Source organism: Phalaenopsis equestris, unplaced genomic scaffold (assembly GCF_001263595.1).
Source record: "Phalaenopsis equestris unplaced genomic scaffold, ASM126359v1 Scaffold000877, whole genome shotgun sequence".
Classification (NCBI taxonomy): domain Eukaryota; kingdom Viridiplantae; phylum Streptophyta; class Magnoliopsida; order Asparagales; family Orchidaceae; genus Phalaenopsis; species Phalaenopsis equestris.
Window position 1 is genome coordinate 575,414 of NW_018165317.1, and position 52,295 is coordinate 627,708.

Consider the following 52,295-nt stretch of genomic DNA (forward strand, 5'->3'; position numbering starts at 1 on the left):
TATATATATATAAAAGAAAAAAGTCCTTTTTTTTTTCGGCCAAAGTCTTAATCTTGTAAGAAAAAGGTCATTTTTTTTAAAGCATATATATATAAAAGAAAAAAGTTATTTTTTTTCAGCCAAAGTCTTAATCTAATAAGAAAAAAATCATTTTTTTAAAGCATATATAATCTAATAAGTAAAAAATCATTTTTTTAAAGCATATATATATATAAGAAAAAACTAATTTTTTTTCAGCCAAATTCTTAATCTAATAAGAAAAAAGTAATTTTTTTTAAAGCATATATATATTAAAAAAAGTTATCTTTTTTTTCAGCCAAAGTTTTAATCTAATTTATACGCAACTTATCATCATTAAAAAAAACAAATAATTAAAATATTAAAGGGCGAATTAATAGTGGAGCTAAAAGGCAGCATGGTGTAGCGTCTAGAGTAGCTTTGTGAGATAGCTTCGCAGGGAATATCAGGCCCATCGCTAAATAATTTTCAATGATTAGATGCCACAAATTAGTGCGGTGTAGTGTAGGTAGGCTACCATCCGGACACTTTCGCTGTGATTCATTAAAGAATAATGCATTCTCATACACTTAGAATAATGCATTGTCTAAGGAAGTACTAGCGTTGTTACTAAAAAGCGTCGAAAATATCAGACGTAAATTAGACGAAAAGGTCGACGCCCAAGACCTAAAATACCAATTCCCGTTCATCTGACTTCATTTTCCTCTTCGTACCCCCGAAACACTCGCGTCTTTTCTTCTCTTCTTCTTTGCATTAAAGTCTTACCATCATTGCCTCCTCACACTCACCATCAGTCGCCCTCGTTCTGCCCCTCTCGCTCTTGATTAGCCTTCCTGACCGAGCCATTGCGATATGAACGGTTGACATTAGAGCTAGCTAGCTTGAGAGGCACGGAATAGAGACCATCGGAACTTCCATATCTCTCATTTTATAGTCGCCATTGTTTTTTATTTAGTAATGTTGTATGTATGTAAAAATTGGAGTTTAGGAATTTGGTATGCATATATATATATAAGATTTGAGTGATATGAAGGATAATCTTCATGAAAATTGGAGCTTAGGTGTTAGCTACATATATACATTAGTATCGAATGGTATATATGAAAATTTATTTAGCATAGGTAATATGGTATGTATGTAAAAATTGTAAGTTTAGGCGTTAGGTATATATATACATAAGAATTGAGTGGTGTATGTATGGATGGGGACATTATTAGTAGAATGGAAGTTGCTTAGTTGAAGTCGAGGAATGCATCGGGTTTTGTTCGAAGTGATGGTGATATAGAAAGGGATGTTATTAGTAGAGATCACATTGGTCGGTTGAAGGGGAGGAATGCATCGATTGGGTCTATTGCTCAAAGTGATGGTGTTATAGATGGGGATTTTATTAGTAGAATTCATGTTGGTTTGTTGAAATGGAGGAATGTGTTGATTGGGTCTATTGTTCAAAGTGATGGTGATATAGGCAAGGAAGTTATTAGTAGAATTCAAGTTATTTGGATTAAGTGTTGGAGTGCATCGGAACTTGTTTAAAATGATGGTGATATAGATGGGGATTTTATAATTAGTAGAATTCACATTGGTTGGTTGAAGTGAAGGAATGCATCGGGTCTATTGTTTAAATAAAAAACCACTTCAAAGAGGTGTTTTAAATATGATTGACCAAGTAGACAAACTTCACTGAATGAAGCGAGCCACTAATTTAAAGAGATTTTTGGGATCATTTCGTTCAATGAGAATTGGCTCCTACAAACCAGTAAGCATCTCAACCCACTATAAATATTGATAAGAATTGACTAGTTTTATTTTATGTAATAGTTGTACCGATCTATGAAGCTACATCTATGTTAAAGATGAATATTCATAATTTGAGATCTTCAATATATAACAAATTATATCCAGGATAAAAAGAACTCACAGATAAGTTCTTGAACAGTGTTGAGGAATTCCTGTAGGTTGCATCACAACAACCTATTTATGGTTTGGAGAATAAGTTCAGGTGTCCTTGTGCAAAGCATAAAAATCAAGCGTATCTACAACCTGAAGAAGTTAAATTGAATCTTTACTGCAAAAAATTCAAACCAAATTATTGGTACTAGATTGCATATTGTGAGTAAGAATCAGAAGTTCAATACGATCATGGAGGTGCCTCAACAAGTTATGCCCCTTCAACAGAAGAATATGATCCTGATACATATGAAGAAATGGTTCATGATGTTCACATAACTCATTTTGTTGAGAGTTTTCTACAAGAAAGTGAAACACTAAACAACGAATCACAATAGTCTTATGACTTGTTGAACGTTGCACAACAACCTTTATGGGATGGTTGCACTACACATACAGTGTTATTAATGGCACCGTAAATATTGAGCATCAAATCCTATTTTGATATGCCTAGAAAAGCATTTAATCAAGTGAAAATATTATTAAACAAGACAAACTCTAAAAGAATTTAGTGGTGGATGACCTGTACAGAACAAAAAAATTAGTTTCAAAGTTAGAGTTACAACCTGAGAAGATTGATTGTCGTGTCAATGATTGTATGATATATTACAAGGCCGGTGTAGTCGAGACGACTTGTCAATTTTATGCTGTTGATTGATCCAAATAAAGGCGAAAGGGTAAAAAATAGAGAAATATTACATACAAGCATCTCTTCTATTTTTCCCTCATACTTGGGCTTTAGAGGTTGTTCTCTTCTATGTGTACAATTCCTCACATGTACGTAATATAACCATCATGTTTGAAGTTAGACTAATAATGACTTTAAAATTGTTATAGTTACATGATACAAGCAATGAAATCACATAACATAGATTACTTGATCTTGCCTAGGGGCCTAATCATAGTGTTACTACATGACGAATATTAGACGTAAACGGTTCTAGATTCTATATGAGTTTCTGGTGTTAAAGAAAGAAGACATATAACTGTGGTTTCGTTGTTAAGAGAAACACACACATAGACAACGAGATTAACTATTACAAAGCACTTGACGAAGTCATTCAATTGTAAAAACTAGGCAATGATAACTACATTGTGTACTTGTTCAACTGTCAGTGGTTTGATCTTGTTTCGAATCGAGGAACCCAAACACTTACGCCTTATGATATCATCAAAGTAAAAATGAACACACAATATGGAATTTTGATCCATTTGCTCTAGCACGTAAAGCGAAGCAAGTTTATTTCCTTTAATATCCTGGTAGAGTAAGGGAAAAAGTTGATTGGGTTGTGGTTATGAACTATAAACTAAGGAAAAGTATTGAGTTGCATATTATTATAAAACCAACTCACCTGGAGAAAGGTATGTCATGTTTTCACATTAAGGGCAGCACAAACGATTAAGTGTTTATGCTAGAAGATATCACGAGGATTTTTGAAGAGGTTCCTCATGTTATGGTTGAGAATGATGAGGAAATTGAAGAAGAAATTTTAGTTTCATCTTCGACGACAAGTTCCTCTTATAAAATTAATAAAATTGTATGTAATTTTGGATTAGTGGTTACTGTTATTTTTCTTCTTTTAGTTTTGTTGTTTTAAATTTAGACATAACTGCTACTCATGTCTTACTTTTCCATTTTTTTTCACCTTCTATTGTTTGCTTTTATTTTTTCTCATTATTATTTTTGCTGTCAGTTTTAATGTCATTCTCTTGTTTACAGGTGGCCACAGACGGTGCAGGTGGTCAGCCACCTAAGAGACCCCATGTTGGGGGAACATTAGAGAACACCTATAGGAGCAGGAAAAGGAGGGCATTTTCTTTTGCTAATGCCTTTTTCCACACCTCCTTCGACACTTGCTGCCCTACCTATTGCTAAGTAAATATATTCACTATATGATAACAAAAGAGTATAATAAGTTTCTATATTAGAAATACAAATTCTAAACAATATAAACCAGTTCTTAAAGACAACATCTTTTAAACCTTAAATGCCATTAAAGATAACATTTAAGATATCACACAATGATTTGTAACTATTAAACGCTGTTGAAACGTTTGAGAATGAATGTAAGGAATTTTTTTAGAGACTTTGAGAAATGTATTTCTTGAGAGCCTTTGTCATCATGTGCAATTGAGATAACTTGTGAGAATTAAATGAATTTTAAAGATTATATTTTCCCATCATTTTGAAACTTCTTTTTATATTTTCAAGGCATTCATTCATCGTGCTTTATTTCTAATATATATTTTTATCTTCTTTTTGTGAGCAATTCTTATTATAATATTGATTTGTCAAGACATTCAATTAACAAATTGTATAAGTCGGTTGGCCAAATATATGAGCTTTTAATATTATAAGAATGAAGCTATCTAGGAAGCCCCATTGACCCTTGCAAATCCCATCTTAATGTTTCGTATTAATTATGTGTCTATTAATCACAAATTAAATTTTGTTAGAGTTGAACCAATATTAAAAAAAAAATCATTCTAAGGGGTGCACTAACCATAAATTCAATTAAGTGGGACTTATAATGTCACCCTTAAATAGGAAACCTTCAAAATAATAAGTCTTGTTAAAAGACCTTATTATTCTTGAAACACATAAAAGAATTTATCCCAAAAATTTAAAATAGCTTTGATTATTGAGTAAACAATGCATTAAATAGTTAAAGATGGGTAATTTACTATGAAAACCCTAGGTATCCTTTTGCTATGGTGCTCATAGATTCTTGAATTTTGATGCATTCTCCGAGAAAACTTAAAGATATTAAAATGATGGTCTCTAGGAACAACATGCTCATTGTGCTATGAAATTATGTAAAGAATATGTGACTTCTATTTTGAAAGTAATAACTCCCAATCATGATGATTGGTTACCATGAAATCCAATGAGTACCAAGAGACAAGAGATCATGAAAGAAAGACCTCATATTACATCAAATGCGTGCTCTCTATCAGCATGTATGTAAAGTACTATATTTTTCTTTTTCTTTTCTTTGATTTAGGATATTTTGTTTGAATTGAATAAAACAATTTTTTTGCTCTCAAAGAATCTAAGTTAAAATTCTTCTTCATTAGTCTTTTGTAATAGTTGAGAAGACTTTTTGTGATATTTAAGTTAATCAATATGATAGTTTTTCTTTTTTTTTTGAATGAATTCTTAAAATAAATTATCTTTCTTGCCTAGGAAAAATAAAGTTATGTTCTTAAATGTGCTAATACAAACTCCTTCCAATAAATGAACATTCTTCAATGATTTATTTGTTTTTAAGTGAGTTATCTACTCTTAATAAACTTAAAGTAATTTGAAATGCATGCAATCTTGATAATGGCATTGGAAACTAATGAGCACTTTAAAACTCAAAACTATTAAGAGCTACAAAACTAAATTTATGACGTTAACAATGAGCTTTCCATTTTGTATGTTATATGAGCTGAAATTGTAGTCAATTGATCAATAGTAAAATGAACACTTTCAAATAAAAACTATAGCCTAAAGATTAAGATTTAACCCTTTGAATTTATGAATCTCTACCATCTTACATTATTAAAAACTCTAATACTAAACAAATAATTTTATTTATTTTACTATTAGATGCTAAGTGTAAATATTAATTATCTTATTAAATTTAATCTTTATTTTTCAACAACGGAAGCTAGCACAAAATCTTAAGTGAAGGCTATCAAAAATTCAAAAGATGATTAACATAATGTCCAAAAAAGAAGTTACTACAACATTTTAAAATGAAGGCTAAATAGTCTCTCAATGGTGGTTAACACTTCACTATATGAACATATATAATGCTCACTAATATAGTAACCACAAGAAAGAAAAAAAAGTAAGAAAAAAAAATGATGAGTGAAAGATGAAGGGAAATGGGTGGAACTATAAGAAATAAAGAAGTATTTTGAATGCTTCCAAGTGAATTTTTTTGGCTTCTTCAAAAAGAAAGGTTTGACCCTTATATTTGCAATAGGTAATAGTATTTTCTCTCAAAATTAGGCAATAATACATATTTGTTTGTATCTTTAATCTTGCAAGATGTATACTTATTCATATATATATATATATATCTTTTAAATTTTAGAAGATGATTTGACTGTTGTGCAAGCATGGATGTAGACATATGTAAGCAAAAATGCATAAATTTTGGTTATCTCTTTTATAGTTCTTGGTCTCTCTTTTGCATCTTCTTTAGAGTTCATCATATTTAATCTTAGTGTAAGGCACTCTCTTTACTAATAATTTGTATTTGAGCAAAATTATAAAAATATGATAGCCATAAGATTTGAAATTGAAAAGTTTAATAGAATAAAAAATTTTGGTGTTTAAAAAGACATGATGCATGAGGTACTTGTCCCACAAAGGCTTATAGAACAATCATAGAAGCTACAAAGATGCTTAAAATTACAAGTGAAAAAGAATAGATAAAGATAGATGAAAAAGCTCTTATAATGATCTAATAATTTTGGAAGATGAGACCTTGATAATGATCTTGGAGGAATTATTTATAAATGTTGTTTCTTGAGTTAGAGTCTTTGTGTATAACCAGATACCTCTCCAATAAAATATATTTTTAAATTTAGAATTTTTTCCACATGTTATTTTTAAATTATGGTAGTTATATTTATATGGGAAACAAAGCTATGTGCAAGATTAGGCATTACAAAGTTTAAGGCATACTATTGCAATTATCTTTTCGGTTCAAGTTAAGTATGTACTTAATTTTAAGAAGAATTTATTATATTTAAATTTTCTTAGAGTTTACACACACACCCACATAGAGATGCATTAGAGATTTGGGAAGGGAAATGGAAAATATATTGTTTATAAAGTGAGAGCTTTCCAAAGGCAAATAAACATTGTACAATAGACAAAAAAATAAAATAAAAGAGTAATACAATAATAAAGAAATTTCTTACAAATTTATCGCTAATGTGATTGTTCGTGATTCGATCAACAATTGTGGATTGAGGTATTATAAAGCCTCAATCAATAATTGTGATTGTTCCGAGAAGAGGTGTAAAATAAAACATTGTATAATAGACAAAATATACATATATAAAAAGAGTAAAACAACAATAAAGCAATCTTTTACAAATGCTACTCATAGACTAAGGTATCATAAAGCCTTAATTAACATTTTTGTTAGATGATATGAATGTGTTTCATAAAGTATTCAAAGCTAATTATAAAGCTAAAAGTTTAAAATTTGTAAGGTATAGAGTTTAATTTCATTAATTAATTTGAATAATTTTCAATCTTCTATTTTTAAAATAATGAAGTAGAAGGCATCTTGATGGACTCTTTGATCTTTATGTGACCATAAATATAAGCTTACTTTAGTCAAACCATGTAAATATGGGCATTATATTTTGTAATTCTTGATTTCTCAAGCAGACATTAATCATTTGACTTTGGGAGGACAGCATAGGTTCTCTACATGCAAAAGCATAGTTTGGCTTCATATCATTGTAAATAATAATAACAATAATGGGGGCATTTACTTACATGCCACTCAATTCTTACATATTTACATAACCAACACTTAAATTTTCATATTTACTAACATAACAGTCAAATCTTTAACATCCAATACACCTTTTCATGCATAGGTTTAACACCAAAGGGTTATAAATGTAAAATATCAAACATTAGGTGTTAGACATGCAAGTGCACAAGAATTGTGTGGTATATATGTAAATTTTCCTAAAAAATGTTAAGAAAACATATCAATAAGCATGTGGATACACATGAATTATCATTAGATTAAAAAAAAATGAATTATAGTATTTATGATATCTGTTGGGAACTCAATTAAAAGCTTTTCTGTAATAGATTTTTAGACAGAAATTGTTCCAAGATCCATAGGCCTGCAAGGTGTTGTCGGATTGGGAGCAGAATCAGGCGAGCAGAGATCATTCATGCTTGCATACTCCTGCAGGAGCATACACACTCTTCTTCCCGGAAGGATTTCTTCATTCACTTTGTCAACGTAGAGGAGAAGCTGAATGAACAATCCCCCAATTATTGGGAACTCCTAAATTGAAGAATATTCAGAACAATTTTGTAGGGGCCATTGAGATACATACCACATAATCCCTATGTATTTACATACATAACACCAAAACTTTGCCTTTTTACATTTATACCACCAAAATATTTCATATCTCATCAAAAGTAACACCTTTTAAATTTTAAAAAGTTAAATACACCATTTCATGCATAGGAAAGATGGGATGTATGTAAAAGTTGAACCTTATGTTTCAGGTATGTAAATGCATAGGAATTGAGTGGTATATATGTAAATCATCCTTTTTTTTAAGGAATCAGATATTATTCACACGTGCCAGTTCAAAATTTAGATCAACTTACCTCTATCATGTCACAGAAGGAACCATTAGTGAGAGCAGCAGGAAATCTTTGCACTACAGGGGCGCATCCCCTCCCCTGAAGGAGCAAAGAATAGATGCAAATGGTGAAACCAAAACTTAAAATGAAGGATAAAAAAATAAATACTTAAAGGGAAGGCTCGTATTTAATTTTATAACTTCAATTTTTTTAAAATTTTTAAAGACTATTATAAATATGATTATTAAATCAAATATACAAGTAATATTAAAATATTATTAAATCTTCAACCTTGCAATTCAACGCAAGTTTAAAGATAGGATACCTCTCATTGGAGCAGAGCATAATGTAGCATCTGATGATGTGGAAGAGTAGACGAGGAGAAAAGTCTTGGTCAACAGCAAGAAGATTGACCTCCATGCAAAGAGCACAATGAGAGAAAAGATTTTAATTATATTAAAAAAAACAAAAAAAAAAAAGGTTCTAATATAGCAAAACATGTTGATATAAGCCAAGCCAACATGGCAGAGATACCAAGTTATCCCATGTGTTCATCAGTCCTATCAGTAGATTGCAGGACGAATCACAAATGTAAGAGATTCCGGAGTTGTCTCGAATTATTGCTTCGAGGATATGCATAGCAATCTGCCAAAAGAGAAGAACTCCAGTGATGAGAAACAAATGTGCGATTTGAATTTGAAAATGAGCATAAGATTTTGGTATTATTTATAAAATTTTTATGCCAAAATCTAGAGGATTAACAGAACAATGTAAGACTGGTGAGCACTTCTCATGCAAGACATCTACGTGAAGCAATTTTGCTAGAAACTAACTTGGGTTTTGAGTCAATTTGAAATAAATTCAAAATATTAAATTTCTAGTGAATTTTGAGCCTAGGGAAGCTCAAACAGAAAAATAATCTGAGGCGCATATTTTTCATATTTATTCAGTCATTACATTATTATTTTGGTTCTAATCTAGCAGTTATTGATTTGCATCTTAGGAAAATTGTTGTATATTTAGGGATTGTGATTATTGAATCCTACACTCGTAAATAATCTACAATAATTTAATATTATGCAAATCCTAATAACACGTATTAGTTTAAATATATAAGGAAAATAAATTACAAAATTTTAATATTATGCAGTTTTACGTGGCTTGTAGCTTCAAAAGATTTGCTGGTGGATCATTTTGTTACAAATTAGACGGAAATCCGACGTAAATGACCTAATAAACTCAACCGGCGCACCTAAATTTCATTTTTTCTCTCCCCCGTCCCGCGCGCAGCTCTCTGGTCTCCTTTTCTACCCGAAACTATCCCGAGCTCCCCCCTCTCCCTTTTCCCTCTTTAGTTCCCTTCTCCTTTTCAATTTTGCTCAAAATCGACTCCTTCCCGAACGAAGCTTCGTGATGCAGTCGCCATTAGAGCTAGCTGCGAAGGTAATGACGTCCGACACTTCGAGCTTGCAAAGACAACCGAAATCGCTCTGATCAGAAAGCATTGAAGAAGGCGAGTCTATTTGTGCCACTATTTTCATTTATTTGTAATATGCATGTAAATATTGAAGTTTAGGTGTTAGGTTTGTATATACATAGGAATTGAGGGATATTTATGAATAAATCCATAGGTAATGTGGTATGTATGTATAAATTGAAGTTTTGGTGTTAGGTATGTATGTAAATATTGAAGTTTAGATGTCAGGTTTGAAAAACATAAGAAGTGATATGTATTATTTAAAAGCATAAGTAATGTGGTATTTATGTATAAATTGAAGTTCTGGTGTTAGGTATGTATATACATAAGAGTTCTATGGTATGCATATAAATATTGACGTTTAGGTGTTAGGTTTGTATATACATATTAATTGAGTGACATGTATTAATTAAATGCAAAAGTAATGTGGTATGCATGTATAAATTAAAGTTTTGGTGTTAGGTATGTGTATACATAAGAGTTCAATGGTATGTATGTAAACATTGAAGTTTAGGTATTATGTGTGTACATACATAAGAAGAATTGAGTGATATATATGAAATTCATATAAAGGCAATATGGTATATTTGTAAAAATTGAAGTTTTAGTGTTAGGTATTTATATACACAAGAGTTCATTGGTAGGCTTGTAAAAATTGATGGTGATATAGGGATATTGTTATTAGTAGAATTAGAGTTAGTTAGTGAAGGGGAGGAATGCATGCATCGATTTAGTCTATTGTTGAAAGTGATGGTGATATTGATAGGGATGCTACTGGTAGAATTAAAGTTGGTTGATTGAGCTGAAGGAGTGCATATGGTTTTGTTCAGTGACGGTGATGTAAATGGGAATGTTATTAGTAGAATTCACGTTGGTTGGTTGAAATGAAGAAATGCATCGATTCTATTGTTTAAAAAATAAAACACTTCAAAGAAGTGCCTTATATATGGTTGACCAAATAGTGTTGACTTCACCGGATATAGCGAGCTACTTAAAAGTTCCTAGGGCCGTTTTCATCGATTAGAATTAGCTCCTACGAACCACTACACATTGATAAGTAAGGGCTAATTAATGTTTATTTCAGCAGTAGTTGCACTGATTTGTAAAACTACATCTATACTGCAGATGAATATTCGTAATTTGAGAGTTAGATGTATAACAGATTATATCCAAAACAAAAAAGACTCACAGATGAGTTTTAAAATGACGTTAAAGAATTCGTACGGATGACATCACAACTATCCATCTATCGTTATGAGGATAAGTTCCAGTATCCTTGTGCAAAGCACAAAAATCGAGCACTTCTGCCACCCAAAGAAGTTAAGTTAAATATTTACTGCAAGGGAATCAAACTTAATTATTGGTACTAAACTGCACATAGTGAACAAGAACCTGAAGTTCAGTTCGATCAAGGTGTCTCGACAGGTTATGCCTTCCTACAGAGGAATTTAATCCTGCCACATGCAGAAATGGTTCACGATGTTCCAAGAGCTCAATTTAATGGGAGGGTTCAACAAAAACCTGAAACACCGAACAATGAATCGCAACAGTTCTATGACTTACAGAATGTTGCACAACAACCTTTATCTGATGGTTGCACTACACATACAGAGTTATCAGTGACACTGAGAAAGTTGACCATCAAATCTGATTTTAACATGCCCTGAGAAGCATTCAATTAGATGTCAACTTTATTGAAAGAGACTAACCTTGAAGGGAATTTATTGTTGGATGACCTGCACATAACAAAAAAATTGACTTCAAAGTTAGGGTTATAATGTTAGAAGATTGATTGTTGTGTTCATGAGTGCATGATATATTACAAGACTGATGCAATCGAAACGAATTACCGATTTTGTGGTGCGAATAGATTCAAACAAAAGAGGAGAAAGAATAAAAATAAAAAAATACTCCATACAAGCGCCTCTTTTATTTTCCGCTCATGCCCCAAATTCAGAGATTATTTGCTTCCATGCGTACAACCCTACACATGACTTGACACAATATTGGATCTGTTGATCCTAACTCGATGAGTCATCTTTCACATGGTGAGGCTTCCCGGATTTTTCAGCTGAAGTACACAATATTAGACTTGTGTTGTGTGTGGATGATTTTATCCCATACAGTCACGATGTAACCCCGTCCTCATGCTGGTTAGTGATTATTACGCCATACAAGTTGCCTCGAGATATGTGCATGACTGTACTATTTTTATTTCTTATGTTGATCATACCAAGTCCACATTGCCCGAACGAGAAAATTGATGTCTACTTACAGACATTGATTGAAGAGCTTCCAATATTATGGGAGTCAGGTGTGCTTACGTATGGCATTGCTACAAAGCAGAATTTTCAACTGAGAGCGACTCTCATGTGGACTATTAATAAATTATCGGCCTATAGGATGTAGCACAACCTAGAAATTAGCTTGTCGTTACTGCATGGATATTTTAAAGGCATTTACTTTTGAAACATAGTAGGAAAAATAATTGATTTGACTGCCACCGAAAATTTTTAAACCGCAATCACTCATTTAGAAGGAACAGAGATGCATTCTTCAAAAACAAGGTTGAGAAATCAAGTCCACTCCCCATGATTATTGGAGTCGAAATATTTGCGATGATCAATGAAGTGTCAAAGATCACCGAGGAATCAGAGCTAGCTTCAACTCGTCTTCTTGGTTCTGGTGTCATGCACAACTGGACGAAGCAAGTATATTCTAAGATCTTCTATACTGGAAGACTAATCTTATTAAATATAATATCGATGTTATGTACATTGAGAAGAATTTTTTTAATAACATCTTCAACACTGTGATGAATATCAGAGGTAAGATAAAAGATAATGTGAAAGCTAGAATGGATCTGAAAGAGTATTGCAAAAGGAGGACCTTAGAGCTTCAGGAGACAAATTGATCTAAATTAATAAAGCCAAATTTGTGTATTATCTTACACCAGATCAACGAAGGACAATTTTTGAGCGGGTGAATTCGCTAAAAATTCTCAGTGGCTGTGTTTCAAATTTAAGCTGTAGTTTCAACTTGAGAATGAGTAAAGTATTTGGCATGAAGAGTCACGACTAGCATATATTTATGCAGTGCTTATTAGCCATTGCATTTCATGCACTGCTGAAGCCGGTGCTCGATCCCTTGATCGAAGTCAGTATATTCTTCATATTCTTCAGAGAGTTATGTGCGGGGACAGACTGTTAACTCATTGAGATAGCTTGATGCGAGTATTCTCCTATTATTATGTAAATTTGAGCGAATATTTCCTAATGGTTTCTTCGACTCTACAGAGCAATTGACTATACATATATGTTACGAGGCTATACTGGGGTCCAATGCAGTACAAATGGATGTATCCCTTCGAGAGTTATGTCTTCATGATGCATATATTGCAAGTAGCATTTTATTTCACACTAAAACACCATGTAAAATTTATGTACTGCAAGTTTTTAAATAAAATAAAAAAATTATTAAAAATAAAAACACATCCTGAGAGATCAATCTGCGAGGCATATCTGTTGTAGGATAAAATAACTTCCTGCTAATATTATCTCGAGCAAAGCTATCAAAGAGTTCATATTGTAAGTGCAATGTTTTCACAGCTAGAATTATCCAAATATTAAATATCAGGCGAGCCATTAGGGAGTCATAACACACAATATCTAAGCGACAAAGATATTCGGGCAGCTGTATTGTACGTCCTGATGAACTGTGATGAAGTTCATCCATTTATACAGTAAGATTTACAATCCCCAAACTCAATACATATTGTCATTTATTATTAAGAATGTTAGTAATTATATAATGATTAATTCAAAAATATAAATAATAATATTTTGAGCAGATTATTTATCGCAGCTTTGACATGGAAGATGAGTCTCTGATAAGCAGGAAGGTCGAAGTAGAATTTCTAATATTATTCAAATTATTTGTACATATAATGAACACTTCTAATCACATGTGTTTTAATATGATCGTCACATTTAAAGTTACACTAATGAGACTTCTTTATTTTTATAGGTTTACAATATAATCAATGAAATCACAGATCATAGTTTATTAGATCTTGTCTGGGCCTAATCGTAGTGTTACTACATGACAGATATTTGATGTAAACGATTATACATTCCATACAAGTTCCTGGTGTGAAGGGAAGAAGATATAAAATCTTTGTGTCGTTGTTAAAGAAACACACACATATGACGAGATTTGCTATTACGGCGTACTTGACGAAGTCATTCAATTGCAATATCCTGACAATGTTTGCTAAATTGTGTACTTGTTCAACTATCAGCGGTTTGATCCTGCTCTAAATCGAGGAACTCGAACATTCACGTCTTACGATATCACTGAAGTCAAATTAAACAGATGATGTGCAAAGTTTGATCTTTTTGTTCTGGCACAGCAAGCTACACAAGTTCGTTACTTTCAATACCTGGTAGAGTAAGGGATAAAGTTGATTGGGTTGTAGTTATAAAAAATAAACAAAATAAAACAATTGAGCTACATTGTTCTATATAACCAATTCACCAAGAGAAAAGTATGTTAGATTTCTGTGTTCATAGTAACACAAATGATGAAATGTTTGCGTTAGAGGATAACACAGAGATTATTGAAGAGGTTGCTCATGGTTCGAGGATGATGAAGAGCGTGAAGAAGAAATTTTAGGTTCATCTTCGATGGCGAGTTCTTTTGATGAAGGTTAATAACAAGTGTACGCAAACATTAGATTAGTTGTTACTACTGCTACTTTTAATCTTTTATTTTTGTTGTTATTAGGTATAACTCTTACTCTTGTTTTTAGACATAATTGCTAGTTGTGTCTTACATTCACTGCACCGTTTCCTTTTGCTTGTTATTATTTTTTTTGCCAGTACCAATCCTTTTAATATCATTCCTTTATTTGCAGATGACCCCAGGTGGTGCAAGTGGTCATCCACCTCATACCATATTCTGGGGACCCTTGAGAACACCTATCGCAGCAAGAAGAGGAGGTCGTCTAATCCTGCCGCTGCTTCTACTATTGTTACATCTTCTCTGGCACCTCCCCAACCTGCTGCTACTACACCTTCTATGGCATCTCCTCCCCCATCGGTTGCTGCTACACCCCCTTGTGGCACCTCCTCCCGCACCCATTGCTCCCACCCCTCCTGTAGCAACCGCTCCCGCACCTGATGGTGCCCCGTCTCCTCTGACTTATGCTCCTTCCACACCTACTCCCCCACCTGTTGCTAGCACACCTCTTGAGTCTTGCCCGTTGACTCCTGCCCCATCCAACCCCTCACCCGATGGTGCCCCGTCTCCTCTGACTTATGCTCCTTCCACACCTACTCCCCCACCTGCTGCTAGCACACCTCTTGAGTCTTGCCCGTTGACTCCTGCCCCATCCAACCCCTCACCCGATGGTGCCCCGTCTCCTCAAGTTACTTTAAAACATATATTATATTATTCTTCATGCTATATGTTTCTATGTGATTAATTTGTTTCTTAAGAAGATTCATTCCCCACAAGCTGCTCATCACCTGCATCATAGAGATTATGAAGAACGGTACGATGAGCCATATCTGTCATAGAAGCAGACAACTGTAGCCCCTTAGGATTTGTGGTTCGAGGAGTTTGAGATATGATCATGTAATTTGATACAAATTTGTAAGGTTGATTTAATTTTTTATAATAACACATGAATTATTTTTTATGTTGCAGTGGTCCTTTACCTGACTTCCAGAGAACCACCAGCAGATCCGCTAAATCTTTAAGATTTGAAGCAGACACTGCCTTGCTGACCTGGATTGATGAGTGGCTCTGGGTTCAGTTGACTGCAATTTGGGCATCTCTTGATTATGAGAGGAAGAGGCAGACGAATCGGGCGAACTGGGTGACGAAGTGGGCCAGGGGAGTTGCACTCCATATTGGCGGATTGGTCGCCATACGGAGCACTAAAGAAGGCTGGTAAGATTTTTTTTAATATTTAAACATTAATTAAATTTTTGGATGATCAATTTTTTTAGCACTAACCATTTTTGTATGCTACACAATGTGCTTCATCCATTGCGGAGCTGCATTTCCCGACTCATCGACGCAGGGGGACTATGCAGTGGGTCTCGGAGAATTCCCAGCGGGTTGCTGTAAGTTGAAGAAAGAATAACTATCTTTCATTTCGATGTAGGTTCGGGTAACCTAAACATGTGCATGATAAAAAATTACTGATTATAATAACACTAAATAAAGTCATGATGCCAATGTATGCAATGTGATTTTGCTGATAATAAAGTAGCTACCATGATACTGGAATTAGTTCAAAATAGCAGAAATAAAGCAAACTTTATTAAGAAAAAGGATCAGGGAGACATCACAACTCTATACAAAAATACGACACAATATCAACAAACTCTGATAAGGTCTAGAAGAAAAGATCCGAGGGCGGTGGTGGCATCGGTATCAGCCCTCGGATCTTCTCTTCCAGCTCTTGCTGGAAGTTGTTGCTATTGTTTCGTATTTCTGTTTTGAATTGTATTGTAACCCTAATCCTTTTTGCTTAATAAAGTTTGCTTTGTTTCTACTATTTTGAACTAGCTCCGGTATCAGAGTAGCTACTCCATTATCAGGAAATGACATTGCATACATTCGCATCAAGACTTAATTAAATGTTATTCTAATAAGTAATTTTTTTTCATGCACATGTGTAGGCTACCCGAACATATAGCGAAATGACTTAGTTATTCTTTCTTCAACATATGTACATCGTCATACTCCAAGCTTTCTTTCAGGAAAACTTGGAGGACCAACGCCTAACAATATTTTGCAAGGAAGATTTACATGCATACCACTCAATTCCTATGTATTAACATATCTGACACCTAAACTTCAGTTTTTTCATACATGCCACCTTAGCTATGCATGAAAAAATATCTCAATTTTTAAATGTTAAAATGGTGGTTATTTTTTTATGTGATACTAAAGATTTGGGTAGTATAAATGTAAATGTAAAGTTTAGGTGTTTCATATGCAAAAACATAAGAATTTAGTGGTTTGTATGTAAATGCCCCATTTCTAAATTACACTTGTAATTACTTAATATTACCCCTCATCTCTTTCTCATAACCTTCCTAATATAAAATAGCCTATAAATATCTTAAAAAATACAACTATATTAACATTGTTCAAAGTTGATTAGCAAGAAGCGTTTCACTGCCTGCTGCTGATTCTTAACTACGGGAAATATAGTAGCACAAGGACTTCAAGATAATTGGAGGCTAATTTCTATGTTAGCGTAGGTGTTTCACGCACAGATTGTCATGGCTGGCTGGATGTGTCAAAAGCTAACGTTAGAATTGGCTGTGATTCTTGTGGGGTGAGTTTCATTCATCCGCATGTCTTTCACCATTCTAGTCGAGCTTTTCATTTACAAATGGCTTGTCAACTATCTTCTATTATGAGAAATGACCAAATTGATCTTTAGAACTTTTAGGAGCCCATTATATTCTCAGAATTTTTCTGGTGCTCAATTTGGTCTCATAACTTGCTAAACTTGAATCATATTGATTCTATTGTCAGATTTCTTATTCTTTTGATAGAGGGAAGCTTACTATGAGTGAATTTGGGACTTCTCAATGCCAATCTTATTAATTTAAGCCAAAGAACGATACAATAACTTTTTATGTCAAAGAAGTTTAGTCGTGAGAGGAGATTTATACAGCAAGTGGTAGGAGAAAGGTTTTGCTATGAAACTGGGATTACAGTGATTCAAGTTGTGGGTGAATTCTACACTAATCTTAAGGAGCATGAGGGAGAGTAGGTATTTGTAAGAGAAAAGTAAGTAGATTTTAACTCACACCCAAAATTAACTCACTTTTTGATCTAAATGAAATTTCTAGAATATGTAATCATGTTTTATTCCTTCTGATGATGACCTTGATGAAATCATAGCATTTTTTACTAATGGACGTGGTGCTTGGCAGGTGCACGATGATAGGAAGATTATGTTTCCTGCCTTTGTTATTAATGTTGTCCAAAGCTTTGTATTACTTTATTTTCACCAAACTTTTGCCTTCAACAAATCTGAGTGAGGTTAAGAGAGAGTGATCTATTCTGAATTCTTATATGCAAAAGGAGCAGTCGATAAATGGCGATAGCTTAATGACCATTTCGATTTATAATATCCTTAAAGGTTGGACTTGGACATCCGTATGTGACTTTTGTTTTATTTCGGAAGGTAGGGGTTAGTTCTGAGGGTTGGGAAGAACAACTACGTCCACTTAAGCCTATCTCAAAGAAAAATATTGGCACATATGGCAAGACTTCGTTTGACTAAGAGGAAAGTTCTTATAGACCTACTCCTCAACCCATGCCTACTACTCCGCTTGTCATTATGTTGGAGAGCCTTGAAACTCTTTCACAAGACTCAGTGATTATGCAGTGAAAGTTACATGATCTCGTTGAGCGATCACATCACTACATCGAGTAGCATAGGCTTCAGGATGACTATCTGGCCCAGTATCACACAGCTTGACAGGAAATATATCGACGCAACCAATTGAACATGAGGCTAGATCATATGGTGCTTCCTACTCCACCATTTCAGTCTTATGATGATACCACCCGACCGATGGAAGAGAATGATGAGGAGTAAATTTGATTTGATAGATCTTCTGAGTATTGACCTGATTCTATTGTTTGTTATGTTTTGTTTTTATGATGTAATGATATTGATTTTTGAGTTGTAACTTTTCTGGACAGTGATTACTCTTGTTGTATTTTGGGGAACATGTATTGTGGACCTTTATTTGTGATCTTATGTCATAACATAGACAACGTGGAGACCTCTACGTTTAGTAGTGTTGTGATTGATGTCTTGTTAAACCTTATGTTATTTTCTGTTTACCTCAATATTAGCCTGTAGTGGTTATTGTGTAGCAGTACTTTCTGTTATATTTTCATGTGATTTGAAAAATTTTACCTGTTTTTGTGATGGTAGTTAGGCAAATTCATTGTTTACACATGTTATTCTTTTCCCAGTTGTAGAAATTCCTCATGTAATATATGTAGGATATAAAATAAGTTTGATGGGGGAAATTCACATGTGTACTGGCCTCAAGTTATTAATATATCTAAATTTAACACGTTGCATTGTAGCATTAAATCATATTAGGTTATCCTGACATTTAATAATATTTATATAGTAACTTAAAAAGTAACGCAAATAGTCATTTGAAAAATTGGTTTCTTAGTTACTTTAATAGTAATTTAATATCTTTTTCTAATTATTCTTGCACTTATCATAAGAAGCCTTAAACACTTGAGAAATAGAGTCTTCGAATATATAAATTAATTAGAGATACTTAAGTACATAATTCTCAATTCAAAAACTCTAAACAAAACTTAATTTTCAAATTAATATTAATATTTTTGAATACTCATTAAGAAGTAATTAAAAATACACGTTAAAAAGTAATTAAGTGATATAAACTTATGGGAGTTTAGACATTCAAAATTAATATAAATACATACTTAAAAGGCAGAGAAATTCTTAGTAAAAAGAAAACAAAAAAAATTAAAAAAACTCGGCTCTCAAAAATATAGAAAACCTATAGAGCCTTCGAGAAGAGCTTGAGGTTAAGCATATACAATCAAAAGTTGGTCTAATCATTTCCCAATTTTATAAATCTTAAAAGTTTCCTAAGTAAAAATCTCTAATGTTAGATTCATGAGTAGATTAATGAATTTTATGGTAATTTGATTGATAAGTCTGTTGACTTAAAAGATATTTTTATTAACAAATTTATTTAAGTCAAACAGAATTAAGTGCTTTAAGACTCATTATGTTAGAAAAAGAGATAATTGAAAAAATGTTAAATTATAATGAATTAATAAAAATCCAATTCTTCAATATCATTTGCATATGTTCATAAGAAATTATATGACATTATTGAAGAATAAAGAATTCTTAGAATTAGAGCTACTAAATAATTCAATTGAGTCTAATTTTAAATATGAGATTACTTGAGGGCAAGTAACTTCTAAGTTTGAAAGAATTTGATGTGAAATTGGCATTTAATCTTTCATGTTTTGTTTTAATCTAATTTTATGTTAATTTTATGCTTTTAGAAAATTTAAGAAGATTGATAAGAAATTAAATGATGAAGATTTATGCTAAATTTAGGAGCAGTGCCTCGCGCTAGCCAAGCAGCGCCTAGGTGCCCAAACTGGCTTTCAAACCAGCCAAGGCAATGAAGCCGGAAAGTATGCGCCATTTTGGTGGCACTTAAGTGTCATTGTCTAGCGCCTAAGCACTACATACCAGCACCTAGGCGACTAGTACCCTAAACGTTATGAACAAGTGAAAAAAGGGACATTAAATTTGCGACGCCTAAGAGCTAGAGCCTGATACCTAAGCACCATAGACTAGAGCCTAGTGCCCGTTCATGCATTTTGACCGTTTTAACAGTTCAAAGGGATCATTTCGCAGATGGGAAGATATAATGGCATCAGCCGTCCATTTTGGAAGATTCTAGTCACTGTAGGGTCTTCTAAGAAAGTTATAAATACTTTTCGGAGTAGGGAGAAATTCTTGTAAGTAGAGTGTGAGAGAATTTTGTGTGAATTGCTCTTGTAATCCAATGAAACTTGTGGAGGAAGAAGTATTCCAGAGAAGCATATCCTTGATGATTTTCATAGGGTTTTTCATTCATAACTATTTGTATTTTGATTTGCTTTTATGAATAAAATGTTTATTTTGCCATATCAAAGCATAAGTAGCGAGCAGATTCTTCTTTCTCCTTTGGATCGGTAATTTACGAATCCTGTGTTTAATGTTATGTTGTGGTTCATTTAAAATTGCATGGTGGTGATGATTTAACCATCTAAATTTTATTGAGTTTCAATTTGGTCAATTGTTACATTAAAATATGTTATGATCTAGTTTGCGAAAGCATGCCAGTGAAATAATTAAATCAACTCAGATTGATTTAGAAGAATAGGGTTACTGCTTCTGAATTAGTGAAATCATAATAGAAAAATATGAGATCATGAGATAATCACATAGTTTAGGAAATTAAACATGTATGATTTCAAAACCTTCTCAAAAACCCAAGACAAAATAAGGTGAAGTTTTGTTCTTGAATGTCACCCATCATTGTTATCACATAGTTAAACTTACATTCCTAAAGATCCAATTATGGGAGAATTTTACATTTGAAAGAAAACCTCATTGTTTTCTCACTATTTTCCCTTAGACTTTATTATTACAAAAAATTAGGATTAGTACCTTTTAAAATCACCAAATTTCAAAAAATTCAGTCCATACTTTTAATCGATAGGCGAGAAAGTTCAGACATTGAAAATTAACAAGTTCTCAGTGGGATCGATACACGAGCATATATCCTTATACAACTTTATTGACACATATACTTTCAGGGATCGTAAATGTCACACAATTAAGGTTTATTATCACTTTGCTAATAAAAAGAAGGTTCCTATCGAAGTTTAAAACATGAAGCACTATTTCAATGACAATGTCCTTTAAAATAAGATAAATGTCATGCAATCAACAATAAAAAAGAATCCACTAACAATTCGAATCATAAATTTTTTGAGGCAAAATTTAATTATACTCATGAAAAATTCTAGCATCGCCAATCACAAGATTAATTGAAGCATCAAAGTTGACAATCTAGTATCCTGGTTGTCCAAAGGTAAAAATGAAATTATTTAATGAGTTACCTTTTCCAAAACATAAGCAAAACCCAAAACATATCCAATAATCTATAGAGCTTTTTAGGATTTTTGTAGTTGCTAAAGAAATTTTAAAATAATGGGAAATTTAAATATGCAGCACTCAATTCGTATGGATTTATGTATCTCACATTCATATTGACAAGCATGACACTTTACTATGCATGAAAAGGTGGATTTGACCATTAAAAAGTGTAATTAGTGTTTTTTTTTTTTATGTGATATGAAAGAATTGGGTGCTATTCATGTAAAACTGAAAGCTTTGGTGTGAGATACGTAAATCCATAAGAATTGAGTGCTATGTATGTAAATGCCCTTTAAATAATTCAATTTGCTCAATGATAAATGAACTTTTGTGAGGTGATGTTGGAGCTTCATAATGGTTGTGTTGCCATGCATTTCATAATTTTACATGACCCTCAATTTATAGTCAAGGAATCTTTCATGTATCTTTCATCAATTATCACGAGTGTGTCCGGTATTGTGCCAATGATAACACCATAGTCTAGTCATCAACTTGTACCTATCAACTCCATGTTTGAATAGAAATTCCACAAGTTGCAAGGGCAAAGTTGTCAATATTGGAGCTTTGAGCATTGTTAGGTGCTTCCAGTGTTTCCGTTCTCCTGCTTTCTTCTCATTGAACCTCAAAAAAGGTTTTATGAATATTGAATAGGGGCTTCATCCTTAAGATTATCCCATAGACTTTATATGAGCTTTTATTTAGACGAAGTATGAACCTGAACACATTTTCCTGTTCCATCATCTCCATGTACTGTCAATTGTCTTTTGAGTAGATTCAATATATTTAATCAAAAAAAATTTAAATGTCGCCAATAATGAGGTAAAGGTTTAAAATATATCATAACAACATTATACTTGAGTAACGTGGGCGTCCCTCCCGCACTACCGCGGGATGTCCAAGGCTGAGGCAGGATCGTTTCCATCATGCGATATTCACGTGACCCGGAAGTTGGAGACATGTCGTATGAATGGCCCCGAATGGAACCGAGTAGCTCCTCTTCTGATTTCTTTCCAGTTTTCAGCATATTTCCTTTAATCCTTTTGCCCTTTCTAGCCTTCTCCTATATATGTTTTGTATTAGGATTTGGAAGGGAGTTTTTTGTGTTTATGTTCAGGATAGTCATCGTTGTCCTAGTTTCTCCCTTTTAAGGTTGTATCCAAGAGCGAGTGTTGCTTCGGTTGCATCTCGCTCCCGATGTGGTATTTATCTTCCCTGTGCCTTCCTACATTGATTCCCCTTCGTCCAGTTCAATGTCCCCATGCTGGAGTCCACAGAAAACAGTGCAGCCACTGTTTTTACAGCTATCCCCTGCCATCCAACCTCGGTCCAGCCATCTTCTCCCTCCTTACCTGCTGTCCACCACTGCTCCAACCACCTGAACCGCAACTCTGCAGCCTAGCTGTTGTTTCAGTACTTCCCCTACACTTTCATGATTGTTCCCGCCGCCCAAAACCGCCCCAAGACGTTACTCCTTTGCAGTCTGGCCCACCTATCCCTTTGCTACCGCCTCTCCAATCCTCACCGATCACCCCCACCAGCCCAAGATCCACCCTAGTTTGAGTGTTTGTATTGTGTCTATTATTTCAAATTCCTGAATGTCGTGTTGTATTTTCCCTTTCAAGGATATTGGTTGTAACCGCCTATTGCCTTTCAATAAAAATATCTACTTTTTCTATAGTGGTTTGGGTTAACTCGAATATCTTTAAGTCTTAGAGAATGCTCTTGATCTCGAGTTTGGCCAAATATTGTCAACATTGAAGTAGATTTCTTTTGCTACTGGGAAGTATTGTAGCACATGGAACTTTCTATAATTTTATTTATCATGCATTTTATTAGTCATGACATCACCTTACTACTTATATGTTTCATGAACATTTGAAATATATCATAATAATGTCATCATCTTGACAGAATTCTTAGAGAGTGCTCTTGATCTCAAATATGGCCAGATATTGTCAACATTGAAGTAGATTTCTTTTGCTACTTGGAGCTATTGTAGTGCATGAAACTTTCTCTAATTTTCTTTATCTTTCATTTTATTAGACATGACATCACCATGCTATTTATATTTTCCATGAAAGGAACTTTAACCCTCTTGATGACTAAAGCCCTTCTATGAGACAATCTTCTTTGTCTTCCCCACAAACATCAAAATTGATAAGACTCTTTGGATGAAAATTTTCAGATAAGGTTATGGCTGGTGACAGAAAGAGAACTCCCTTATGGGATAGTGATTTTGATTAAAATGGATTATTCATGATTGGACCATATCTCAGGGTAGGTGCTTCCTTTTTTACAAGTCATAACAAGGGGCAAAAGAGAGAAAATACGGTAAAAAATAAGAGGAAAAGCCAATAAAGTTATTGTGATGCCATGTAAAAATAAGTAGGAGACTATTGATTTCAAACATGACCAATTCTAGAGAAAAAATATAGGTTTAGATATAAAAGAGGGGGAGGTAATCTAAGGTTTTCACATTGGATAAAAAATAAAGACTTCTTTAAATAGGAACAACCAAAAAAAAAAATAATGAGCCAATCTAAATATTTGAATTTAGATTTTTATTATAGTTAATGATTCACAAAATAAAAATAAAAAATAAAACCATCTCGGTGAGTTCAATGAAACTAGACAAAGAAGGAAAGATCAATGATGTGGATCAGTCAAATTGATTGGTAGAATTTGTGGATTCTAGAAGCAAACTGCACTATGACATTCTCTCCCATGCATATTATCGCAAGAGATGCCCAATAGCATCCATAACCGTAGCCACCCACGCCAAGGAATTTGACAACAAAGGTATCGGAAGCCAAACACAGTAGCAGAATTTGGTCTTCCATTTTATAAGTTGTTTGGTTGCAAGTAACACTAGGTGGCTAGGGTAAAATAAATTAAATGTAAACTTCTAAAAACTTCCAGTGTTTGGCAGGAATAAAAAAACATTCCAATCTGATTCACTTTCAATGTATTTGAAATTTTCCTAATTTGAGCAAATTTAAAATAATCTGCTTAGCCTTTCGCCACCACTGACCACCTTGTACCATTGCTGGTCACCTCATTACCACCGCCTACCACTGATCTCCGCTAGCCGCAGCCCGCAGTCCACCGTTATCGGTTATACACTAGATAAATATACTTCACACTAGAAAGATAATCTCTGATTGTTGTAATTTACTAAACCAAACAGTGAGGTTTAGGTTCTAACGGGTTCACCTCCAAGTACCGAGAACAAGCGGAGGCTAGGGATTTTTTGGCTTCTTTATCAGAGACAAGTACAAGGGAAATTTTGAATTTCACGGGCAAATCTATAGATTGTGAAGGAGAAAAATAAAAAGAACACCTAGTGTTTGCAGAAGAAAATATATTGCCATCCGGATACTCACAATAACGATGACATCTTCGTATCAGAAGAAAATATATTGCCATAAGGTACTCACAATAAGGATTACATCTTCGTATCACCAGAATTTTTCTCTTTCAAAAAATTACTGTATAATCTTCAATGTATTCTTTTATGCTTAATGATATCATTTCATCTCCATGTAATCGTAGATATATATGAATCTCCTAAATTTATATATTTTTGTGCTTATTTATTTGTTATTTGTTTTCTTGGTGGTTGCTAGACGATTGTGTTATAATCTCAACAGTTCACGCACAATTATCGAAATTTCACTAAAATTTTCAGATTGTAATTAAAGAAGATGACACTTATTAAATACAACAAAAGCATCAAATTCATAAAGATATTAAAAGAAAAAACAAAGGAAAAATAACGAGGAAAGGAAAGATCACACTACCACTTTGTTAAGCTCGCTAGCAGTCGCCAAAATGGTGTGGCAAACTTCAACGACATTGCTCTTAATAGCCCAATCAATGACAAAAGGTTCTCCAGCCTTTAAGAAAAAGAAGGCAAGACTAGTCAGGCATGAGATTTTAAGGGCATTTACAAACAAACCACTCAATTACTATCTATTTACATATCCAACAGCTAAACTTCACTGTTTTGCATTTATACCACCCAAATCTTTTATATCACATCAAAAACACCACAGTTTTAACTTTTAAAAAAGTGAAATACAAATTTTATTGAATAGGTAAGGTGATATATATGTAAAAATTGAAGTTTAGGTGATATGTAAATGCATATGAATCGAGTGGTATGCATGTTAATCTACCAAGATTTTAGTAGTGGGCGGTTAACAAGCATGTTACCTGGCATAAAATTCCAATGACTGAGAGGGCAATAGCACGAATGTTATCAAACAATTCAATTGGGCATTCGAACTCTATCAAAGGGATCAAATAATTTGGAATGCAGGCTGCAGCATATGGAGCATCAAAATAAAAACATATTAATTGTAGCAAAATGAACATACTATTCCATAAAGCACGAGATGGGTGATAATGCAGCAAGATTTACGAGGGGAATAAATATGCGAATAAGATATAATTTTTTGTAATTACAAAAATGATTTCATTGAGATGAAACTTTTGGAAGAAATTTGCATGCAAAAAGAAAAAACAAAGAATGAAAATATGACAAATTCAATCATCGTGAGTGATAAAAAATCTGGCTAAAAAGGCCATCATTTTAGGGGTAATTTGTTGAACATTGGAATAAAGACCATACAAATACATCGATTTATAAAATCATTCATCTTTTTTTCTTTTTTCTTCCTCTTTTTTTTCTTTTTTTTTTCTTTTTTCTTTTTTTTGCAACGTTTGAGCGAAATCACAAATACACAAACACCACATATGTAAGGCATTGGAATCAGACCATTCAACTCCTTCACTATATTGATTTGATTTGTCATTTCAAATTAAATTTGAAAAATTTAAAAAAACCAGCTTTAAATTTCAGGCAAAAAATGTGCACAATGCCTCAATTCTAAGAACTTGGAAGAGCCTTACCATCAACGAACTTCTGTCGTGCTCCATTATTAGCTGCAACACACTGCCAATATGAAAACCCATTCAGCATATTTATAAAACGGGAAATTTACATACATACCACACAATTCTCATGTATTTACATATCTAACACCCGAAGTTTTATATTCACAGTCATAACACCTTGGTGTCATAAACCTATGCATGAAAAACTGTATTTCCCATTTAAAAAGATAATGATGGTGGTGTTTTCGAAATGACGTTAAAAATTTGATTAGTATTATAAATGTTTAGGTGTTGGATGTGTAATACATAAGAATTGTGTGGTATGCATGTAAATCCCTGTGATGAAAAAATAAATAAATAAATAAAAGATTAAAGCAGTGCTAACCTGGAAAAGCGTAAGAACATTGGCAAGACGCTTGATGGCTCTCACATTTAGTGCTTCTTCCGACATCTTTCTGTAAAAGCCCACTAGCTCCTGTGTTGGACCCCATAAACTTTCTATCACATAACAGCACAGTAGGAATCGCACCAAGAAGCTCAGGATGAGAATTGATTCATACCTGTAGCAATGTAGGCATCGTACCACAGGAGAAGAACAACAAAAATCCAGCACGGTTGTAATTAATTGGATCTTCCTCCCTTTTCTGTCGGTAAAACTATCATAAATGTAAAACTTTAAAAAATTAAATGAAATCAGATTTAAGTTGGACAAGAGCGGAGTAAATTCATATTCTGTCCGATCATCGAGAATTACAGCTATTGATCACAGCCATTCAACTCACTTTACAAAAACAAATCCTGGTCATTCAAAGAGAATCCAGATCCAGGGTGAGCGGAACTGTTGTTTCATTTAAAAGTGGGGTCAAATCAACGAACAATGAGTATGAAAAATCCACAGTTATTGAACAGTAGAATCTCAGTTGGTTAATTCAGTAAATAACTGATAAAATACTCTTTTTTTCCGATCAGCACAACAATTTAAATACATAAATTAACAAGCAATAACTGGAATGGGAGAAAAAAAATAAGAGATAAGAAAAAGAAATCATTGATAAGAAAATATTGTTGTGTCCCGGTAAAGTCATGTTGATAGAGTAATATAATAATGTCTTAGTGTTGTAAGAAGATCTGACATACATACAAGTAAAATAAATTGACAAAAAATACAGCAATACTTTTTATGTGGAAAACCCGAAAGAGCAAAAATAATGGGGTCTGCCCCAATTGAAATGATTTCATTGTGTCAATGTAGCTTACAAGGTTTTACTAGCCCTTTTAATGGCCGAAAGATCTATCACACGAGCGGACATGACTTTCACTTGAGAAGTGGCAGTAACGCGATTGCTGTGAAGAAAAGCCGACATTAGAGGTTGAGTACTAGAAAATACGATGCCAGCATTAATAAAAGCGGCAGTGATGGTGATGGTCAAACAACAAAGGTCCGGTGGTGGCGGTGGTGCTGGTGGTGGTGGTCTGATGGTGATGGCAGTGGTACGACATCAACAACGATGGAGGATGGGCAACAGTTGTGCAGCGGTGGCGACAGTCATATGGTGGTGGTTTGATGGCTGAGGCGGTGATCCGGTGGCGGCGACAGCAAGACGAAGGTGGTGGCGGCGACAGCAAGACGAAGGTGGTGGCGGTGGAGATGACCAGAAGACGATTGCTGAGCAACGGTGGTCCGATGGTGGCTTTGGCTTGACAATGGTGGCCGAGCAACAATGATCTGGTGGTGGCGATGACTCGTCGATGATCGGGCAGCAGTGGTGGTGGTGATGGCTCGTCAATGATCCTGCAATGGCGACAACAAGATAGCGATGGCCAAGCATTGGCGGTTTGGCTGTGGACAAGCAACAGTGGTCTGGTGGAGGTACAGGGGGTTGTGGCTCGTTTACGATGAGAGGGAACTGTGGTCCTACAATGGTAGAGGCTGGACGGCGGTGGTCAGGCACCTGTGGCCAATAAGCAGTGGCCTAGCGGAGGTGGTGGCTCCACCACGATGAGCGCGGGGTGTCGCAGGGTGGTCTGGCGGTAGCGGCAGCTAGTCGGCGGCAGTCCGACATTGGTGGAGCTCAGAAATCCTCAAGAGCTTGGAGCTTCTTCACCTTTCTTTTTCAGGTCTAGGTCTCGAGTCCCCTTTCATGAAAGGAGTGGAGGTCTATTTATAATTTTAATGAGTGAGATCCTCTGTAAAAACCATATGAATCTGGAACACTACATCAGACGGTCAAGAGCGATCCCTTTAATTGTATGGTATTTTATGAGCAATTGAGTGACATAATGATGTCAGAATTGAGTGATCTCCGGCTCGACAAGTCGCTCAATTTAACTATAAGCTTGTCATATTTGAAATTAATTTGACCATTTAATTACTCGTCCAAAACCTTCAATTGTGCTTAAACAATTTGATCTTAGCTTGATCAGACTCAAATCGAACCAATTTTGGCTTCATTGGGCTCGTCTTGTCGAGACGGATCAATTTTACTATAAGCTTGTTAAAATCGAGGCATTGGATAACCTTGAATTGAAATATGAAATATTTATTTTTCAAAATGTTCCGAGATTCATACATGAATAAAATAGTTTTTAAGGATGTATCAATTGTCCCCTATTTTCAGAGTCGAAGATGTTGAAAATATATCTCAAGCTTTTAAAAATAATGATATTCAAGGTAATGTGAGATGTAGCTGCTTCTTCGGTGTTAAAAATGACCTTCTCCAAGGGGTTGTGACTCAAAAAGGTAGACTAAATATTCATTTGAAGTTATCCACCATCAAGAGATTAAAAGGTGTTGAAAATGAGCTGGACGGATCATCGGCGTCAGTAGTAGAGACGGTGGCGGCAACCGAACGATAGTGTTCTGACAATAAAGAAGACAGCGGTCGAGCAGCGACGATCAGGCAATGGCCAAATGGTGGTGATAAGGCAAGATGGTGGCTGCCAGATGACAATGGTCGTGCAGCGATAGTCCGAGAGCGGCGGCGGCCAGATAATAGTTCTAAGGCAGCAATGGCGACCAGATGGAGGTGTCTAAGCAACGATGGTATGACGGCGGTAGAAGCAGTTAGGGATGTAAAAGAACTGAGTCGAGCTAAGCTTGGCTTGTTAAAAAAGCTCACGAGTCAAGCTTATCGAGCCACGAGCTTGAGCACGTTTCAACTCGACTCGTTGGCTCGCGAGCAAGCTTGCATTTTCCTCTACTGCATCCTCCATCTTTCGGCCACCAATAACTTCTCTGATAAGCTCCCATAAAAATTAGATATTTAATTCGAGCTTGCGTGTTGGCTGCTAGCACTATGAGCCGAACTCGAGCTCGCCATTCGAGCTCACTATTTGGCAGACGAGTCAAGCACTAGATCGACATGGCTAGAGCTCGACTAGACTCATTTTCAACCACCCCTAGAGGCAGATCCTAGACAGTGGTCCGATGGCAATGGTTGCTCGACAATGGTGATCCGACAGTGGCTGCTAGAACACAGTTGTCTGGTGGCGGCAAACGTAGTGGCCGAAAGTAATAGTCCGGCGTCGGCAACCAGTCTGCAGTGGTTAGGCAAAGGCGAAGGTGACGGTGGTGGTCAGAAGCGTCAGTCCGACGGTGACATCGATCAAATGGCGGTTAAGTAGTGTCATGAGAGCTAGCACGAGTGAGAGCACGCGCTCGTGCGGAGGCGACTGCGCAACAATGTGCTTGGTCTGGCCCACGAAATGTTGTGATTGGGGGCACTGATGCGCATGTTTGTGTGAGTGCATGCACGATCTTGGTGGGGAGATTTAAAAAAAAATCAATTTTATTCCTATTTTTTTATATTTGTTTCCTTTTTTCACTATTTTTTAAAGAAAAATCATATAAGAGATTAAAAATTCAAGATGTTACATAAAAATAAGATTTTTTTTCCTCTTTTGTATTATTTTTTAAGGAAAAAATATATTTATTTATAAAAATTTAAATTTTCCCATAAAATTTTTTTTCATTTTTCTCCTCCTTGCCAAGCTTACAAATACTCCCCTAGGGGTGCTATGGGTGACACGTATCTCCTCCTTTTGGTTTGTATTCCACATGGTGAAGTCAGGGTCTTTCCTTGCAAACTTAAAGATGGACCGAACTCGGAGGAGGTCAAGTAGTCATGTGTACTCTAGACAACAAAGCTAGTGTCTTCTCTTGCAAATTGAAAGGGTTGGTTGCTTCTTTGGATTCTAGAAGGCAAATCAAGAGTATTCCCTTTCAAAATTGAAAGGATCGGCTATTTTCGTTAGACAAATCAAACTTGGAGGAGGTCAAATGTATTCCAGACGGCGAGGTCAGGGTCTTCCCATGCAAATTGAAAGGGTTGGCTACTTTCGTTGGACGGTACTTGAAGGAGGTCAAAACTTGTGATACTATGGCAAGGAAATTGTCCTTCCTCAAAGGGGAAGTTGATCAATCTTATCAGACAAACTGGGTTGGAGGCGATTAAGGCTCGTGATCCTACAGTGAGACAATTGTCATCCCTCGAAAGAGGTGTTGGCCGACCTCATCAGACATACCAGTTGGAGGCAATCAAGGCCCATGTCCTACAGCAAGGCAACTGTCTTCCCTTGGAAAAAGTATTGACCAACCTCATTGGACGGACTAGGTTAAAACACGCAAGGCTCATGTCCTATGATGAGGCAGTTGTATTCCCTTGGAAAAGATGTTGACTAACCTCATGGAATAGACCAGCTTGGAGGCGATCAAGATTTGTGATCTTTTAACGTGATAACTGTCTTCTCTTTAAAGAGATGTTGACCGACCTCATCGGACAATCCGGGTTGGAGGCAATCAATGCTCGTTTCCTAAGGTCTTGACCGACCTCATCTGATGGATCGGTTAGGAGGCGATCAAGGCCCATAGTAATAATATGATGGTGATCGAGTAGTGGCGGTTTTAATGACGCCAATAATAATGGTGATTGGGCTGTGGTGATAATGATACAAGAATGATTGTAGTCTGATGATGGTGTTTCAGTAGTCGAGGCACCAAGTTATAATTGTCCCGCAATGGTGATGATGTACCTCAGTAGTGGAGGTAGTCGAGCGTTAATGGTCTAGCATAGCAACGACAGTCTGACGATAGTGGCCAGACAAAGCGGTGGTGGCCTACCGTCGATGGTTTTGCAATGATGACCTGATAGTGGCAGCGACGGTAGCTCAAAGATGGCAGTTTGTCGATGATTGTCAGGTACTGTGGTGACCTAAAGATAGTGTTCCAGCACAGCGACAGCCCGTCAACAGTGGTCTCGTGATTACAGCGGCTCAACAATAACAGTGCGGCATAGAGGTAGCCCAACAATGATGGTGCCCTGACGACAGTTTCTCTATACTGGTAGTGGTCTAATGATGATAGCAATTGCTGCTCCATTGGTGGGTGATCAAGGTCTAACAACAATGGAAGTGGTTTATCAGTGTCGACCAAGCTATGGTGGCCTAGAGGAAGTCACAACCAAAGATGGTGATTGGGTAAAGGCGTGGTGGCGGCAACAATACCGTTGATCAGGTGACTGTGGTAGCAGCAATGTCATTGGCCATGAGACTATAGAGTTAGAGCAGTGCCATTAGCAAGATGATATTGGATCGGCAGACGATGTATCGTAACGACTACGGTGGTCAAGTAGCGGTGATCCAGTGATAGCGGTGGTGTTAGCAGGGCGATGGCGACCGCCTGACGAAGTTAGTCTAAAACGTCGATGTTGACTCGAGGACCACAACAATGTGCCTAATAGCAGTAGCAGTTGGACAAGAGACGGCTTGTTGACAGTGGTGCAGCATGTCGGCAGCCCTACAATGATGGTTCAACTTAGCGGTGATGGCCTAACGACAATGGAACAATGTCGATCAGGTGTCAGTGGTTGATAAGTGAAGGTAGTCTGATAATAATGAGGGTCATGAGATAGTGACCCAATGAAGACAGTAGTGGTCTTACGATTCGGCGTCAATTACGATATCTTCGAAGCAATAGTGATCCAACGACAATGGTTGCAGTCTAACAGCATCGGTCGGGTGACGATGATCTAGTGGTGACACCGGCTGGGAGATGGTGATCCCACGATGAAGCCAATGGTGGCGACAATGTCTTTTTTGTTAGATAGTGATAAGATGATGATTGTAGTGGGCTGCAGTGGCATAAAATGTGGTCTAACAATGTCAGTCAAGTGACAATGGTCTGGCGATGATAACAATAGATGCTTCATTGGTGAGGCATTGAGGTCCAACAACAATTGATATGACTCATCAGCATTGATGGGTGATGATAGTCTAGTGATAATAGCGACCAAAGATGGTTACCCAATAACGACAGTAGTGGGGACAACAGTACGGTTTGCCTGGCATCTGCGATGGGAGTCTGAAGGTACTGGTTAGGCAATGGTGATCTGACAATAATTGTTGTGGTCGAGCGATGATGATTAAGTGATAGTGGAAGTGTAGCTAGGCAATGGTAACAACCTGAAGAAGCTAGTTTGGTGCATTGATGATGATCAGATGACAATGATAATGTGTCATAATAGCAGTGGCGACTAGATAATGGTAGATTGACATCGTTCAGGTGACGATTGTCTGGAGAGAGCGATAGCTCGACGACGGTGGTCAAGATGGCACCAAAAGTGACCTAATGACAATGAAGGTAGTAGTTGTGACGATGATATGGTGGGTATAGTGGCAATTGCTCCGTTTTGCAATGGAACTATGGTCCAACATTAATGGTTGTAGTTTAACAATGTTGATCGGGCGATGATGATCTAATAGCAATACCACTAGATAGTGATCTAGCAATGATGACAACAACATTGATAGTTAGGCAACTATGACGAAGTTTTGGAGTTATCGGACGACTGCGATAGTGATTGAGTTACGGTGGTCTGGTGTTAGTAGAGGTGTCTACCGGGCAACGGTAGCCTAGTTATCAAACACCAAAGTAGATAAAATCATTATGTCTTTAAGAATGACAGTTATTGTCAAATAATTATAACAAGGTAGTAGAGGTTACGCAAGCTGCATTTGGTGGATCATAGAAGAGTGATGGGCGAGTGACCCAACCACTAAATAATAGTAAACAAGCAACATTGTGGTTGTCATGCAATAACAAGATTGAAGGAAATCCACCATGGACGTTTGACTAATACAAGGTTATTTGTTAGAGCTTACTCGATAATAATAACCCGTATGGAAGAGTTTGAAGAGAATATATCAATGATATTTGATCTATTCGAAATTATTTGTCAAAGTATTACTTGGTGACGTTAGCCTGCATGAAAGGTTGTTTGTTACAGCATTACTTGACAATGGTAACTTATACGAAAGAGATTTAAGAAGATCTATAAAAATATTTAACATATTTGAGGTTGTCTATTAAACATTAGCCTATGTAGAAGAAGTCGAAGAAAATTCACTATGACTTTTTACCAATTCAAGCTTGTTTGCAAGAGGGTAGTGACGGTAATTTGTATGAAAGAGGTCGAATTGAATCCCCCTGAGATCGATTATATCCTAATTGGGAAAGGACGTTGTCGCATAGATCCTAAATCAAAGATAAAATTGGTCTATATTTAGCCTATTACAACCCTTTAGAGGTCATTGCTACATCCCCATCATGGAAGTAGAAATCCAACTAAGAACTATACGGAGAAATTAAAATATTTTATATTTATGAGAAAATTTAAAAGAGATAGTTGATAATATTATCTTGAATGTCAAGAACTTGTTTAACTATGATCATGGGTGTTGACACGAGTGATCATTCAAAGTTGCAGTGAAATTTGTCACCCGGTCTACAATTAGTTCTACTTGACTTGATGTCTAAAGATGAGAAGACTACCCGAACACAACTATCTCTAGGACGTTGACGTGAATGACCTTTGAAAGTTATATTAAAGGTTGTTCCCATCATCTGAGTCAATGCTTAGGTGCTTGAAGCATGTTGGGATGGGGTGCTAGAGGACAATATCAACTAAGAGTGAAAACCCCTTAAAGATTAAGACGAGTCAAGAAATGATTCTTGTCCTCAAGAACTCTTCGCAACCTATCACAGTTTATATTATGAGGAGCATCAGAAAAATGTGGTTGTGTCAAGTTCTTTCTGAGTGTGGGAATGAGAGAACGCATGTTTGGATGATGGTACAGGAGTGACAATACCACAAAAAGATTGAAGTGTCTTCCAAAGATAGCATTATACGTCGATTCTGACTTAACAACAATTAATTTGATAGTCATTTGTCAAGAAATTTTCTCATTATAACAAAAGAGTAATTATTTCTATGTGTGTTGATGGTCTCATCAGCAGTGATTTGCGCTTCAACACTATGAATAAGGTCAACATAAGAATGGATTGCTTTCCACATTAATGATTAGTAGAAAGATACTGGGCAGAGCTCTCTAAGAAAACCCCCTCACATTCATTCAAGAACCATCCCTGGAATCTAACAGGCTTCACTGAAAAATTTTCCAAAATATTTCCTAAGTGATTCTCTCTCATTCTAATAAATTACTAAAATATGAGATGATTATTTGATAATCGTTCAGTTTCTTATGAATTGCTCTACAAATAATCTGACAAGTTCATTGAAGTTGTGAAAAATCCATCCCGGGAGAGTATAACCAAGTGTGAGTCAAGCCATTGAGAGTGGCAGGAAAACCTTGACAAAGAAGCATATCAGAAGCCCGTTAGATGTGCATGATAGATCGGCAATGGCCAAAACATTCATAAGAGTCATATATCTCATCCTAGGAATCAATATTCAGGAGCAAGAAACCTGCAAGGATGGAAGAATTAAACTTGCAGTATCGAGGAGGTCGGCCTCTTAGCCTATCGGAGGAGGAATCCCATTATAACTGTGAGATGGCCTCATACGAGTATTCTCAAGCATGAGATTCTCTACAAGATATTGACCTTATGGCAAGTAGACACTATCTGGTTGGGCAGGTATCTAACAACCTCACTTAGGAGCCAAAGAATCTCATGTTGAGACTCCTCCATTTTGCACACTAAGTCTTCCAGAGATGAGCCTCAGACATCTTCACAAGTAGGACAACGCCTTTCTTAGATGGAGAAAGTCGATGCATGACATCCCTGACTCTGTGATTGTCCCATGGAGTAATGATTGTTAAAAAGAGTTGTTTCATCGTTACGAGTATTTGGTTAGTTGGTCATTTTGTAAGCTTTATAAGTTCTTCGATAGTAAGATAATCTTTCCTGCAGATAGTTCCAAAATGTTGCGTGCTGGAAAAATTATAGCTTTAGAGTGATATATGAACGTCTTGGTATTGTATGAAGAACTAGCACACATGCAGGTAAGAAAAATAACAAAAAAGGCAGCAAGAGTTTTTATCTGAAAAAACCCGAAGGGGAAAACAATCAATGTTTGACCCAGTTGAAATGATTTCATTATATTGGTGTAGGTATAAGACTTTACTGGCCCTTGAATAGCCTGAATGTGACTTTCTATTAAAAAGTGGCAATAAATATTAAGTGGCGATAACCCGACTATTGTGAAGAAAATCCGACAGCAAAGGTCGGGTGTAAGAAAGAATGATATCAGCGTCGGTGGTAACAGCAGCGACTATGATGGTCAAGCAACATAGCTCCGGTGGTAGCAACAACGGTAATCCAACAATGTTGGCGGTGGTCCAGCGTCAACAATGGTAGAGACCTGACAGCGGTGGTCCATCAATGGCGGTGGCCAGACACTAGCGGTCTAATGACAGCAATGGTGATACGAGCGGCGATGGCAGCCGCACAACAGTGGCCGAGAAATGGTGGTTTGTTGACAGGCAGATGATAGTGGCTAAGCATTAGTGGTTCGATGATGGAGGCGACTTGATGACGGTAGTCGGGTGGCCATGGTCTGGTGGCAGTGACAGTGATCCGGCTGTGGTGACAGCCAGATGGTTGTGGCTGAGCGACGATGATCCAATGATGGTGGTCAGGCAAACGTAATCTAGCGGTCGTGATTGCTTGACGACCATAGTCGAGCGACTATGGTCAGGTGATAGTGGTCCAATGGTGGCAGTAGCTCTACGGTGGGGGATGGGTAGCAGTGGAATCCTGGTAGTGAAGGGGGCTAGTCAGAGGCGATCCAACAGTGGTGGTGCTCTAGAATCCTCAAAAGCTTAGAGCCCATTCAACTTCTCTTCCAAGTTTGGGTCAAAAGTCTCATTTCACAAAGAAAGTGATGGTTTATTTATAAATTTTTTAAGTGATATTCTCTATAAAGATTGCATGAATCTGGACCACTCTATCAGACGGTCCAGAGCAATCTTTTTTATCGGATGGTGGTCTATGAGCATTTGAATGACTTAATGTCAGAATTGAGTGATCTTGAGCTATTCAGATTCTGCTTGACGAACCGCTCATTTTGACAATAAGTTTGTTTTATTATTCATTTGATCATTCAATTGCCAATTCAAAGCCTCCATTTGCACATGAACAGCTTCTTACGACCTTGATTAGGCATAGATCGAATCAATTTTGGTTTCATTAGGCTCGCCTTGTTGAGACGGTCGTTTTTTACTATAAGCTTGCTAGAATGAGAACTCTGTTGAAATATAAACTTGGTTTTAGTTATTTAAATAAAGCTTTATTTCTAGAAGTTTATTCTAGAATATGTGGTAGGTATGAAATTATTGTGTGGTAGGTGTGGTAGGTGTAGAACTATTGTGTGGTAGGTATGGAATTTTTTGTAACTATTAGATTGGAATTATGGTGGCACAATCCTAGCCATTAATTTAGGAGGTGTCACTAGTATAAATATGGGTGGAGTCTTTGAGTTTGTATTAAGTCAAGTTAAGGTGAAAAATAATAGTGAAGCTTCTTCCATAAGTTTTTAGCCTTTGTCATATCCAAAACCTTCTCCTTTCCAACAAAGTGGTATTAGAGCCTAAAGATTCCATTACATAGCAATAGCAAACGGTGGCATGATTTCGTTCCAAGTCCCGATGCTTAAGGAAAGCATCTACGATAATTGGAGTATCAAGATGAATGCACTCCTTGAAGCGCATGACGTTTGGGAGGTTGTGGAGAAAGGCTACGATGACCCAAGCAATGAGTCTGCTCTATCCACAACACAGAAGTATAGCTTAAGAGACTTGCGAAAGAGAGACAAGAAGGCTCTCTTCCTCATCTATCAAGCTTTAGATGAAGATGATTTTGAGAATTTTAAGATGATTTTGAGAAGATCTCAAGTGTTATTTCGACCAAACTAGCATGGAAGAAGCTCGATGTTTCGTATAAAGGAGAAGAGAAGGTTAAGAAGATACGACTTCAAACTTTAAGACGCTAATTTGATGTTTTGCATATAAAACAAGGCGAGTTGGTATCCGATTACTTTTCTAGAGTCATTACAATTTCCAATCAATTAAAAAGAAATGGTGAGAAGTTAGAAGATGTGGCTATCATGAGAAAGATTCTTCGATCGTTAGATTCAAAATTTGATAGTATCACAATCATTATCGAAAAGACAAAAGACTTACAAGCCATGACGATAGAACAACTTTTGGGTTCATTGCAAGCCCATGAAGAAAAGAAGAAGATGAATGAAGAGATTGTCGAACAACTTCTCAAGATAAATCTCCAACCAACTCAGAAAGATGAAAGCTTCAACAACATTAGAAGCCAACATGAAAGAGGTAGTGGACAAGGACAAGGTCATGTTAACAATTAAGGATGGAGTACCAACAATAACTATGAGAAAGGAGAAAGATTTATAAGAGGACGTGGTTGAAGACGCTCAAACTCGAGGTATGATAAATCTCAAATTAAGTGTTATGATTGTAACAAGTTTGAGCATTATGCGAAAGAATATAGAACACCTAAGTACAAAATGAATGAAAAAGTCAACTATATAGAAGAAAAAAGAGAAGAAAATGACACTCTACTTCTAGCATACAAGGACAATGAAAGAGGTGAAGATAGTGCATGGTACCTGGACACCGGTGCAAGCAATTATGTGTGGGAGACGAAGCATATTCGTAGAGCTTGACGAATCAGTAAGCGACAATGTGTCTTTTGGAGATGAGTCCAAGATAGAGGTGAAAGACAAATGTAACATTCTCATCCGTCAGAAAAATGAGAAACATCAATTTATTTCTAATGTTTACTTTGTGCTGAATATGAAGAGCAACATCTTGAGTTTAGGGCAACTTTTGGAGAAAGGATATGACATTCACTTGAAAGAAAATACTCTTTTCTTAAAAAACAATATTGGTAACTTGATTGCTAAGGTATCAATGTCTAAAAATAGAATATTCTCACTCAACATTCAAAACGCTATTGTTAAATGTCTGAAGACCTGTTATAAAGATGCTTCTTGAAAGACAAAAGACTTACAAGCCATGACGATAGAACAACTTTTGGGTTCATTGCAAGCCCATGAAGAAAAGAAGAAGATGAATGAAGAGATTGTCGAACAACTTCTCAAGATAAATCTCCAAAATCTCCAACCAACTCAGCTTCAACAACATTAGAAGCCAACATGAAAGAGGTAGTGGACAAGGACAAGGTCATGTTAACAATTAAGGATGGAGTACCAACAATAACTATGAGAAAGGAGAAAGATTTATAAGAGGACGTGGTTGAAGACGCTCAAACTCGAGGTATGATAAATCTCAAATTAAGTGTTATGATTGTAACAAGTTTGAGCATTATGCGAAAGAATATAGAACACCTAAGTACAAAATGAATGAAAAAGTCAACTATATAGAAGAAAAAAGAGAAGAAAATGACACTCTACTTCTAGCATACAAGGACAATGAAAGAGGTGAAGATAGTGCATGGTACCTGGACACCGGTGCAAGCAATTATGTGTGGGAGACGAAGCATATTCGTAGAGCTTGACGAATCAGTAAGCGACAATGTGTCTTTTGGAGATGAGTCCAAGATAGAGGTGAAAGACAAATGTAACATTCTCATCCGTCAGAAAAATGAGAAACATCAATTTATTTCTAATGTTTACTTTGTGCTGAATATGAAGAGCAACATCTTGAGTTTAGGGCAACTTTTGGAGAAAGGATATGACATTCACTTGAAAGAAAATACTCTTTTCTTAAAAAACAATATTGGTAACTTGATTGCTAAGGTATCAATGTCTAAAAATAGAATATTCTCACTCAACATTCAAAACGCTATTGTTAAATGTCTGAAGACCTGTTATAAAGATGCTTCTTGACTCTGACATCTTCGATTTGGGCATCTCAACTTCAGAGGACTTGAATTTCTTTCAAAGAAAGAAATGGTGAGAGGATTACCTTGCATTAACCACCATAATCAATTATGTGAAGGGTGTTTACTCGGAAAGCACTTCCAAAAAAGCTTTCCAAGGGAGTCAAGTTCAAGAGCCCAAAAGCCTCTTGAGCTCATACATACAGTGTCGCGGTCCAATAAAGTCAAGCTCACTCGGTAAGAGCAACTATTTTCTTCTCTTCATAGATGATTTTTCACAAAAAACATGTGTGTATTTCTTAAAACAAAAATCAGATGTTTCTGGAATATTCAAGAAGTTTAAAGCAGATGTAGAGAAAGAGAGTGATCTCAAGATCAAAACTATGTAATCTGATCAAGGAGGAAAATTCACTTCAAAAGAATTTCAAGAATTCTGTGAAGCTAACGGAATACGTCGACTTCTAACTATTTTAATATCCCCCAACAAAATGGAGTAGCAAAAAGGAAGAATAGAATCATTCTCAAAATGACAATGAACATATTAAAGGAGTTAAGTTTACCACAAGAAAAAGCGATTAAGATTTGTATCGATAACAAGTCTGCAATCACGCTAACAACGAATCCCATTTTTCACGATGAAGCAAACACATTGATATGCGTTATCACTACATCAGAGAATACATCGAAAGAAAGAAGATACAAGTGCAGTACGTGAAGTCTCAAAACTAAGTTGTAAATATTTTTACCAAGTCATTCAAGAGTGAAGACTTTATTAAAATGAGAAATTTGCTTGGAGCCACAAAATCAAGTTTAAGAGGGGATGTTGAAATATAAACTTGATTTTAGTTGTTTAAATAAAACTTAATTTCTAGAAGTTTATTCTAGAATATGTGGTAGGTATGAAATTATTGTGTAGTAGGTGTGGTAGGTGTGGAATTATTGTGTGGTATGTATGAAATTATTTGTAACAATTGGATTGGAATTGTGGTGGCACAATTCTAGCCATTAATTTAGGAGGTGTCACTGGTATGAATAGGGGTAGAGTCTTTGAGTTTGGATCAAGATGAAAAATAAGAGTGAAGTTTCTTCCATAAGTTTTTAGCATTTGTCATATCAAAAAGCTTCTCTTTTCCAACAGACCCTTGATAATCTTGAATTTGAATCTAAAATGTTTATTATTTGAAATGTGGGGACATTTATGCATGATTAAAATGATTTTTTGAGGATTTATCAAATGGACAAAAAATATCCAAGAAAGAAATAGCCACCAAAAAGAAAAGAGAGTAGCTAGAAATAGAATGGAGTAAGAAGAACCAAGAAAAAAAAATGCAGTAAGACCACTGATTGAAAAAAAATAAAGAATCAGTTAAAACGTGAACAAAAGTTGAGAAAATAAAAATGAAGCAAAACAAATTCAAACCGCAATACAAAAAACAGATTAAGAAAATAAAGAGTGTTAAAACGTGAACCAAAGTTGAGAAAATAAAAGGCAGTAAAAGAATCAAAGTATGAAAAAAGATTAAGGCAAAATATCGCACTTCTCATCCATTAAATCAACAAAAAAAATGGACCTCGATGAGAAAGTTGCTAAGGTATCGAATGGCATTCTCACGGAGATCTTCGTCAAGAAACTCGAGAATGGCTTCAGGCATCACCATGGGCCTCCTCATCCATTTCACCTTGTGCTTCTTCCCACCTTTTCTCTTCGCCTTCGCTTCCGCAAAAGCTGCAAAGGTGATGGGATTAAAACAAGCAAATATGCCGTTCAGGTTCTTGAGAAGAGGAAGAAGAGTGGAAACGCGAGAAGACGAAGGAATCGGTTTACCTTGATCGATTTCGGAGTCTTTGAGGAGATTGAGGCTCCTTTCCTCCAATGGCTCCCCTTCTTGTGGAAATGATTCTTCGAATCCGCATTCAAAATCCGCCATTAATTCACCTGTAGAGTGTCAGAGTTGGAAGAAAGTGCGCCGAATATCTCCTGAAATAGTCGGGAGAGGATGAGGACAAAAATAGATAATCGTGAAATTCATGCATAAACAATTGGGGCATTTACATACATAGCCTACAATTTTAATTTATTTACATATCTTACACATAAATATTTACATTTATACATAGCACTTAAATATTTAATATCACATTATTATCATTTTTTAAGTAAAATAAATATTTTTATGTATAGATTTAAAGCACTAATGTGTTGTATATGTAAATATGAAATTTTAGATGTGTGATATATAAATATATAAAAATTATGTGCTACATTTATAAATTTTTCAATATGAAATGGTATATATATAATACATATGCAAATTTTAAAATTTAAATATTAGATATATAAATACATAAGAATTAAGAGGCAAGAATGTAAATCTTCATTATTGTTATTATTAATAATATTATTATTAGAATTTAAATGCATAAAATATATATACATATTTACCTTTATATTTTAATATTTAATTATATGATTACAAATTTCAATTATAGTAATGGGAGACTATGTGCCCTTGTTATTTGGTCGGCAACATTGCCAATATATTGCATTCTTAATGCATAAATTTTGGAAATTTATTCATTTTATTCGGAAGGAATTGTAATTCAATCTAAAATAGAATCGTATTTGAAATTCTGTTTTTAGTTCTTTTTCTTTGAATTTGGAATGAGGCCGATTTGACAGAATTTAAAATACATAGCTTAATATAAACTGGTGTCCGCTGATACCGTCGACTTGTCCCCAGAATATGTAATTGACACTGACCGTCGCCGACTGTCGTTGACCAAGATTTAATTTGCAATCATTGTCACTAGGAGTGTAAGGGACCAAGTTCAGGCTCGACTAATGAGAACTTTCCCATGCTACCAGTCGGCGAGCCCAATTGCATGATCGCATTTTCTCCTCTCACACAACAAAGAGAATATAATTTAGGGGGGAAACTCTATATATGAGAATGGTGTATTCCATTTTCTATTAATTTTTAATTACATTTTTCTCTCTTTTTTATTTATTTGTGAAACCCCATCTATTCTCTCTTGTTTGAAATTGTTTATTAAACATACCTTATGTCTAATTTATTTTAATTTTTCAAATCTCAAAAAGCTTTTTTAGAAGCTCTTAATTTATTTTGATTTTTCAAATATCAAAGGGTTATATTTTTGGGACATTCGATCATCCAATTATAAAATTTGAGTATAAAAATTGGAAATCATGACTTATTTTATAAAGTTTTAAATATATATATATATATATATATATATAAGGGAATCAGTATTTGGTCCAATGGGCACCAAATAATGTTTCTCCTTTTAGGTCGAAACTTAGGTGTGTTGTAATTGATCCGAAGAGCCCGTGCAACAGGATTAGAACCGAGGGACTTATGTCAGAGACAGCACCAACGAGCCGAGATAATATTTTTTTTGTAATTTAATACTACATTATTACAGAACTATAACAATTTTAACATTAAATTCATACAAACCTCTCATATCTCTAAATCCATCAAAACAACTTAAATCAGCAAAATTAATTACATCAGAAATTTAATAGAACGGGACTTCGCTGCCTTCCTCCCTCTCTTCTTCCCCACCTTCTTCTTCTTCTTCTTACAATACTTCCGGCTCCATCTTCTCATCACCATTACCATCCCCCCCAGAGCTTTCAAACTCCTAGCTTTCGTTGCAACCAGCGCTCCCACCTTCGCTCCCATTAACGGGACCTCTGATTTATGTGCTCCAATTTAAGAAAATTATTCACTCTGCTACTTTATTTTTGAAGCCGAACCAAGAAACTAAAATATTTTATAAATGTGTGTTTTATACGTAGATATACACACACACACACACACGCAAGCGCTCTATTATCAGGAGCATCCAACCACTCTTAATGTGACTAACTATTTGAGCATCACCTTCTTAATACTCACGTCGCTGGAGATGATTCGAACCCCTGTTCTAAGGGGTTTTATACCGATAATACCAACCAACAGACCGGGATATTTGTATAAAAATATGTAATTCGGGACACGATAATATTTTTTATGTATCATTGCAATACAAATAATAAACTCCAGGCAAATATATTTTTTAATGAAAAAAAAAATTCACCATAAGAAAACAGAAACTAAAGTTCCTTTTTTTTTTTCTCTGCCATGGATTCATTTCATCAGGGCAAGGAATTAATTACAGAGAAGATGAAGACGAAGAGCATAAACAATCAAAGAATAGATACAAGTGGAAGGATCGATGATCGTTCTAACCCTTCGGGAGTTGATCGAATCGTCAGCCTTCGATGAACGGCTTCGCTCGCAAATTAGAAGCCCGGCAGCGGAATCCGGCGATGATGGTGGTGGAGGAGATGTACGGTACTCTGATGCATGAAAATACACAGAAAGAAGCGAGCATAGAATAAGCGGGCAGAGTGTCACGGACAAATAGTCCCACATCGGCTAGGTGCATGGCCGAAAAGCAGTATTTAACTCCTGGGCTGTCCAACACCCACAAGGGCTCTTTTGGGAGGTGACAAGTGGTATCAGAGCAGATTATTGCCTATCAAGTGTGTGGACTCTCCATGGTCCAGTGGGACCCTCGGAGGAGCCGATCCGAGAATAGGGCGTCACGTGAATTGAGTGGAGAAGAATGTCACGGACAAATAGTCCCACATCGGCTAGTTGTAGGGCCGAAAAGCAGTATTTAAGTCCTGGGCTGCCCACCACCCACAATGGCTCTTTTGGGAGGTGACAAGAGGGTCTTCTTTCTACTTCGCTATTTTAATTAGGGTATTTTATTATTATAATATTTTAGGGGGTAAAAAGAAAAATATTATTTTATTGTGATTTTTTTATATTTGAGTTAGAATTTGAAAAACCATAAATAGCTTTTCTCTCATACATGATGTCATAAAAATAGCAGTAAACATTTTTCAATGATGTAGAATTTTTTCTCATCAATTTAGCCTATGCCCCCCAAAACTTTTTTATTCTAAGTGTGCTATTGTAGAGCACATGTTTCTTTGCTTAATATAAGCGACTATGATATAGGTCTCGTGGCCTGCCGCGATGTACCTTCTAAATAATCAGTCTATTTATTGTTCTTCTATTCTAATATGTATTATAAATATGTAGAATATAAAAGAACAGTAAAGCGCGGCAAAGTGCAGTAAATGTAAAAAAATAAACTTGAGTACTTGGGATTCATGTACAATAAACATAATATGGTAACATGCATGAAATTTAAGCAAATCGTAAGAAAAATGAGACGAGAAAAAACTTTAAGTAAATCGTAAAAAAACACGAATCGAGTAAAACAAAATTCGTTGCCACAAATAGAAAACCGAGGTTAGATGTAAGGATTTGGTAAAGGTGAGTACTCAGAGCTAGTTTGTGTGTTTTATAATCCTAACCTTAGATAAGAGCTATCAACCAAGCAATCTATGGAGTGCAATTCTTGGTTTCAGCCAAAATGATTAATATGTGGACCTTTATAGAATTTCATCAAACAAAATCCTTTAATTTTTCATGCATACAGAACTTACTTAGCCGTCAAAAGTAGTATTGTCGCAGGAAAAAAAATTTTCGTTGTGTCATATATATATATATATATATATATTTATATATATGAGTACATAAAGAACTGTGTGGTATGCATGCAAATTTCCCAAAATGAAAAGAAATGCATAATGTTTTGTCAAAATTGGATACTCCATCAGTTAATTACCCCCCGATCGGACTAGAACTACGAGCAATCAAAGAAAATAAGGGCCAACTTCTTACAAAAAGTTGGGGGAACAGTATCAGCGGTTCTATGCCCTCCCAGATTGTTGAGGTAAGAGATACTTTTCTGATATCTCACTCTTAGCACAAATAAGCATTGTCGTCATAGCCCTCGCCGCCCAGACATCCAACTTACACAAGCCCGATGATCCATATGTGACATTAAAATATTCTCAGGTTACCAAAAGGGTTTGAATACCACATCCAAGACTCATAACCTTGAGAATTGAGTTTTACTGTAGGATAAGTAGTGACACATTTTTCATTAGTGATTTAAGTTAAAATGGTCTCGAATCATATCTTGGTTGATTCCTAAAGTCTTGAGAATGATTTTTTCCAACAAATTTAGATAAGCCAAAATTTCCTCTAAAATATCTAAAATCTTGTAAAGGTGCTTGGGGAGTGACCCTAAACAACTTTATAATCTCTTAGATCATTTCAACTTCATTTGGTCTTACTATATTGTTAAATTGATGAACTCTGGTTAAGTTAAAGTTTCATTTCAATGTTCTGAATTGTGCTCAATCTTCATGTCTTAATTAGCCCCTGAGTAGGGCAAGTGGTCACTTCTTTTGTGTTGTGTTTGAGACTTATGTGGGTAGTCACTCTAGGGGAAAGCTTGATTGCTTAACAAAATTTTATTCTATTTTCTCAATTGGGCTTGAGCTTGTAGTGTTTTAGGAATGCGTATGATAACTTATGTTCTTTCCTGTCTAATCCCTATAAATGATTTTAAATCAAGTCTAGCTCGCCCCAAGCTCTTAGATCTTTTAAGAATAAATTTGTAATTAAAAAAAAGTTCCATGAAATTTGTTTGATTCTCATTGAAAGATTGAATTATGCTTAACCATTTGTTTGAGGCTTTAAATCAGTTAATTAGTGATTTTCTAACTTGTGTCCTCTCACACTTGAATCATCCAAACTTAAATATATTACAGTTCTCAACTATTTGAATAATTACAATTATGCCCTTTGGTAGAAAATAGTATGAATTGGTTTCTACTCTTTTACCCTTATATTTAAATCATCTCAGAGGATTAATTGTCATAAATATAACCCTTTTGCCCTCTAGTTTAACCTAAATTTTAATTAGAGAACAAAATTCTAAAATTACAATTTTACCACTAGGGTTTTCTACCCCATAACTTTTTTAGTTTAATCCAAGTGACCATGAAACTTTGTTGACCCATTACTCATAAGTTAACTGAAACATCAGTGGAGATTTTAGATTTATTTATTTTTTTTATATTTATTTTGGTCCATGATTATGAATTTTTAATGTTAATTAATTTGATTAACCAAAACATGTTTTCTATTCTTAAGAAAATTTTGGTATGTTTCCCTGAGTTAGAGGACTATTAAGAATAATTTTCATGATTTTTTGAATTATATTTAATTTTTTTATAATTTTTAATAAATTTTAATGAATAAATAAATATAAAATATATTTTTTTATATTTTTCAATTTTCAAAATTTTTTTTTTCATTAATCTATCTGACCTAAGAGAATTCAAAGAAATTTATTTTATATTTTTTTTATTTTTATTTTATTTTTTATAATTATTTCAATAAAAAAAGCATATAAAATACATTTAATCATTTAAAATACATTTTTATAATTTTGAAAATTTGCAAAAGAATTTCTAAGTTGTTTTATTTAATCAAGAAGTAAGTTGTGATATTTTGAAATATTTTTATATTTTTGTAATTTTTAATTATTTTTTAATTAAGAAAACATCTAAAAATTAACTTTTTATTTTGACTCAGATTTTATTTTTCCTAAATGCCTCTGATCTCAGCGCACACCCCAATCTTTATTTTGTAATTTTTTTTATTTTATTTTCTATAAATATTTTAATCAAAAAATTACTATTTTTTTTAAAAAAATATATTTTTTTATTCAAAATAAATTTTCTGACTTTAAAATTCTTATGAAAGCATCCCAACGTTATTTTCTTTAATCAGAGGTAATTTTGTGGTTTTTTTAAATATGTTTACATATTTCAATTTTTATCAATTTTTTAAATATGAAAATACTTAATAACATTTTTTTTTAAATTTCACTTTTTACTTTTTCTAAGGTCTTCTGGCCACAGTGAGCTTAACAAGCTGGATTTTATATTTTTCTAATTTTTAATTTTTTTTTATATATTTTCAATTAAAACAAAGCAAAATTCTTAAAAAATTAGGGCTTTTGATGCTAAGAATTTCCTCTGATATTGGAAAAATTAAGGAACATCCCAATGGTCATTGGGAACAAACTCGCAAGATTTCATGTGATTATGATAATTATTTAATTAATTATAATTAAATTTATCTATGGGGTTTATAATTAATAAAAATTAAAGTACTCAATAAATCTTTTTTTATTTTTTTCCATTAAATTCTCATCTGTTCACTGAACACGAAAGTATTATTTATTTATTTTTATGATTTGTCCATACTAAGATATGAATTTTTTAAGTTAAATAGCCTTTTTTGTATTTAATTAATTCAGAAAACTTGATTTTCCTACTTATCCACGACGACTGCCACCTCAACCTTGGCGCCTTTAAAGCTTCGTGTGATGTGTTTTTATTGGTTGCACTTTCCACGTTGGCACTGACTCGGCTCGCAGTTCCCGTAACATTGCCCCATCCAATCCGATCTTCGTCGTTCGTTCGATACATGTGGAAATGGACATCATTCGTTCATCATCCCTAATAGTCTATAACCCGTGAACCATTCATGTTCTATCCCTAAGATCTCACTCGATACTAAACTAAATTATGTGTGGTTTATTTTTACATCTTCATCTAAGTGAGACCCAACACATTCATATGACTAGATACGCTTGAAATACAAATTTCTTTCATAAAGGTCCAAATTGAAGCAAAATTAGGGATTTTTGAGCTATACCTTTGCACAAAAGGCGAGGCCTCGATTGGGTTAGTTGAGAAACTTCCTCCAAGTGTCAATTTGAGCTGTGGTTGGGTCTATGTATGACTTTGGTCGAAGGGAGGCTTGAGTTTGGTCTAGGGTTAGGTTAGAGAGCTTGGGAATGGGGGCTTTTGATCGGGGAAGTGACTTTGAGGTGATGTGAAGCTTGTGGGACGATCAATTGGGAGTTTTGTCGAGTTTGGTAGAATGGTCAAAAAACCACTGGATTATAGTTGGGAAATTAGGATTTCTCAGTGGGGAAGAAGGGCTGAAAATGTTTGGGATAAGCTTCATGAGGTTGTGGGAAGGTTTGAGAACAACTTTTCAGGGCTTCACCAAGATTCATGCACATCTTCCCATTTGGCTATGAGAGGTGGTGAATTTATAGACAAAACTGCGGTGGCCAATTAGGCTCACCAAAGGGTCCAAGGTGGCGCTTAGGTGGAGAGACGAAGAAGGCAAGTTTCCAATGGGAGTGAGGCAACTGAGGGAGTTCAATTTTGGGTTTTGACCATGTGGGGCCTCTCAGGTTTGGTGTTTTCCGATAGCCAAGGGGACCAGCTGGCCAATGGGGGGTCACCATTTTGCTCAAGGTGGTCAAGGGTGGAGAGTTGTGAAGCCAATTGAATAGGAGCATGAGTAAGGGTGCTTCATTGAAATGGAAAGGGTTTTGGGTCAAAACTTGGGTTTAGCCCCATGAAAATTGGTTTGGGTGACTCTCAATGGCCGGCGAAGGCTTGTAGAGGTCAGGTGAATCAGTGTGGTTAAGTCCTGCTCAAGCATATTTAGATTAAATTTAGGTTTAAGTAAATCATGAGACGGGCTAAACACTTTTCGGGGGATCCTTAAAGAGACTCCTCCTTTTTGCCACTTTGGGTAGGGTCACATGGCATGGCTCATATGGCTCACCTATGGCTTGAGGAAGGCTTCATAGTTTGCATGTGGCTTGGTCTTTTTTTCATAAGAAAGGATTTTTAAGAAATTTGGCATTTTTTGTGAAATGGTCTTATGAAACCAAATTAAGGGATTTAAATCATGAAGTTTGGAACTTAGGCCTTGATTTTGAGGGGAGAAGAATTTGTCATGTGGGCTCTTGGATTTGGGCTTTTGGAACTTAAGTATGGTGGGCTTGAATTTGGGCTTTTAAAATTGGTATTGTGGGCTTGAAATTGGGCTTGGGTGATTTTGAATTTACAATTGAATTATGGTAAAATTGTATTTTAATTTTGATGAAATGCGTTTGGGATAGGTTTGGTGGAAATTGGGAGTAAAATGAGAATTTTGGCGAATTTTTGGATATTTTGATAAAAGTTGGGTATTTTTATCAATTTTGACAGTTTTGGGGCAATTGAGTAATTTGAAGAGGTTTAAAATGATTTTTGATGAAAAATTGGGTATTTGGTCAATTTTTGGGCATTTTTGGGAATTTGGGGGTATTTTAGTAACTTGGCCAATTTTGGTGGGTTTGGAGAATTTTTGGTGAATTTGAGTAAATGTGATGGCTAGGATTGGTTTTAGTGGAGTTTTGAGTGAAATTGTGGGTTTTGATGATTTTTGGGTATTTGGGAAATTTTGGTAAATTAGAGTATTTTTGGGTAATTTTGGATAATATTAGATGGTTTTAGGTGGTGAGTATGCAAGCCATGGAGAGTCTTCCTAAAGTCATATAAGCCTTATGAGAACTCATTGGGAAGCCTCCACATGTTGTTCCTAGTCATCCTAACTATGGTTTAGAGACTTAAGACCACTCAAATGAGTCTTCAAAAGGGTTAAGGAGCAGTTTTGGACCTTAAGGACCACTAGGGGTGCTTACTTACACAACTCTTGATATGACATTAAGTGAATAACCATTTGCCTTACTCATGAGCTAACTAAGATATCAAGATTACACTGAGCACAGTTGCAACCTAAAAGACTCCTAATATGATCAGGTTGATGAACTCAACAATATAAGCAAAATCAAATGAACTTAAAATGATCAAGGAAATTCTAAAGTTGTTAGGGACCATCCCCGTAACACCCTTGCAAAATTTTGGACATTTTATAGGACAATTGGGTTGGTTATAATTTGTTGGAGAAATTCATCCACAAAATAATATAAGGACCCATCAAGATATTACTCGAGGCCCCGAAATCCACACATGAATGAAAATATCCTACTACTACTTAACCTAAAGTAAAACTCAATGTTCAGGGGCATGAGTCGTGGATATGGTATTTAGACCCTTGTGGGCAACTGTGTACATTTAAAATAAAGCATTATATGGATCATCAAGCTGGGCTATGAGTTGGACGGTTCGAGGTTAAAGGAAATGATGTTAAACACTTTTGGTGCTAAAAGTAGGATAATAAAATAGCATTTTCTAGCCCAAGGACCTTTTGGTAGGGTGCAGGATCGATGTTAATATTCACCAACACTTGGTGAAAAGTTCCCCCTTGCTTTCTTCAGTTGTCGACAACTCTAGTCTAATCAGTGACCAATTTTGTGGACTATTTGATTTACTATATATATATATATATATATATATTACATAACAAAAAAATATTTTCCAACCATTTATGACTGCTAGGTAAAAATTTTACTTTACATGCTACCATTTAATCACTCTAAGCGGGCTAGAAGTTTCCCTCCTCTAATTGTTTAGGTGGTAGTTCCTACTTGAGGTTAGATGAGACAAATCACACAGATTGCTTATGGTTGCCTACGGATGTCCCTCGAGAATTATGAGTCTAAGCCTACCCCTATCATGAATTTTTGTAGTCAGTTCTGATCTCCCATATATGTGTCATTTGACTTTTATATACCACATATACACATGTCTATTGTGCTTATTTAACCTTTATAATATTTACATGCTCTACTTATAAATCTAACCCCTTTTAGCAGCAGTGTTGGAGACAGCAAGTACGCGCTACTACCTTTTCTTTCCTGCACTTTTATTTTACTTTGCTTTACTGTATATTTCATTTATGCATAATTTATTATGCTTGCAAAGACCCCTGGGACAAACAACAGTAGGGCATGTGTTTAGAAAGAACCCTACGACAGGCCTTGAAACTCAACAATAATTACATGCTCATATACAAACCCTAAAAATCTGCTACCATCACTGCCAAGAGCTCGGAGCAAATTGCAAGCAGATGGAGGATAATTCCAGATGATGACCAACACTCAAACAAAGCATATCTACTTCAACAAAACTTTCCTTAGTCTTAAATGATATAAACCTTAAGACTTCAAGGTTGTTCATCTAGTACGAGGTAAATCCTCACTCTATCTTTAGGATTTTGTACAATTATGTTAATATAAGTCCTAACTCTTATAGTTTTCTAAGGTTGTTCATTCAGTATGGCTTACATCCTCCCATCTTTTTAGGTTATTTGCAAAATCAGATATTGTGCAAGTGTAAGCCCTAAAATTTAAATAAATGGCAGGAGAAAAACATTGAATAACTTCACTTCCAAAATGCAAAGCCAAATATTAGGATAGTATATGAAGTCACTGTGGCTTGCCTCGAGATCTGTAACATCTCCTACATTTCACTCATTTGGCCTAAAAAATAATTGTTCCCACTTGGTCCATTCCCACTTGACTAAGCAATTATGAAAACTCAATTTTGAATTTCTTGAAGAAGAAACCCCTGATTTTTATCGAGTGTTTTCTCATATAATTTTGATCATTTATGATGTAATTAACTGTAAGGGTTTGCTCCTATAAGGAATTAAGAACCCAGGTAAAATTAACCCTATCTAATCTCTATATTAGGTAAGTAAATTGCCAGTCACACAAAAGGTTCGTAGACCAAACAAATGTCATGGATTATTTAGTTTATATAATCGAGCTAGTCATCAAGTAGTATGTCTATCTCTTGGGATTGTGTATTACTTGTGGTGTTGTGCTCGAGTGTTTAAACTATCAAAAATATGAGATCTATTCGGTCTCATTTTTCAAAACTAAAATTATATATATATATATATATCTAAAGTCA

General features: G+C 35.2%; 1 protein-coding gene across 2 annotated transcripts; it reads right to left on the reverse strand.

Moving 5' to 3' along the window:
• Positions 1-7,657: 7,657 nt before the first annotated feature.
• LOC110032058 (cell differentiation protein RCD1 homolog) lies at positions 7,658-41,602 on the reverse strand. Of its 2 annotated transcripts, none has more exons than XM_020735571.1 (11): positions 41,445-41,602; positions 41,191-41,345; positions 27,015-27,098; positions 26,840-26,929; positions 26,470-26,512; positions 25,771-25,877; positions 25,356-25,451; positions 8,852-8,962; positions 8,643-8,731; positions 8,342-8,411; positions 7,658-7,973 (listed from the first exon to the last, which is right to left on the reverse strand). In XM_020735571.1, exons 1-11 carry the CDS (start codon positions 41,545-41,547, stop codon positions 7,809-7,811), a joined length of 1,113 nt encoding a protein of 370 aa, XP_020591230.1. In that variant the 5' UTR covers positions 41,548-41,602; the 3' UTR covers positions 7,658-7,808. The 2 variants fall into 2 exon arrangements, with proteins under 2 accessions (XP_020591230.1, XP_020591229.1); XM_020735570.1 differs by having other exon boundaries at positions 7,658-8,006.
• Between the last annotated feature and the right edge of the window lie 10,693 nt (positions 41,603-52,295).

What these genes read in the sequence shown, in the direction of transcription:
- LOC110032058 (XM_020735570.1), bottom strand. Translation starts at nt 41,547, where the DNA reads ATGGCGGATTTTGAATGCGGATTCGAAGAATCATTTCCACAAGAAGGG. An exon ending in AGACTCCGAAATCGATCAAG is followed by an intron (nt 41,346 to 41,444) that starts GTAAACCGATTC and finishes TCACCTTTGCAG; the next exon opens with CTTTTGCGGAAGCGAAGGCG. An exon ending in CGATGCCTACATTGCTACAG is followed by an intron (nt 26,930 to 27,014) that starts GTATGAATCAAT and finishes GGTCCAACACAG; the next exon opens with GAGCTAGTGGGCTTTTACAG.